Source organism: Electrona antarctica (assembly GCF_951216825.1).
Source record: "Electrona antarctica genome assembly, contig: scaffold_25, whole genome shotgun sequence".
NCBI lineage: Eukaryota > Metazoa > Chordata > Actinopteri > Myctophiformes > Myctophidae > Electrona > Electrona antarctica.
In genome coordinates this window covers 2,962,727-3,034,815 of record NW_027637034.1, presented here as the reverse complement: position 1 = coordinate 3,034,815, position 72,089 = coordinate 2,962,727, and the positions used below count along the sequence as shown (strand labels likewise).

Here is a 72,089-nt window from a genome sequence, read left to right as displayed (position 1 = left end):
TCTCCTGCTCCTCCTCCCTCATTCTCCTCAATCTCCCGGCCACAAGCACTCTCTCCCGCTTCTCCCTCTCCCTCTTTCTCCTCGCCACCAACAACGCCAGGACAAGAGCCCTCTTTCCCCAGCTCAATACCATTTTGTGTCACCACGCACCAACAAAAAATGGCTACCAGCACAACTCCACAAACAAACTGCACGCAGAGAAACGTGGGTCTGTTGTTTTCCGCATTCCGCTCTAGCGCACCGCCCACTTACACGTGCACAACAGATTGATGTATAGCTGATGCATGAGACTTGTTTACTGATGCAAGCTCGCAATTCATTTCCAATGGGAGTCACATGGTTTGACACAACATTTGTGTTGTATGAGGGGGTGGGAGGCAGTCGAACAGAAATGTTGTGTCAAACCATGTGACTTCCATTGGAAATGCATTGCGAGCTTGCATCAGTAAACAAGTCTCATGCATCTAGCATCCAACAATGTTATATGCTAGATGTAAAGGTGAGTCAGGCCTTAGGCTTCACTCACACCTTTCGATCTAGCATACAACATTGATGCATGCTAGATGTAAAGAAAGGGTTTGTTTACATCTTGCCCCAATGCATTTCCAATGGAAGTCACATGGTTTGACACAACATTTTTGTTGTATGGCTTTCGGCTGTGTTTCGACTGCCCCCCTCCCCCTCATACAACAAAAATGTTGTGTCAAACCATGTGACTCCCATTGGAAATGCATTGTGAGCTTGCATCAGTAAATAAGTCTCATGCATCAGCTATACATCAATCTGTTGTGAAGGTGTGAGTCAGGCCTTAGATGTTGCAGAGATCTCATGTCAGTGTTTGTTCTAGGACCTGAAGTTCCCCCCCAACCGGCTCTGGGACGGACCAGGGGGAGCAAACCCCAGTGACGTGGATATATTGGGAGAACATGCATGAGGCATGACCCCATCTGTCCTCATTGCATCATGCGGGTCCACGTCAGCCCCCCCTTGTCCGGTGACCCCTACTACACTGCCGCCAGCAACACCTGCGGCACCATCTGAAACGCCATCCACATGTGCCATGGTGTCCTCCGTCGTCGTCCCCCCCCCGCCTGCAAAGAAGAAGAAAAAGTCATCATCAGTCGATGTCCTGGTCCAGGAGGCAGAGAAGGAGGATTCAGAATCAGAATCAGAATCAGTTTTATTGTCACATCACAGGTTTACAAGGTAAAGAAGTGGGTGAAATTCGTTTTTGTACATCGTTCCCATCGCAACGTTAATTTCCATAGAAAGAAGAGGGGGGGGAGAAGAAGAGGGGTGGGGGGCAAGTGGGAAGGAGATCAAAACAAGAGAGCAACAGAAGGCCAGACAAGTTATCTACATATTTACAAAGTACCTGAGATAATAAAAAAACTAACTAAGGTGCCTGAGCATAGCAGCAATGTATGTATACTGTGCATGTTATACTTATACTGTGCATGATATACATATGGACGTTAAGGTGCTTAGAGAAAAAAGAGCAAAAAAAAAGTCAGTGCGTTATACATGGGATTAAGGTGCAAAAGGTCAGTGCGTGTCCACCTAGGGTGGACTGAGTCAGTCCACCCTAGGTGGACACGCACTGACCTTTTGCACCTTAATCCCATGTATAACGCACTGACTTTTTTTTTGCTCTTTTTTTTACTGGGTCTTTGCTCTTTTTTTTACTGGGTCAGTCCGACTGACCCAGTATAATCCGCAAGTAGCTCCATGAGGGAGTGCAACAAAAAAGTCATTTGTACCTGGTGTAGTCCACAGGTGTGTCCGAGGGGGAGCTAAGTCCAAGTCATTGTCCCTGGTATAATCCACAGGTGTGTTCAGGAAGAGCCAGAAAAGTTTTTGCACTGCCTGCTGTCAGGCTGCTGAACAAGGCTTATGCCTCATTCAGCATCCTGACAGCAGCCGGATTAAAACTGCACCAGAGCCTGGTGGTGGAACTCTTGATACTGCGGTAGAGCCCCTTGCCCTGTCGCGGTCGTTGTAGGGGTTTGAACAGTCTGTGACTTGGGTGGTGCTTGTCCTTGATGATGCGCTTGGCTTTGACCACGCACCGCTTTTTGTACAGTTCCTGGAGCGCTGGGAGCTCGATTCCCATTATCCGCTCTGCCGATCGCACTACTCGTTGTAGGCTGATCTTTTCTCGGGCAGTGCAGTTCCCGTACCAGGCCGTGACACAGCCTGTTAGGATGCCTTCAACAGAACTGTTGTAGTACAGCCTGAGGATGCGATTTCCTACTCCGAGCTTCTTCAGGCGGCGGAGCCAGTACAGTCGCTGCTGAGCCTTTTTCCTCACGTGTGTGGAGTGCGTCTCCCATTTGAGGTCCTCCTCGATGTGTACTCCGAGGAACTTGAACTCGCTGACCCTTTCCACTGCAGCACCGTCGATGAGGATGGGCGCATGGTCTCTCCGCGGCCTCCTGAAGTCCACGATCAGTTATTTGGTCTTGTCGACGTTAAGAGAGAGGTTGTTCTCCCGGCACCAGAGTGCCAGTGATTTGATCTCCTCTCTGTAGTCAGACTCGTCGTTGTTGACGATTCGGCCTATCACTGTCGTGTCGTCCGCGTACTTTATGATGGTGTTGGAGACATGTGTGGCTATGCAGTCATACGTGTACAGGGAGTAGAGGAGAGGGCTCAGCACGCATCCCTGGGGTGCTCCGGTGTTGAGGGTCAGGGGGTCGGATGTGATGCTGCCCATTCTCACCACCTGATGTCGGTTGGACAAGAAGTCCTGTATCCAGTCGCACATGCTTGGGTGTAGCCCTAGGTCTCTGAGCTTTTTGTCAAGTATTGCTGGGACAATGGTGTTGAATGCTGAGCTGTAGTCCACGAACAGCATACGTACATATTTGTCCTTCAGCAGCTTGTTGTCCATGTGCGAGAGGACGGTGTGGAGAGCCATGGCAATAGCGTCGTCGGTGGATCTGTTTTTGCGGTATGCATACTGCCACGGATCCAGCGAGGCAGGTAGCGTGGAGCTGATGTATTCCCTCACCAGTTTCTCGAAGCACTTGCTGACGATCAGGGTGAGAGCGACAGGTCTCCAGTCGTTCAGGCATGTCACTTTGGCCTTTTTGGGAATGGGCACAATGGTTGACATTTTTAACCCTGCAGGGACCACAGCCTGGGAGAGGGAGAGGTTAAAGATGTCAGCGAAGACACCCGCCAGCTGGTCTGCACATGCCTTAAGGACCCGGCCTGGAATCCCATCAGGTCCGGCTGCCTTGTGGATGTTGACCCGTGCGAAGGCTGTACGCACTTCTCTCTCCGAGATGGTTAGAGGGTTCTCCTCTGCTGGTGCTGCTGATGGCCCCGCTTGGCTGCCGCGGTTGGGGCTGATCTCAAACCGGCCGTAGAAAGTGTTCAGTTCGTTGGGGAGGGAGGCAGGCGGGTTCACCTCGCTTCTGGTTCTTGTTTTGCAGTCTGTCAAGGTGTGTACCGCCTGCCATGTGCTCCTGATGTCGCCATTGCTGAGTTTGTCTTGCATCTTTTTTGTGTAGGCCTTTTTCGCCTTCCTGATGGCACTGTTTAGGGCCGCGCGCGTCGTGTTGCGCGTTTCCACGTCGCCAGATTTGAAACCAGCATCCCGTTCATGCAGATGTGCACGTACTCCGCTGTCCATCCATGGTTTCTGATTGGGATAGATCCGAACTGTCTTTTTTGGGACTATGTCATCTATGCACTTACTGATAAAGCCAGTGACTGAGTCTGAGAGTTCGTTGATGTTATTCCCAGCGGCGTTCTTAAACATCCCCCAGTCAGTCTGGTAGAAGCAGGATTGTAGCATAGCGTCTGTGTCCTCAGACCAGATTCGGATTTCCTTCTCAACGACCGGCTCCCTTTTTAGCCTCTGTTTGTAGGCAGGTAGCAGCTGGATGGCGTAGTGGTGGTCAGAGCTTCCTAGCGGTGGGCGGCGGAGAGCTTTGTATCCATCCTTGAAGGGCGTGTAGCAGTGGTCAAGAATATTGTCACCACGGGTACTGCAGGTGACATGCTGGTGGAATTTGGGAAAGACCTTTTTTAAGTCTGTCCGGTTGAAGTCGCCTAGGCAGATGACTGCGCAGTCCGGGTGGCGATTTTCTTGTGCACTGATCGCCTGGTGTAATTCCCTCATAGCTGTGTCCTTATTAGCTCCAGGATGAATGTAAACAACGGCTACAATCACAATGCTGAAGTCGCGTGGTAGGTAGAAAGGACGGCAGGCTATGATTAAAAGTTCAAGGTCTGGAGAGCAGTGACTATCTGGATTTTAACATCTTTGCACCAGTTGTTGTTGATCAAGGCACAAACTCCCCACCCACGTTGCTTACCGCTTAGTACAGGGTCTCTGTCTTTCCTATACACGGTGAAACCAGGGGGAGTGATGGAAGAATCAGATGCTAACTCCGTTAGCCACGTCTCTGTTAGCACAACAATAGACGTGATCCTCGTCTCTGCGTTGTATTTAACGCGTGCCAGTAAGTCGTCCATAGTGGTCACTGTTCTTGATTCACACAGAGATCTAACGTTCGCTAGCAGGATTGAAGGCAGTGCAGGTTTATATCCACGTTTTGTTGTTCTTACGAGGAGACCCGCTCTTTTCCCTCGTCGACCTGGCCGTCTTCTTCGCCGTTTCCGTGCTAGTGTCCCGGCCGGGACAAAGGGAAGCCCTCCCCCCATCCAACCGAGTGGAGGATTTTCCGCAAAAAAGTCCGGAATTCTGTGTGTAATCGCTGTGCTGATGTCCATAAGTGCTTGTCTGTCATAACTCCTCAGACACCCGAAGGTGTAGGAAAAAAAGAGAAGGCTAAAAAATACTAAAAAGATGGAAAAACGTTGCGACGCTACGGAGCGATGACGAAAGCAGCCGTTCTCCATGGCGCTCCCAAACGTGGATTAAAGGCACCAGGAACTGATGGAGGAGACGAAGCGATTCGTCAAAATTTTTGAAAAGGTGGTGGATCAAGATGTAGCCTTATAATAAATTTGTCTACATCTTGTCCACCATCTTTTCACAAATCAAGGTATTTACTGAATTGGCCAAATTAGTCCGGCAGCCAACAGGTTTCTTTGTTTAAAGTGGGAAATTTGGTATATATATTTTTTTGTTTATTTTTTTTCCACTTGCTGACTTGCTGACTGGCTGCTAAACCCCAATTGTTTTATAGGGGTTTATTGCGACCGAAGGTCTCAGTTAACTATGAAACCTTGTGTTTTTGTCACGTCATGTCACTCACAATCCCCGTCACTCACAATTGTCACTCAATCTGTCACTCACAATCCCCATATACGGGACTGTCCCCATATATGGTCACGCATTGTGATATCGTGTCTGGTCACGTCTCCAAGATATGCTAAATATGGACATGAACCCTGATTGTGATATCACGTTTAGTCACGTCTCCACCTGGCTCGCTGATAACAAACTATCTTTACACCTGGGAAAAACTGGAAATTGGATCAAATCGTAATCTCAGCAACGCAGATGGCTTCTTGGTTAGAGTGGGTGACAATGTTATCACACGAAAAGATGAAATTACCTACCTAGGTTCCATCCTGGAGGCAAATCTTTCCGGTGATAAAATGGCCACCAACGTAATAAAAAAGTCAACCAAAGGACAAGATTCCTATACAGGATCTCCTCACTGGTCGACGGTGTTCTTCGGTGTTTCTTCGGCTTAGGGTTGACGGCAGCATCAGCATCTTGCAATGGGTCTGGTCCACAAGATTTGATACACCACCAAGATACCCATGTACCTGTCAAAATACTTCCTTAATGTTAACGAAGTCCACACCCACAACACAGACACACACGCCTATTGAGGCGCTCAACAAAAACATTAGAGAAGTTATTCACTGCCAGGTATTTAATTAGGTAGGTATTGAATTAATTATTCCGTCACTGTGACGCCATGTGTTTTTCAGTGAAGACTCTAATTTTGAAGGCCAACGTGACCTCTCTGTAATTGACCTATGATAATGATAATGATAATGAATTTTATTTATATAGCACCTTTTTAAAACAATGTTCCAAAGTGCTGCACAGAGCAGGGTGAAGACAAAACAAGGGAAAAAATACATCAAGTCAAAAAACAAAAACAACACCAGACAAAAGCAAATACAGCAAAATTACAGGAAATACAGTAACAAACTTTAAATATGTACAGTCGCGTAACATTTGGTGTAGAGGTACGTTTTTAATTTAGACTTAAAAACAGGCACGGAGGGTGCTAGCCTTAGCTGTGTCGGCAGTGCATTCCACAACGTAGGTGCACGGGCAGAAAATGCCCGATCACCACGAGTAATTAAATTAGTCCTAGGAACATCAAGGAGGGCCTTATTTGATGATCTAAGGGTGCGATCTGGTTTGTGCGGGGAGAGCATATCAAGGATATATTCAGGGGCCAATCCGTTTAAGGCTTTGTATGTGATAAGAAGAATTTTAAAATCGCACCTGGAGCCCACAGGCAACCAGTGAAGGCCAGCTAATATGGGTGTGATATGGTCTCGTTTTCTCGTGTTTGTGAGTAGTCGGGCGGCAGAGTTCTGTATGAGTTGTAGACGGGAAATTGCTTTTTTGTTAAGGCCGGAGTAAATGGAGTTGCAGTAGTCAAGGCGTGATGAAATGAGGGCGTGAATTACTTTTTCAAGGTCAGGGGGTGAGAGGAATGATTTAATTTTTGCAATGTTTCTCAACTGAAAATAGCATGATTGCACAACTGTGGTTATTTGTTTATTGAATGATAGGTCGGAGTCAAAGATCACACCCAGGTTGCGGGCTGCAGGTGTGATATTTGTGGACAGGGAACCAAATTGAGGGTGGAGGGAGAGGGTTGAATTAGAAGGGCCAAATAAGATAATTTCAGATTTGGACTGGTTGAGCTGGAGGAAATTTTGTGACATCCAGTCCTTGATGTCGGATAGACAGGCTATGAGGCGTGATATATTGTCTGAACCGGGTTTGAGTGGGATGTATAGCTGAGTATCATCGGCATAGCAGTGAAAGTTGATGTTGTGTGAGCGAATGATGTTACCAATGGGGAGCATGTAAATAGAGAATAGCAGTGGACCTAGAATTGATCCCTGAGGGACCCCACATGTGAAAGGGGCCTGAGTGGAGGAGGCCTCTCCTATGCTGACGGACAGGGTCCGGCCTGAAAGGTACGAGCTGAGCCAGTCCAGTGCCACCCCTTTAAGCTAAGCCCCACCCCAAACTGCTATGGTCCAATCACAGCTAAGCATAACATGAGTTGGACAAACCTCTCCACCAATAGTTTTCCTGTTGATAGCTCCTAGACATATAAATAGCACTGCTATTTATCTGCCCAGATCAAAAACCACACTTTGACCAGTGGTGGTGTGACAGAAGCAGCTGAGATTCGATCTGCTGCTATTTGAAATTGGACACAGTAGGAACTTTCTATCCAGTTTTTCTGCACTATCTGTACTTCTGACTTTATACTATTTCTGTCTCTATACTATTTCTGTCTTTCCTACTATTTCTGTGTTTCTTTGTCTGTTCCTAAACCCTGGACCAATCTGTCCTCTTTGATCTGGAACAAGGGGCTAGCAGGATATATACAATCACCAGTAGGCTAATCATTCAGCCCCTTTCTGGACTTTGCATAATCCTGTGTTGATAGCTCCTAGACATATAAATAGCACTGCTATTTATCTGCCCAGATCAAAAACCACACTTTGACCAGTGGTGGTGTGACAGAAGCAGCTGAGATTCGATCTGCTGCTATTTGAAATTGGACACAGTAGGAACTTTCTATCCAGTTTTTCTGCACTATCTGTACTTCTGACTTTATACTATTTCTGTCTCTATACTATTTCTGTCTTTCCTACTATTTCTGTGTTTCTTTGTCTGTTCCTAAACCCTGGACCAATCTGTCCTCTTTGATCTGGAACAAGGGGCTAGCAGGATATATACAATCACCAGTAGGCTAATCATTCAGCCCCTTTCTGGACTTTGCATAATCCTGTGTTGATAGCTCCTAGACATATAAATAGCACTGCTATTTATCTGCCCAGATCAAAAACCACACTTTGACCAGTGGTGGTGTGACAGAAGCAGCTGAGATTCGATCTGCTGCTATTTGAAATTGGACACAGTAGGAACTTTCTATCCAGTTTTTCTGCACTATCTGTACTTCTGACTTTATACTATTTCTGTCTCTATACTATTTCTGTCTTTCCTACTATTTCTGTGTTTCTTTGTCTGTTCCTAAACCCTGGACCAATCTGTCCTCTTTGATCTGGAACAAGGGGCTAGCAGGATATATACAATCACCAGTAGGCTAATCATTCAGCCCCTTTCTGGACTTTGCATAATCCTGTGTTGATAGCTCCTAGACATATAAATAGCACTGCTATTTATCTGCCCAGATCAAAAACCACACTTTGACCAGCGGTGTGACACCTTTTTCGGTCACTCACTCTCTGTCTGTCTCTCTCTTGTAATAACATCTACATCTGTTTATTGTTCATTTTCTTCGGACACTCTCTTTTAATAACATCTACATCTGTTTATCGTTCACTCCTTCGGTCACTCACTCTTTCTGTCTGTCTGTCTCTTTAAAACTTCTCTGAGCTCTCTTAGTTCCTTTCCTCTCCTCCCGTCTGTCTTCCCTGTGCCCCCACGCTATACTCTGGCTCACGACTGGTTAAATCTCCATCCTCATCGAACAAACTCTCACAGGCTATCTAGCATAGCCTAGTGCCAAAGCAAAAAGACCCGGACATCCAGAGACACATCAAGCGAAGAAAAACCACCTCCCAGGGTTTTGTATCAACCTTTTGTATCATCCTTTTTCACTACATATTATTGTCATTTATTGTTATTATTATTATTATTATTTGTAATTATTAGTATTATTATTATTATTATCATTATTACTACGGTTTTTGTTCTATTATTATTACTACCACTATATATATATATATTACCTATTTTTCTCTGTACAATGTGTTTTCCCACCATCCCCATACTTTCCCCCTCATGCCGTCCTAGTCACTACTTCCCCCGTCTCAGAAATCCCTCAAATCTCATCTATCCAGCTCGTTCACCCAGTCACCACATGGTGGTGGAGGGAGGCCTCTGGAACTGCCATGCAGCTACCAAAAAGAAAATGCCTGAATTCATTTCAGGCCACGCCTCCCTCAAGTCTCTGCATTTCCTTGCTCTGACTGAAACCTGGATTACCCCAGACAACTCTGCAACCCCGGCTGCCCTCTCTGTTTCCCACAAGTTTACCCACACCCCTCGCCCAACAGGTGCAGGGGGTGGCACAGGACTACTAATGTCCCCCAAATGGAATTTCCGTGTCTTAAATCTCTCTCACCTTTCTCTGTCCACATTTGAATTCCATGCTATCTCAATATCACAACCAGTCCCCCTCACCCTCATTGTGCTCTATCGCCCCCCAGGAACTCTTGGGAACTTCCTGGAAGAACTAGATTCCCTGATTAGTTCATTTCCGGAAGATGGCACCCCCCTGATCCTACTGGGCGATTTCAACCTACCTACAGCAGAGAAGTATCTTCCCGTTACATCCCTTCTGGCCTCATTTGACCTCTCACTATCTCCCTCCCCTCCCACTCACAAGGCTGGTAATGTTTTGGACCTTGTGTTCTCCAGAGCCTGCTCTCCCTCTACACTCTCTGTTACTCCGTTAATCAGGTCTGACCACCACTTCATAGCCTTCTCCCTCTCTCTCTCCACCCTCCCGCCTAAACCCACTAACCCTCCTAACGTCACCACCCGACGCAATCTCAAATCCCTAAACCCCTCCTCCCTCTCATCCTCTATTCTCTCCTCTCTACCCTCCCTGGAGTCCTTCCTCTCTCTCTCACCTGACTCTGCAACCTCATCCTTCTTCTCCTCTATCTCATCTGCATTCGACCAACACTGCCCGCTCTCATCCAGGCCAGCTCGCTCATGTCCACCGGCTCCCTGGTTATCTGAAACTCTCAGATCTGAACGAACACCTCTAAGGGCAGCCGAAAGGAAATGGCGCAAGACAAAGCTACCTGATGACCTATCCCACTTTCACTCACTCCTCTCTGCCTTCTCCCTCTCACTAACCACTGCTAAAACCTCTTTCTACCACACCAAAATCCAATCCTGTACTTCTAACCCAAGGAAGCTCTTCTCCACTTTCTCCTCCCTCCTTAAGCCCCCTCCCCCCACCCAACCTTCATCCCTCACTGCTGATGTTTTTGTCAACTACTTCGAGAAGAAGGTTGACGATATCAGCAGCTCCTTCCCCCCCCTCCCCCATAAAGTGGCATCTGACTCAACCAACACTAACCCCAACACACCATGCATGTCCTCCTTCTCTCCTCTTTCCCCAGACGAGGTCCTACAACTAGTGACTTCCACTAGACCTACCACCTGTCCTCTCGACCCTGTCCCGTCTCCAATCTTCCAGACCATCGCACCTGATCTGCTCCCCTTCATCACCTCCATCATCAACACCTCAGTAACCTCAGGCTGCGTCCCATCTGCCCTCAAGTCAGCCAGAGTAACACCACTCCTCAAGAAACCAACCCTTGACCCCTCAGATGTCAAGAACTACAGACCGGTATCACTCCTTTCATTTCTATCAAAAAGCATTGAACGTGTTGTCTCCAACCAGCTCTCTCTCCATCTCTCACATAACAACCTGCTAGATCCCAACCAGTCCGGATTCAAAAAAGCCCACTCCACAGAAACTGCCCTGCTGGCAGTCACAGAAGCACTACATGCTGCCCAGGCTGCTTCCCACTCTGCAGTCCTGATTCTCCTAGACCTATCAGCAGCATTTGACACAGTGAACCACCAGCTGCTCCTAGACACCCTAGCGGATCTAGGCATCGGCACTAAAGTGGTTCTCCTCTTACCTCACCGACCGGACCTACCAGGTCTCCTGGAAAGGTCTGTTATCATCCCCCCGAACCCTCCAAACTGGGGTCCCACAGGGATCTGTACTTGGTCCCCTCCTTTTCTCACTGTACACTAAATCCCTTGGCACTATCATCTCTGCTCACAATATATCCTATCACTGTTATGCCGATGACACACAACTGTTTCTATCCTTCCCCCCCTCTGCCACCCAGGTGGAAGAGCGCATCACTGCTTGCCTGGCTGACATCTCACAGTGGATGTCCTCCAACCACCTCAAGCTGAACCCAGACAAGACTGAGCTTCTCTTCTTCCCAGCTAAGTCCTGCCCGATGCGGGAGCTAACTATTTCCGTAGACAACGCCCTGGTAACGTCTGTCCCAACAGCCAGGAACCTTGGTGTTGTCCTGGACAGTCAGCTCTCGTTCAAAACTCACATCACAGCTGTCACTCGATCCTGTAGGTTCACACTCTATAACATACGACGAATTAGACCGTTCCTCACCCAGGAATCATCCCAGCTCCTAATCCAGACAACAGTCCTGTCAAAACTTGACTATTGTAACTCTCTCCTTACTGGCCTACCGGCATGTGCACTGAAGCCTCTCCAACTGATCCAAAATGCCGCAGCTCGCTTGGTCTTCAACCAGCCAAAATTCTCACATGTCTCCCCCCTGCTCCGCTCCCTGCACTGGCTCCCGGTCGCTGCCCGCACAGAATACAAAACTCTGATGTTGGCATTTAAAGCAACCAAAGGTATGGCTCCCCCATATCTTGCCAGCATGATTGAACCCTACAAACCCTCCCGCGCACTCAGATCAGCCAACGCAGGGAAGCTGGAAGTACCCTCACTAAAAACGCCGGGACAACGCTCCACACGTCCCAAACTCTTCTCCCTTCTGGCCCCAAAACTGTGGAATGCACTTCCCGTTGCAATCAGAACTGCAGCATCACTCCCGATCTTCCGCCGTAGTCTGAAAACCCACCTTTTCAGACTCCATCATGGCCCATAGCACTTACCCTACCCCCTTAGACAGCACTTCTTAGACTTATATAGCATTTGAAACAGACTTATAGCATGTCATGTAGACAGCACAATAAGTGCATTGTATGTAGTCATAGCACTTCATAGTATATATGTACAGCATAGTATAGCATATATGTGTAGTTTATATGTATAGTGTCATTATATAGATATGTTCTAGTTATAGTTTATATGTATAGTGTCATTATATAGATATGTTCTAGTCACGGTCTTAGCTTACGCATGTTTCGCGATAAATGCATTTTTTTTTACATATGTGATGTATTCCCATGCTTTTTGTTCTTGCCTATTGTAAGTCGCTCTGGATTAAGAGCGTCTGCTAAATGCCTAAATTGTAAATTGTAAATTGTTTTCCTATATGATAAAACATTGTTTTAACTCTTTGAGCGTTTCAAGGATTTCTATATAGTAGGTAGACTTCTCTATGGCCAGAATGGCGTTTTTGAATGATTTATTGAAAATTCTCTGTTGTGAATGTGTGACAACGAAAGACCTTCAGAGAAAGCTTGACTTGTCTGCTTACAGGAAAAAAATGAACTGAGTTGATAAAATGTTTAGTTCTTGTGTTGGAAGCCATTTAAAAGAGCCTGCATTTACACTGTTTTCTGTTTCTAGGAAAACAAAAAAAGTTATGCCCGGTTGAAGTTTTATTTTCTAAATAACTTTTTTTCTGCTGGGCGTACATAGCCATGCAATATCTCATTTTAAAGGGTGAGTTGTCTAGTTCAATTAAAATAAAATAAAAAGTTTCTCACATGTACCACTGTAGATATTTTGCCATCTATAAATAGCATGGTCAGTCATGATCAATCTGACCTATCCAGCTAAAAGTCACCAGAGCTCTGAATTGGAACATCATATAAACTCAATTCTTTTTTGGGGTAAAATTAGACATTCTAACGCACATTTTGATATATACCATGTTTACATAGTCTTACCAGTACCTTGTCTATTCATGCATGTATCTCAAAAACCTATTATGAAGAAACACAGTTTTGATAGAAAACACATCCAAGGACATTGTTTTGATATGACTTGGTGCCCATGAAATGTATCAAAATATAGACTTGAATGTATACTGTATTATAAAAAAGAAATTGAGTTATTACCATCTACCGTTACAGAGTAAATCACAGTTGAAACTCGCTTAGTCATATACAATAAACCTCACAATAGTGAACAAAATAGCCATGACAGGTCTAACTCATTGTAAAAGCGTCTTTTATTTTTTATGACTACTAACATAATAAAATTATAATAAATATTACAGAAAATAAATAGGCCTACATACAAAACAGTTGTCCCCAAACTCCCCAGTGTCCCCAAACCACTGCATTCCAGTTGTTCTTGACGGTGTGTGTGTGTGTAGGCTAAATAATAATAATAATTTTTAAAAAAACTGCCCCCCTGAAATGAATGAATCCGGTTCAGTATCGGAGAACTCCATCGCAGTCTTGACTCTTCGTCTTCATCATCATCATCCTCCTCCTCATCTGATGTCAGTTCTAAATATATAAAAAATAAACATTTAGCTGTTGTCAGTGCACGCTACTATTACATGGTGTTTGTAGCTGGCTGCTAGTATCAAGATAAAATAATAGGCGACGTTAGAATGACACCAATGAGTGCTCGCAGGTATAATATCCAGCACCATCGCGTCGCCACATTCCACTGGCTGTTGGCTAGTTTCTAGCTATTGGCCGGGGGGGGGACGTAGGGTATCTGACATCATCGTCATCATCATCATCACACGGTGACACACTAAACAATGTAAAATCATGATTGGATACAATATACAATGAATGCAATTATCATGCAAGCTCATATAACTCATGGACAAAAGAAATCTACAAGCTCACAACGCGTCGCGCATGTGACCTGTTTGAGCTTGTAGAGCAGGCTGCTATATATATACTCTATGGCTAGTATCACGATAAAATAATAGGCGACGTTAGAATGACACCAATGAGTGCTCGCGGGTATAATATCCAGCACCATCGCGTCGCCACATTCCACTGGCTGTTGGCTAGTTGCTAGCAAACACTGCATAAATGGTACTGGCTATTGGCCGGGGCCGGGGGGGGACGTAGGCTATCTGACATCATAGTCATCATCATCATCACACGGTGACACACTAAACAATGTAAAATCATGATTGTATACAATACAATGAATGCGATTATCATGCAAGCTCATATAACTCATGGACAAAAGAAATCTACAAGCTCACAACGCGTCGCGCATGTGACCTGTTTGAGCTTAGATCATCATGTTTGTTCTCCGTCTTTGTAGACAGTAAAAGGTGCTGGCTAATGGCTGGATGGGGGGTTAGTGTCGGTCGGTGCAGTACAAATGTATCGTAGCAGGCATGCAGCCATGCACGCATGGCAGTACAATTATTTTATATTGTAGCGTGCCATATAGGCGATCTGATCTGAAGAGTAATGTTCGCTCCTTTTATTTACTGTCTACAAATACGGAGAACAAACATGCATCGTTTACTGAAGCAACGCGTGGTTATGCGCGACGCGTTGTGAGCTTGTAGATTTCTTTTGTCCATGATTTCTGATCACTATAGAAGGGCATTTTCTACAATAAGATTACCTCAAAACATTCCGGGTTGATCGTCTTCTTTCAATGGTTTCCCGGTATAGCTCATCGGACGACGATGAGGAGACAATGAGTGGTAGTGGCCGGTCCCCGCTCCGGTTCTAAGCCAGCTGCCCAGCCACCGGTCCCAGCGACCGGGCTGGTGGGGACTGGAGAAGGCGACTGGGACGCGTATGGATCAATACTACTACCACAAAACTCGCTCAAATAAATATTACTGCTTTCAACTTTTTCTGATAGAAAATTGCTCGGGAGAGACGGCAAACGGGCTGAACACTGAAAACTATGAAAACTCCCTCCGCCCCCACTGTTTACTGGGGGGTGGGCTCAGCTTCCAATGGCAAAGCGTACACGTGTGTCACGTGACACGGGTTTTCTGGGAAATGTAGTTGATATTTATGCTCAATACTCAATACAGAGGTGCGGACCGAATTAATGTATTGGTATTAGTAAAAAAAGAGAACTACGGAAAATCACGTACAGGGCAGAAAAGACTAATGCAAAACTCCACGTGTTTTCCAGTAGTAATCTGTCTAAGGGTTAAAAAAGACATGTCACACACATATTTTTGAGTGGTGCAAACCACTCCAACAACCAGCTTTGTTTGTACCCGTGTATGTGTGTACCTGTACGTGGGGCCCAAAAGAATGAGCATGGTTACTATGGTCACTGACATTACGTCAGACCACAGCTGATCAGGCTATATAAGACCTTGCACAACTCAGTTCACACGGGTGTGATTTTTCCAGTGCATATGGCAGGCCTTGTTGACAGATTTGGAAGAGATTTTGAAGGTCTGGTTCCAAAAATGAACCAGTATTTAATGTGTAAAATCCATGATATTTACATTGGAATGAATGAGCCCGGCTGGAAAGTGTCCAAGTGGGGCAAAGGGAACATTCGGGGGAAGGGGGAAGAAGAAAAAAAGAGAAGAGAAAGAAGAAAAAAACTAATGTGGAAAGGATGAAAAACGCAAAAGGCCCAGTGGTTCATCCAAGGTCTTTATAGTATACACGATAGATTCATTCAAATTTGACTTTGACAATTTTAGGTATGCTCGCTGAGGATCCAAAGGTCAGGGCTGGTCGTGGGTTCGATTCCCACCTACGCCTTGGAAAAAAATGAAACGCAATGAATTAAAAAACATATTTTTTGTTTTAATCCATCTAAATGCACCAAATGGACCATCACCTAACCAATTTGTACTATTGTTGAGGGGTGCTAGCCCCTCCTATGTCCAGCTTGTGACTGTAAGAGATTTCACTACACAGGACTGAATGAATGCACTGACGTTTATTACGAGAAGGGGATTACATTGAGAATGAATCAATGAATGAATGGAACATGATAAAGTCAAGAATGAATGCAGTCGTATTGGCATGACGTTAGGTGCTTTGGCGGGGGCCCCGACGGAGGCTCTGATCGGGAGCCTCAAATCGGATCCTGCCTGATGGAAGTCAGGGGCTCCGGAGCCCGCCCCCGTGGGGACGTCCTGGTGGTGCCTGCTGCTGGGCGGTGTCGGGGAGGTGGCGGGTTGACCTGAACGGAAGGCATAGGTGAGACAAGGAAGTAGGAGGCACCCTTTTAAGGGGCCCAGACGTGAGATGCACTGATCTGGTTGGAGCAGGGCAGAGGGTCGATTAGGGGAACTGAGTTGGGTGGTGGCTGTTCGTTCCACCTCTCAGTTGAACTTTCGTTTATAACTTACACTTTGAGGGTCTGTGTAAACACAAACATTAAAGACAAAAGTGAGGTTGCAAATTGTGATTGGCCAGAATTAGATGATATATGATGACGTATGATGATAAGACCTCACTTCACACGGGTGTGATTTCATATTCTATGTAGGGCAGGCCTACATTGTCAAACTTTGACAGATGCCTATTAAGCATAACCCTTGAGACTGTACTTCATTCATACTTATTAAATTGTAGAACTATTCATATATTTGCTGGTGATATGTACAGTACACACTGCAGTATATAGGCCTATAATATATTAATGTATATGTGACAGGTGGGACATTAGGACCTGGGAGCCGCCTGCTCAGAGCAGAGCAGAGCGGTAGCTTGACAGAGCCTCTATGTTAAAACTCCCGTGAGATCAATGAAGCTCACGTTTGTTCTCGTTCTGTCGTGTGCATGTAGCGTCAGTGCCTAGCAGCACCCGTCGCGTCCGTGTAAATCAATTTACCAAGGTATGTTACAACAAAGGCTTACACATTGTAGTCTGTTGCATTTAGTATGATTTAGAGTTGTAGATACTTATTGTTGTTGTGCTTCTAGAAACGGTTGGTGCTGTTGTGGGGCTAGGCTGTACAGAGCAGACTACACTTGGACCCAGTGTCCACACACACTATTTAACAGAACACAGGTATGAGTCTCACACTTCAATGTGGATTGCAACCACCTTATGTCATACTTTTAATTCACATATTTATTACGATGGGGAATTAATATTGTTTCTGTATTTCATGGTAGAACAATGTCAGACCGGATCCAGACCTGGCTAGCCTGAATCCTGCCTGTTGGGTATAAGTGCCTTGGGCCTAGGAGGTAGGAAGATAGGCTTGCCAGTATATGTTTATATTATAATGAGTACTTATGATGGGTGCTCAGTGTCTAATTGCTCTTGTATATTGCAGGCTGAACTGGTGACAGAGTGGTCAGCAGACAGCCATTGCTCTTTTCCTCAGTTTTACTTTGTTTTTAATTGTTTCCATGCTCTACAGTGCCTCCAGTATTTTAGATAACCTTATTGAAAGAAACCTCCTGTACTGTATATTTTACTGAATGACCGTTGTTACCCCCCTTCCCCACTTCTAGTGCGCTTTTACCTTTTGACTAACAGCGTGTTTGTGCGCAACATAAGCCGCAGTGCCATGATAGTTTGCAGTGATTTATATCTTATTCTCGTAGCAGTTTGCAGTGATTTATATCTTATTCTCGTAGCAGTTTGCAGTGATTTATATCTTATTCTCTTAACAGTTTGCTGTGTTTATGAGAAGTGCTATATTGTCCCTCCGGTCAAGTAATTTAAATACAACACTTATGAAGGTTTTTGCTTATCTGTATTATGTGAAATTGTGAATAAAGTTGATCTAGTGATTGTACACAGAAAAGCCTCTGTCCGTCTATAAAGTACCTTGCATGGGGATTTTGGTTACAAGAGTAAATACTGAATACGGGTCTCTCACCCATTGAGAGTGGCGTAGTCTTAGTCTATTTAACAGTGTTCATCGAGAGAGCCTATGGAAGATCCTAAGGGCATATGGAATACCTTCCAAAATTGTTAACATCATAGGGACATTCTATGAACACTTTGAATGTAGTGTCATACTTGATAACACCCTGACAGAGCCCTTCCCTGTTAAATCTGGAGTAAGACAGGGATGCATCCTCTCCCCTATTCTGTTCCTGATCACCATTGACTGGGTTATGCGTCAAACAACATCAGACCGACCTCGTGGAATCCAATGGACCCTGTTCTCCTTTATGGAAGACATTGACTTTGCAGACGACCTGGCAGTCATGTCATCCACTCGCAGCCATCTCCAGGAAAAGTCTGACCGGCTATGCAATTATGCAAAGCAAACTGGTCTGTACATTAACCAGAAAAAGACCCAGGTGATGTGCATCAACACCCCAACAGCACCTCCAATCACCATCGATGGAGAGACATTGGAATGTGTTGAAGACTTCACATACCTTGGAAGCCTCATAAGCAGAGAAAGTGGAACGCAAAAAGATATCAAGGCGCGGCTAAACAAAGCAAGAGGTGCTTTCAGCCAACTTCGAAACATCTGGAAGTCCAAACATTATAGCCTCAAAACCAAACTCAGGCTCTACAACAGTAATGTTAAGGCTGTACTGCTATATGGCTCCGAGTGCTGGAGAGAAACCAAAGAGGATATGAGAAACGTTGACGTCTTCCATAATGGCTGCCTACGCAAGATCTGCAACATCTTTTGGCCAAACAAGATCTCAAATGACGAACTTTATAAAAAGACGGGCAGCTCTCATATGTCCCTTGAGATAAAGAGACGCAGATTAAGATGGCTCGGTCATGTACTCAGGATGCCCAACGAAAGGGCACCTGAGATGGACCCCAATTGGGAAAAGAAAGAGAGGCAGACCAAAGAACACCTGGCGAAGGACAGTGATGATGGAGCTGAAGGAGATGGGTCTTACCTGGGACGAAGCACAGGCCAAAGCACGAGACAGGATCCAGTGGCAGTGTATGATTGCGGCCTTATGCCCCAACCGGGACGAAGAGGATAAGTAAAGTAAGTAAGTCTTAGTCAATGAACTTGGTTCTTATTCCAAAAGTATCATCAGTGTCCATCTGGTCACATATATATTCACTGTACATTATTTTTCACTTACTCCAAATCAACTGCAAATGCAGATCGTTTGATCATCAGATTTCATTATGATACATAGATCTACACACTTTATAGTACCTTTTTATTTCATCTTACTCTGTATGAGATGTAATAAACATCTTGAATATTATGACACCCACTCCAACGGGGGTCAAACAAGATAGCAAATAACTCTATATATTCGGCCGCAGAAAATATTCGGCAGAAAATAGCTAAAAATGCATTTTCGGCCTATTCGGTTTCGGCCCTAATAGGCAGAAAATGTATCACCGAATAGTGCATGCAATTGATGCATTCAAAAGAGCTGAATAAATGTTTTATGGACCCATAATAGTGATTATTATTTAAGTAAAGTTTTGCCATAACCATTTATTTTGCCATAAATCAGGCCGCTTTAAGGTACGGCCATGACAGCAATGGTAGGAAAAAAGATATATAATATTAATCATATTCGGATATTCGGTTTTCGGCCAACTGTTTCCTATATTCGGTATTCGGTTTCGGCCAAGAATTTCCCTTCGGTGCATCCCTACATTTAAGTGATTTGGATCCTTGAGCTAGTACTGTATATCATCTTTCATTAAGTAAAGAAAAAGTAAAGTATTCAACTGCCTGAAAAGTAAATGTACTTTTAATCAATACATTTCAAACACCACAGGGTATTCAACATTGTGACAACAAATAATTGATATAGGCCAGTGGTTCTGAAACATTTTTGGCAGAGGTCACCCCTGTAAATAACTTTTTAATCCACGGTGACGGTACCCACTTTATAGCACCTTTTATCATATTACATGTAACTGTACGTGAATATGTTATCCTTTCTCTCCAAAATACAGCATGTCACGAGGAAAACTGGAGAGAATGTTTGCATTAGGACAGACGTTTAACCACTTAAACCCCAGCATTCCTACTATGGGGGGAACATTCACCAACAATAGCAGATCTACAAGCTCAACATGTTGTGAGCTTGTAGATCTGCCATTTTTGGTGAAGAGACTTTGGTGTACTGTAGACACAAGTACAGTTTAACCTAGGGTAGTTAAACTGATGTGACATTCCAAATATTATCAAAGTATTCTGAGGCACCCCTAGACTTGTGTCAAGGCACCTTGGGTGTCATAGCATCCACTTTAAGCCCTGATAGACTGTAGTGTAGGCTGTCACTGTTGGTTGGAAACCCTGTGACGGGCTTGGAAAACAGCAACTGAGGCTTTGGGAGAAGGCTTTTAAGAACAGCAGGTAGATGATGATATAGGAGGAAGAGTGGGTGGACATTAGACAGTCTTTGATGGACAGCAGGTGATGATGATATAGGAGGAAGAGTGGGGTGGATGTGACGTACCCAAATGTGTAGTCACATTTTTGTTTTATTATATAAGTGTTTTTGTATTTTGAATAGCCTTATTGGGTAACACTTTATATTAAGGTCGCCTTTATAATGCATTATAAGCTCATTTATAATTTATTATAATGTGCTTATGAGGCATTATAAATACACGTTATAAATGTTTGTAATCATATATAACAACTTATAACCACGTTTATAACATATTATAAGTGCTGGTCATAATGCATTATTATGCTCAGTGGAACAGCACATTATAACTATTATAACTTAGATGGTTATAAAGGCACAGGAGTGCTGTAATGTCTGTGTTATAATGCATTATAACCAAGTCATGCAGCGACAGACCAACTGTTGTGCGCAGCAGCTTCATCAACAGCATTTTACATCCCATTCTGATGACGCCTGTGCGAAGAAAGTGATCCACGAAAAGGCGGCACGTCTCCTCATCGACACAGTGAGGAGCAAAGGAACCGCTGCAAGTTTAAAACTGATATTCATTCTACGAGAAACCAACCCATTCCTCTCTGAGGATCTTGGGTTGATGTGAAACTAGTTGGACACACTAGTAAACGAGCAATGGCAGGTGCAGTGCAGTGCCTTGCTCAAGGACATGTCATTTTGCATTTTTGCACTGCTGTTTTTCTATCCTTCCAGGACCTTTTGTACTGCTGTTTTTCTATCCTACCAGGACCTTTTGCACTGCTGTTTTTCTATAATACCAGGACCTTTTGCACTGCTGTCTTTTCTATCCTACCAGTAGTACCAGGACCTAAACTGTATAGTTAGTACTTCTGGTTTATAAATAATAAAACCTCTGTAAAACATTTGTTGGTTTTCTGATACATATTTAATCATATTCATTATATCTTCATACAATGGAAATAACTCATATTTTAATTGCATTTTAGCATTTTATTCAGATATTGGTAGCATTCAATGCTGTATAACCTGTAGAGATGTGATGTGTGGTGCTGTTGTCTTGCAGTTGCCATGCAGGATTGCAGGCTTTATACTGTATTTGAAAGAGTAGCACATCCTCTCCACAGCTAAATTACTTCTGAATTGGGAAGTTCTAGGTCCGTGGAGGAATTTGTATATTTTCACATTTGCTTCTAATGTGAATTAGCAAAAGTAGAGTCAAATAAATGCAAATGTACAACCAGCCCTAACATTCTTAAAAACTTCTTAAAAATGTGCACTACTTGAAATGTAATCGGGTCAAGTTGACAGTCCTAGTGAGTGATGAAATGTAGTGTAGCCTACATAAATCGCTTCAAGTTGGTTTGGACTATTTGTCATGTTGTAAAAGGTTTAAAGGTTTTGACTATTAGTCTAATTATATAAAAGGTTTGGACTATTTCTCTTTGTTACAAGGTTTAGACTAGGCCTATTAGTACCGTACATAAAAATGTTTTAATCTAGTCTACTTATATAAAAGTTTGTATTCTATTAGTCTAGTTATATAAAAGTTTTTTATTCTATTAATCTAGTTATATAAAAGGTTTGGACTATTAGTCTAGTTATATAAAATATTTGGACTGAAAGGCTTGGACTGGATGGCCACCACACACAATAACACACAATTTGGAACGAACTTCAGTTTAATTCATAAATATGTAGGCCTATTTAAAAATGTTAAACCATCGACAATGGTGTGTGTATAAACCAGGTCCGGCGCCACGAGGGGTCAAAGGGGGTACTTGACCCCTCAACCCGACCTCCTTGACCCCTAAAAAAAAAAAAAAAAAAGGAATTTAACACATGTTAATTCGGATCAACTGAATGTATGTGTCTGACATATGATTGTCTGCCATTGGGGGGGAGGGTGCTATTGATGCAGTGGATCAGGGCAAGTGGCAAAGTGGGCTGTGGACTATTGTGGACACGCTGAAGAATGTATTCTCTGAGCACAGACTCAGTTCACTTAATGCGGTCTGCAGGTTAATATCAGAATACTGATATGTTATTGATTTCAGCTGTTACAATTCCAAACATGCAAACATGACCCACTTTAATTACTTCAGTCTATATTAGTAGCTTAATGACTAGTACTAGCCTTTTTTATGTCCAATATTTGCATTTCAGTTCATAATCATAAAGTTAACATAACATATAAATGTATTTGAAATTAAATAAATATTACTTTTCCGGATTCCAATTAAAAAATAGGTGAAAATAATTCAGGATTCCAATTTAAAAAAATAGCAAAAAAGCAGATCTACAAGCTCAAAATGCATCGCACTGCGACACGTTTTGAGCCCTTAGATCAGCTACTTTTGACTATATGCATTGTGGCCCTCTGGAGTGAGTTTGAAATATAGTGGCCCTCTCCATCATCAAAGTTGCCCACCCCTGCCCTATCCAATGTTGTTTTGTAGCCTACTGTGATGTTGGCAAATGGCAAGAATAGCACAGTAAAGATGATATTAATCTAATATGATGTGTGTAGTTCTTTATAGATCTAGCCTCTTAATTTGTATCTCAAAGTGCACCAGATTGAAGCATTTTCATCGCAAATTTAAAGACAAATCTGGAGCCCAGGGGGGGTAGCCCCCCCGGACCCCCCCTGGCGGGGCAGTGCTATCATTCCAATATTGCATATGACCAGCTGAGTCATAGAACTGACACTGCCTGCTTGATTTAGCAACACAATATGTTTTTTTTTTAAATATCATATTAAAAAAAATCTCAATTGACCCCTCAGTCATTTTATCCTGGCGCCGGGCCTGGTATAAACAGAGTTACTGTATCATTTCATAGAGGTGTATAAAAATAAATAATAACTTAATTTACCTCAGAAACTTCAAGCAATGGACCTTGGATATGGATTCCACTTTGTTAATCTGTTCAAAATGCTAATCTAATGAAACCATGGATACTTCTACTGTATACTGCATGAAGTAGGCCTACAGAAGAAAGGAGGGAATGGAAAGAACTGGATTAGCTGGAGTAAGAATAAAGGGAAAATGCTGCAGTATTACGGTATACCATGGCTCCCCCTACTGACAGTTTATGGTACGTACGCTCCAGTACTAGTGCGCATGTGCACACCCTTGTAGGGCAGCTGCCGCTAAAATCCACAGTATAAGCCTGGTTTGTTGAAACAGCACGTCGTCTCACTGTTGACACTTTAATATACCAAGAAAACTAAATCGTTTCGTGGAAACAGTCGTCGTTAAGCAGCAGGAGGACGTTTGTTCTGCTCAACCACTGAAACACAGCAGGTAAGATGAAGTTTGAACTGATTCACGTTGTGTTTCATCCGTTTGTCTTTATTGACTCATCTCTAGATGGAGGAGTCGTATTGTTCTTATATCTGCTTGCTTGTTAATACATGCTATAAGTAAACAACCAGTAGTTGTACTAGTAGCAGCAGCAGCAGCAATAATATAGGCTACATTGTTTGGTTGCATCTGCCACTATTATTAATGTAAGGTTCCTACCGGTTACGTCAGTGTGTCCTAGTATTTCAGTGGTTATTGTATAGACTTGAGCAAAGATGGAAAGAGATTCACAGATTCGCAACAGATTCGCTCTTCCGGGCTCAATAGCTCAGGAATGAAACATTCCTAAATCACAAAAAATCTCATTCTTATCCTGATTAGATAAAGAACAAACTACAACTTGATTTGAATCCCAAAAAGCCAACCTCCGAGTTTAATAGATTATATGCATCTCAGCAGACGGTAAAATGAGCGGTTAGGGACCGTCTACAAAGTGCAACACCGAAAGTGAAAATATTCAATAACTTTATTTATATGCAGAGTATTACCACCAAATTTACATCACACGTCAATGGAGTACTTATGATTGTACTACAGCATTTATTTGCGAAAATAAAAAAAGAAAATCTAAAACTCCATTTCAGGTGCTTTTCTCTCGGAATTCGTATGGCCTACAGTCCAGAGGCCTACGCAACAAAATAATTACACAAGTTGGCCTCATGGTGGCGCTATAACAGACGACTTTACGTTTTGGCCTATAACTCTTGAACCATAGGTCGTAGAATAAAGAAATCGGTAACACTTGCTGACTATACGGAAAGTCAGCAAGAAAACATTACCTCATAGAGGCTACTATCATTAGTTAACCATGTTCCATTCGATTTCGAATGGATGCCTTGGCCTGGAAGAGAGGTCATCAGGTGGTCGCCAAACTTCTTAGAGTGTTTCAACCCTCAACCACTACACTCTCCAGTTGGCGGGTCAGCAGTGATTGGCCAAGTCACTGCCCCTCTCCTCCAGGCTTCCAGCTATAGACAAGTCCACGGAGGGGCACCCTGCACGCAGACATCACCGAGGCGCAACCAGCACCGGGACAGAGAGCCACACCCGGCCAACAGGGAAGTGCAAAAAACCTGCCGGCCAGGTGCAGCAAACCAGCGCTGTAATAGTTAATTACTATAATAGCGTGATAGTGTAATTAGTGTAATAGTATAATAGTGTTAGAGTGTAATTAGGGTAATAGTGTAATATTAAAATATGGTAATAGTGTAATCAGTGTAATAGTGTAATTAGTGCAACTGCAACCCTTATTATGAAAACCTGCAAACCCTGTCCGTCCATCGGTTGGTCGGTCGGTCACGCCTCCATATATGGTCATGTCTCGTGATTTTGGTTAATTTATATCATACATTCTTTATCAATAACTTACCTCTTATGCATTGTAGCACCATGATGATCCCCATCGCCACTAGGGGGCTCCCCCTGGTCTTACTACAGAACTTAGTGTGGTAAAGTTTAATTTTGGTGAATTTGTATGTGGAATCTTGCTCAATAACTTACATCCTATTAAGTGTAGCTCCATGAAAATCCCTATCACCACTTTGGGGCTGCCCCTGGTCTTACTACAGCACTTAGTTTGGTGAAATATAAATGTTTGTAATTTTGTTGATTTATTATTTTACGTGTAGTAAGACCAGGGGGAGCCCAATAGTGGCGATGATCAAAATTCCCAAACAATTACAAAAACATTTATTTTTACCAAATGTGCTGTAGTATGACCAGGGGGAGCCCCCTAGTGGTGATAGGGATTATCATGGTGCTACAATGTGTAAGAGGTAAGCTATTGATAAGAAGTGACGATAAAAATTAACCAAAATCACGAGACGTTTTCATAGTAATCTGCGACCTATAGTCGCATTTACACTAATTACACTATAACACTAATTACACTATTACATTTATTACACTATTACACTAAGTACACTATTACCCTAATTATACTATTACAGCTATTACACTAACCCTACCCGCCTATGAGCACTCATCCTGGGCACAGATTTGGCCAAAATGGGTCAGTCCAAAAATGACCCATAAAGCACCAGGGCGACCTCCGGAGAGACCCCTACCCGCCTTTGAGCACTCATCGTGGCCATATAATTGAGGAAATTGGCCCATGGGGAGTCAGGACAACCAGGGACGACCTCCAGAGAGACCGAGTCTGCTCACTAACCCTACCCGCGGCACCCGCCTATGAGCACTCATCGTGGGCATATATTTGGCTGATAAAAGTAGATCTATAAATTAAACCATGAAAGCCATGACACATGGTTAACTCGATGAAGTAATGTTTAACTAATGCTTAACTAATGTATTACTTAAGGGTTAGTTCATCATTATTTCCATATAGTCAGCAAGTGTTACCGAAACCTTTTTTCTACGACCTACGGTTCAAGAGTTATAGGCCAAAACGTAAAGTCTGCTGTTATAGCGCCACCATGTGGCCAACTTTGGCCTCAGGTTGGCCTCTGGACTGTAGGCCATACGACTTCAGAGAGAAAAGTATACCTGAAATGGAGTTTTAGAGGTTCCTATTCAAGTCAATGCACCAACCATTGAAATCTTACCAACAAAACATTCTGTATTATTGTGTGTCATTCAGGTAATGCATGCCATTGAAAATTGTTTTCCTGTCTTGTTCATGATCTGCAAAATTAGCCTCAAACCCACTTTAACAATGAGTGCTGCCTGATGGAGGTGATTTCAGGCTATTCCACTATGACTCGCGTCCGCTTTTGTTATCCATCTTGTAAGCGTTGTAAGCGTTAATGCTACCAAGCTAAAATAAGGCCAATCCTTGCTCTAGAAAACGCCAATGTTCCAATCGCAATCACCAGATAATCAGAAATGACCTCTGAACATCGGATAATAGTTCAAAACCACAGACAGTGGCGTTTTTGAGCGTTTCTGAGTGTGCGTGTGCATGTAAACTTAAGTTAAGCATGATTTCTTCACTAATAGTAATACATGAATCCCATAATATCACGATTCTTATTCTCCTGATTCACTTGATTTCAGACCAGTGTGTGGAGTCCAGACTGAAAAATGAACTCTCCAGACTTAGCCAAGGATATTTATATTAAACAGGAGGAACCTGAAGACCACCCACACATCAGTAAGTTTCATGTGCTCTTCCTTTCTTTAATATTTTCTGTTCTTTAGGTCTGCCACAATGTCTTCCGCTGTCATCCACAGCAATTGAGAAGAAAAGGGTCCCACACACTGGCCCTCATTTATCAATCGAGTGTAAAATCTGCCCCAAATTCGAGTGTAGGATTCGTAGTACACCCACGTCGAGTCGGCATTTACAAAGTGATCGCAGACAGCTGTTTCTTCCTTAATTTCGTTCCGACGTTAATAAATGTGACGGCTGAAATCTATCTGGCACGCCCTATAAAATCTAGCCTCGCCCTCGTTTTTGCGACATGAACAACTGCAATACGACCTGGAAACCATGGTTACAGGGGAAAAAAAGTTTCACCTGTCAAACGAAGTGCACTTTCTGACAATGCGCAGGATTCGTTTGAATCGCAGCAAAGCTTTCTGGTGTGAATGTCACCTAAGTTGCCTTGCTGCCCCCTCCCATACACACACACAGACGCACGCAACTTGTTGTATCTTAAATAAATAAACCTGCATGAATTAAATAAAGCTGTAGGACTACCCTGTCTGTTTCTCCTCTCGCTTCGCTTCCCTTGCTGCCGCCTCACCCCCCGCACGCACGCATGCACACACATATCGCAATTTGCAAGCAACTGTCGCTGTGTTGTTAGTTGTATATTAAATTATTAAAGTCTTTATTCATTTAATATACAACAAGATATATTAGTGAACGAAAACCTGAACCTGTGAACCATGAATTATATAACAAATAGGCACGCACACACGCTGCAGTTTTGCAAGGTGCATCTCCTGTCCTGTCTGTCTCTCTCTATCACTGTGGTCCGTCCGTGACACCGTGACCAATTGACCATGCACGTCCGACAGTCTATTTAAATTGCCTCGCTGTCAACTGTCAATTATATGAATATTGCAGCCAAACCCGTAGCCTCATGTGGCACTGGACATTGGTGGTGGTATGGTGGGCTGCAGGCTGGCTTAGGCTATACTATCTCCGATGCGTTCCCACTTGCGCTGGCACGGCACATTTGGCATTCGAGCGACGCGTCGGGTTTATTAAACGAGGAGGAGATTGCACATACTGTAACTCCAGAAAGACATCGGCCTGCTGTAGATTCGGCTACAGTAGGCTACCCAAGTTGGGACTCTCCGCAGCTGCAGCGCTGCACTATACTATCCAACGTCCCGTCATGGAAATATTTCAGCACAGACAGCCCAAATCCTCACATAGTATGCGCTCATCATGCAAAACACTGTTTAAATGGCTTACGCATCTAACTTGCAACATTGTTTTTAAATGCGCGATTTTAATTGCTTGCTTGTAAAGTTGGAAATCTCCTACTAATTTCATATGACACAAAGACACATCGTTGATGTATTCCTTTACTTTTTTTTTCTTTTTTACATTTAGCCCATATACATACAGTTTTATATAAACATTGTAGGAGTGAATACATATGTTTCGATGCCTGTGACAGCCTCTCAGCTGGTCAAACAATGCTGCTCCGCTGTTCTACGACAGAAAAACAGGTGAGGACAAAGCGTACGACAGCTCCCGACCAGACGTGAGTTTTGTCTTGGCACAAGATCAAAATCAAACGTTGGCGCAAATGGTAAATGCCGAAAATTGCGGTAATTTCGGCGTACACCCATATTTTGGCGTACGCACGGTTGATAAATGAGGGCCACTGTCTTCACTTATAGAGCAGTAGTTTTATTCAGATGACAACGTTTCGGGGAAATTGGACCGTGCGGTACTAGGTTTGAGCTCTTCATTGGCCATTGATTTTGTTAAATTTAGGTCAAAAAGATGATAAAAACACGGAAAAACACGAAAATGATGGGCGCTATGTGGGCCCTGCAAAATATACCGGCCCAGGGGCCCTGGTGGGGGTTAATCCGTCCCTGTTCGCATGGTTACCGGCTCCGACGCACCTGTCCTTGTAGCTGTGCACGAGGCCTTTTCTCTACAATCCACAGCAATTGGAAACGCAGCAGAGAACTTTATCAATGTGTTCAATTCATAAACTACGCAGTCAGTGAAATCTATGGTGTTAAAATGATGCTTCTAATAGTTAGGACTTGAGGGTAACGTGGATGCGTGTGTGTGTGTGTGTGTGTGTGTGTGTGTGTGTGTGTGTGTGTGTGTGTGTGTGTGTGTGTGTGTGTGTGTGTGTGTGTGTGTGTGTGTGTGTGTGTGTGTGTGTGTGTGTGTGTGTGTGTGTGTGTGTGTGTGCCCGCCCATTCGTCACGCACTGACTGTTCTGGAGACAGAAGCGCAAAATGATCCTTAGTAGGCCTATACAATCTGTACTCCTAGAGATTAGGCTATCCGATCAAAATTTTTATGCTACTATGCACATGTCAGCTATACAGTTTATAGATCATGCTTAAGCATGTGTTTAAACAAGATGAAGAAAGTCTCCAGCACTTGGATCCCTGCACACAGTGACATCCCTCCATGTTTACGCACAGACAGAGAGAATGCTCTGTACACTGCAGTGTTTTTACGTGTTTCCTTCAGCAAATTGATTAATGTGCTTATCTGACCATATTTCGATAAGGGCTTCGGTCTCCTCATTCGATCACGTCTATTCACGGTAAAGGGGACATATCGCTGTGTAAAATATCCCTTCTCCGTCTCCAACTTTACTCCTCATTCATCCGCCAGACCGCCACATTGTTTGCTTCATTTCCTTTATTTGATGCGATTGCATTCCCACCTGCACCGAATCGAAATCAAGTGTGATTGGAAGTGAAGCGAAACCCCCGTTTTTTTGGCGGAGTAGAATGCGGTTCTTTGATGCGCATTAGGATTCGAATGAGACTTCAAACGAAGCACACTTTCCGACAATGTGCAGCAGGATTCGTTTTAAACGCAGTAAAGCTTTCTGGTGTGAAGGCGACCTAAGTTGTAGCTTGCGGATGCAATTTACAATCGTATGTTCAGCAAGAGTTCTGCCCTAAAATGTCAATTTAATTTTCTTTGGTAAGGTTAATAGAGTTGGGATTAGGTATTGCCTTTACCTTCTGCAGATATTAATGTTATATTCTCCACTAGGGTTCAAGTTCATAGGAAAGTCATTATTCAATTCTTTCATTTCAGACCAGTGTGTGGAGTCCAGACTGCAGGTGAAGATGAACTCTCCAGACTCAGCCAAGGATATTTCTATTAAACACGAGGAACCTGAAGACATCTCTATTAAACAGGAGGAACCTGAAGACATCTCTATTAAACAGGAGGAACCTGAAGACATCTCTATTAAACAGGAGGAACCTGAAGACATCTCTATTAAACACGAGGAAACTGAAGACATCTCTATTAAACAGGAGGAACCTGAAGACCACCCAGACCATAGTATGTATTTTCACTATACGATAATCTTGGCAAAAACAAATCGGGACAATGATAATATCTGGATAAAATAGGAACAAGAAACAAGTCCCCATGACTTTTTTTGTGTAATCCTTTTGGCCTAAATGTTTACTGTACCTTAATTACCCTAATCCAAAATTCGATGCTGCCCATATGATATATAGCCCATATGATATATAGCCCATAAGTCTTTGCGTTTTGTGTTTTGTGCATAATTCCCTTTTTGCTGTTTTGCCAGTTTTGTAAGAGAAACATGAAAACAAGCACAAATGGAAATGGCAGATCTGCAAGCTCACAGCGACACATTGTGAGGTTGTACATTGGCTATTTCGGCTATTTATTTGAAAAATAGAATAGTTCATTTTGTAACGTACCATAATATAATTGCTCTGTGAGGCATTGTGATGTTGTAGATTGGCTATTTCCAGCAAAGAGGTTTAGTAGTAGAATGAAAGGTCAAGTTTGAGTCAAGTATTGATGGTTTAAACAGTGACAGTACACATTAACATAAATCCAACACAACAGTAATGACAGCGCTGTCAAATAAGTCTATGGTAGTCTATTTCAGTGTAATAGTCAAAATCCCCACGTATGGGAAAGCCCCTATATATGATGCCCAGGTCTTGTGACATCATGTGACGCCATCAGGGATGGAGATTCCTGATGTCATAGTAAATGTGACCTGCTGTCGCAATTAAGCCCATGGAGATCACATCAATACTGGCCAGCAACTCTACCTCTGACCTCAAACCATTAGATCACCATATATGGAACCTGTTCATACCTGTCCATATGTTGATCCTTCCCCATCCCTCTTCAATGTCTCACCCTTGACATTTAAACTCTAGACGGGCCTGCCCCAAAGTTATTAATGTAGCCGCGCAAATGAAGGCCCGGCCCTACATGGGCCCTCATCAAACCCTGTACACTCGTGATACTGCCCCCACTGCCGATGCTGTTGATCTGACCCCCCATGCCAAAGCACCAGCGCTCGCCCAGCAGTCTGCTGTCACCCAGGCGGATATGTTGATCTGACCCCCATTCCAAAGCACCAGCGCTCGCCCAGCAGTCTGCTGTCACCCAGGCGGATGCGTGCAAAGGGTGAGGTCGCTTCTCGCCCTTGGGCGTCTTACTGGTATTAAAGATAATTATTGTATTATAATATTATGGGGAACCCGTCAAACCACCTTACTGTTACTGAGAATAACGGTCTAATCATATCCATTATAATTATATAGATTGAATAATTTTATAGTCAGTAGTTTAATAAAAAAAATTAACATTGTTTGAATGCATTTTACAATAGTGACTGCATGATTAAGTAAAGTGATCCTTGATATTGTATTGGGTTGCCCTTTAAATGTTGTAGTTTGGGGTGCCAGACGGCTTTTCATCCGACAATATTTGAGGGTTAAATACCGTAACTCTCAGAACATGGGTGCATGTATTAAACCATGCACCCATAACTGTACAAATCACACCAAAAATGTAAATTCACAGCAATGGTTCACAGTCCAACAGAAAACTACACTGAGTCCTTATTTATAAATAATAAGTCACAGGATTTATTTATAAAGTTCAGTTCACTTCAGTCTGTTGTAAAAACCAGCAACTTAAATAGTTCCCTTTTGTTCAACAAACGCACAATAAATAAGCTGTTTAATAAACAGGTCACCTCTCAAATAATAAAGAAAGAAACAAAATAAATGTAGACATAAACCCACTCCCCAAATGCTCAGATCCTCCCTCTTCAAAAGACCAACATTGTTTGAGTCTATTACTCCACTCCACGGATGAATTCAAACAGTGAGTCTCCCCGCAGTGCCATGGCTTAGTGACAGGTCCTTGGTTTGGCTGTCTGTGCCTCTCGTTGCATTGTTCACCGGCCGTGGCAAACGAGTAGCGCGCCGTGCAGATTTTGACCTGCCAACGCGAACACAGATCCCTTAGAAGGCGTTTTTAGAATCGTACTTAGTTTAGACCAGTCATTAGTCATACAACCTATCTCAAACCCTCACCCTAACCCTAACCTCCCACGGGGCATGAACTTTGAAAGCCAATTAGGATGGCATATGAAATGAAAACGTTTCAATACTGTGGTAGTGAAACGTACCAAACAGCTGAATATATTGAACACTTTCTGAAACCCCTGTCCATAAAACATGCCAGCTATATCAGGGACACTTATGACTTTGTTAATAAAATCAAAGCCATAACTGTACCACAAAATGCATTTTATATTGATAGTTTGTACACAAACATCGAAACAGAAGCGGGTTTACAGGCAGTGAAGGAAGTCTTTAATGTCTGGGAAGTCGATCTCTATACTGTGGTTGAAGAACTGTGGTTGAAGAACGCCATTGTCTGATTTGTCTCCACACACACACCACACATCGACGAGTTGCTGCGCAGACTGCTTGAAATTGTTTCCTTGGGGTCAAATAGAATCTCTGGATAAATTTTAAATTCAACATTTGATAGTTATAATTTTGTGATGAGAGAGAAATATTTTCCCAAATTCTTTTCCAATTGGTCGGCCGCTGCCAACTCTTTAAACGCCCAATGCACTCTCAATGGCAACAGCACAAACCCTGGCAAAACCGAACAAAAAACTCTCCGTCTCTTCAGATTAGGGGCTGAATAACCAGTTGCCCTCCCTGGTGGACACCAGGGGCAGACGGCCAACCTGGGCACGGAGTAATGAGGCGTGCTGGGGCGTCTGAGGCGTGCAGGGGCCTCAGCCGTCCGGGGGCCGGTGCGTGTACTTGGGCCTCACAGGATGGCCTCACAGTCAGTGGTTTGTTGTTCCAATTTATATCCACACGCAGGGGTTGGTAGGATGAGTTGGTCCCGTTCCAGGCTACGCCCCGTGCCCGTGGCCTTTCCACCATTGATTCTTGGATGTCGCTCGCGCGTGCGCCCGTGTGACTCGCCAGTGACTGTGTGGCCTCCTCCACCGGGTCCCCTGCAGGCTGTGGGGGCAGTGGGGTGTCCCATGCGCTCGGCATAGGATGGGGGGCCTGGGGCTGTAGGGCCGGTGGAGGAGGGAGCCCGAAGGTGTAGGTAACGGGGAAGTCAGGGATTGGAATATTTGGATTGACAACATTGGTTATCCTGATCTGGACGGGCGGAGCGCCTGGTTTCCCGGGCCTGTTGGGATCCTCCTTCAACCTCAGTTTTAAATCAAATTCTACATTGTTGTAAATGTAGGTCATTGTGTACTGTCCCAATGCCTTTGCGGCTGTGAGGCCTACGGCGAGGAGCGGGGAGATATTCAGAGCAGAGGCAACCATGTCTGGGAAGTCGATCTCTATACTGTGGTTGAAGAACGCCATTGTCTGATTTGTCTCCACACACAAATAGAATCTCTGGATAAATTTGAAATTCAACATTTGATAGTTATAATTTCGTGATATTTTCCCAAATTCTTTTCCAATTGGTAGGCCGCTGCCAACTCTTTAAATCGACATTCCAGACTCTAGAGACACCCATTGGCGGACATGTAGATTATTTTAACTTCTTATACAAATAAGATACAAAACCTTCAGATTTGGGAATCTTAGTTATGTAAAGTGGGTGAACAGGTAGAGCATTTCTCCACGGCACCTCATGTGCTCGAATAATTCTCTTACCTGTAAATAGAAGAAAAAATAGGTTGTTGGTAAACCATAGCTGTTCCTAAGGTCTTCAAATGATCTTAAACCCTCATTATTGAATATGTCGGAGAAAGTATGGATGCCACAACTGGACCAGGATGGAAAGACCAAGGGTTTGCGTTCTAAGCACAATGACATGTTTTTAAAAATTGGTGTATGTGTGTGCCATTTAACATTCCATTTTCCAATTTGTTCAGCTTGTTGCCATATATGAATAGAATGGGATATGATAGGGCCAAATCTTGATTGGCAGTATTTGCTCGATATGCGACTGAACAGAACTTAATTAAATTTGTAGGGTGTGACTATACTGCGTTCCATCATAAGCCATGGGATATTCTCTTCTTGGGAGAACCATTTCTCAAGTGAGCGGATGGCAAAATAAATATTATATAATTCTAAATTGGGTAATTCAAATCCAGCTTGTTGTTTACTCTGGTAAAGAATTGTATTCTTCAGTCTTGGTCGTTCCCCCTTCCAAATTAATTTTGTAACCAGGCCCTGTATTTGGCTCCAGTAACGGGGAGGGGTAGGTAATGGAAGCTGAGAGGAATTACACAGGATATTACTAAATACTTTAATGTGGTGGCGGCGTTAGATGCTTCGACTACTGCACGTGCGATGATGCTGTTGGATGATGCACGCTCGCCACTGGGGATCCGTATCAACGCCTGCTCGCCAGTTTTCCCGACCTCACCACGCCCACGTTCTCGTCAGCGGTGGCTAAGCATGGCGTGGAGCACCATATTACCACTGTGGGCCCCTCAGTCTACGCTCGGGCCCCTCAGTCTACGCTCGGGCCCGGCGCCTCGACTCGGCCAAACTGGCCAAACTGGCCAGAGAGGAGTTCTCCACTATGGAGCGCCTCGGCATTGTGCGGCGCTCGAACAGCCCGTGGGCTCCCCCCCCCCCCCCCCCGCTACATATGGTGACTAAGGCTGACGGGGGTTGGCTTCCCCGCTACATATGGTGACTAAGGCTGACGGGGGTTGGGCTTCCCCGCTACATATGGTGACTAAGGCTGACGGGGGTTGGGCTTCCCCGCTACATATGGTGACTAAGGCTGACGGGGGTTGGCTTCCCCGCTACATATGGTGACTAAGGCTGACGGGGGTTGGCTTCCCTGCTACATATGGTGACTAAGGCTGACGGGGGTTGGGCTTCCCCGCTACATATGGTGACTAAGGCTGACGGGGGTTGGGCTTCCCCGCTACATATGGTGACTAAGGCTGACGGGGGTTGGGCTTCCCCGCTACATATGGTGACTAAGGCTGACGGGGGTTGGCTTCCCCGCTACATATGGTGACTAAGGCTGACGGGGGTTGGCTTCCCCGCTACATATGGTGACTAAGGCTGACGGGGGTTGGGCTTCCCCGCTACATATGGTGACTAAGGCTGACGGGGGTTGGGCTTCCCCGCTACATATGGTGACTAAGGCTGACGGGGGTTGGCTTCCCCGCTACATATGGTGACTAAGGCTGACGGGGGTTGGGCTTCCCCGCTACATATGGTGACTAAGGCTGACGGGGGTTGGGCTTCCCCGCTACATATGGTGACTAAGGCTGACGGGGGTTGGCTTCCCCGCTACATATGGTGACTAAGGCTGACGGGGGTTGGGCTTCCCCGCTACATATGGTGACTAAGGCTGACGGGGGTTGGGCTTCCCCGCTACATATGGTGACTAAGGCTGACGGGGGTTGGCTTCCCCGCTACATATGGTGACTAAGGCTGACGGGGGTTGGCTTCCCCGCTACATATGGTGACTAAGGCTGACGGGGGTTGGGCTTCCCCGCTACATATGGTGACTAAGGCTGACGGGGGTTGGGCTTCCCCGCTACATATGGTGACTAAGGCTGACGGGGGTTGGCGCCCCTTCCCCGCTACATATGGTGACTAAGGCTGACGGGGGTTGGCGCCCCTTCCCCGCTACATATGGTGACTAAGGCTGACGGGGGTTGGCTTCCCCGCTACATATGGTGACTAAGGCTGACGGGGGTTGGCTTCCCCGCTACATATGGTGACTAAGGCTGACGGGGGTTGGCGCCCCTTCCCCGCTACATATGGTGACTAAGGCTGACGGGGGTTGGCGCCCCTGTGGTGATTTCCGTCGCCTGAACAACGCCACGACCCCCGACCGGTACCCCGTCCCGCACATTCAGGATTTTTCTGCCCACCTGGCGGTGGCCGTCATCTTCTCCAAGGTGGACCTGGTGCGTGGATATCACCAGGTGCCAGTGCATCCCCAAGACGTACCGAAGACGGCTGTCATCACCCCCTTTGGCCTTTTTGAATTCTTTTTGAATGCCATTTGGCCTCAGGGGGGCGGCGCAGGCCTTTGTCTTTTTGGATGACATTCTGATAGCGAGCGAGACACTTTAGGTTCCTGTTGGAAGGACGCCAGTTCACCGCATTCGTGGACCACAAACCACTGACTTTCTCCATGACGAAGACGTCAGAGCCATGGTCTGGGCGTCAGCAGCGTCAGCTCTCGGCGATCTCCGAGTTCACCACGGATATCCAACATGTGGCGGGGAAAGATAACCTGGTCGCCGACTGCCTGTCCCGGGCAGTTGCGGCATCCGTCCACTTGGGGATTGATTATGCCGCCATGGCGGCGGATCAGGCCACGGACACGGAAATGCAGGACTACCGGTCGGCTCCTACCGCACTGCAGCTGGAGGACGTGGTGTTCAACGCAGCCGACGCCACTCTCCTCTGCGATGTCTCCACTGGTCGACCGCGCCCCATGGTGCCTACTGCCTGGAGGCGCCGGGTTTTCGACAGTATTATTATTATATTTTGCACTTTCCAGCACTATTTTGTTGGTGAATTCTGGGGGGGCCTGTGTGGTGATCCACATATAGAGACTGGCAGAGACATTCACCAAAAGGGACATTGTGCCTTTAAGAGGATGATGAGGATGAAGGGCGCAGTTCAGACTAGTGTTTCCGGTTCCGGGTAAACTAGTAGTTGTGTGTTGTTATTGTTCTGACTCTGATGCTGCTGCAGTGTAATGCTATACGTTTGGGATTAAGTAAACTACCTCGACACAACTCCGTCTCCTGTCTCGCTGTTACTTACCCCACAACCCACTATTTTGAATTATACATATTTTCTTATGTCAGCGCTCCAGGCCAAACCATGCCGTTGTTTTTCACGAAATGTGGCAATATGTTAGAGGGCTATGTCACCCTGCTTAGACACAAAGCCCACAACCATTGGACAAAGGGTGGCACTGTAGCACTCAATTGAAAATCAGGCATAGCTCATGAACCACCAGCTGATGAACCACCAGTAATAATTACTAGGTAATTAGTACTAATAAATAGATAATAATTTAGACTACCTGATGTTGGTGTCCAGTTATCGGTGGTGGACAAAGTAGCCTACGTATGCTCAAGTATTCCTTTTAATGACAAATTAGTGAAATTACAAAGTACTTTTTCCATTTAATATCAATGCATCATGGATTCAAATTGTCAAAAGTGTGCAAATAGCTTATATATCTGTCTGTCTGTCTGTCTGTCTGTCTGTTGTCACAGCCCCTGTAGTTGGCTTACTAGGGCCTGTGTGTATTCCTATAGGCCTAGGTCTTTGCTTCCCACAGGTCCTGAGCAATTGCCAATCAATTGCCTGGCCAGTGGTCCCAGTGTGTTCTATATCTGTTGTATTGTGTTTTTATATGGACATAGTGTTGGGTGCTGGCACATATGCACACATGTCTAGCCTATTCCAGCCGGATCAAGCGTAGTATAGCCTAATACAGCCTGTACTAGGCTCTATTAGGCTGTACGAGACATTACTGTACTATAGCCTATGTAAAACTATTGGCCGTGCACCCAAACTCATGTAAAAACTATGGCCTGTATACACAGTGGTTCATCTCAAGCGTGAGGACCTACAGGGCTGACAAGAGCCTAGTACAGCCTAATGGAGCCTATTAGAGTCTAGTACAGACCCTATTCTAGCATTTCCCAACCAGATCCAGCCTAGTATAGCCATCTAACTGTGCGTGCGTGCGTGCGTGCGTGCGTGCGAGTAAAACATAGTCTAGTACAGCCGTACACCCTAGTCTAGTAGTCTAGCCTATTCCAGCTGGAGAAACACCAGAAAAGGCTTTGGTCAGGCTCTGCCAGTGGACCTAATTAGCCTAAGTCCCCTCACCTGCAGAATTCCCAGCCTCTGCCTCAGCCAATTGATTGCCATGGCAACCTCACACCTGCCTGATTGATTACTTAACCAGTACACTTTTCACTATTCTGACACAGGCAGACAGGCAGATACAGAGATCTCCATATACATTATGAGTCCAATAAGTACACAAGTGGTTCTCAAATGTTTTATTTGTAAGCACCCCCTTAACTCTGAGAGGGTACGAATGGAACCAAATGGAAGCTAACGGGTGTAAGGGTCCATTTGGTTCCATGTGTACACTCTCAGAGTTGCAGAACTATTATGGTCCTAAGTAGATCCAACTGCTACTATGTGTTTCTGGTAATATTATTGTCCGCTCATTTTGTATGTTCGTGGCAAAATAATTAAATTGACAAAAATGTACTGTACACCACAGCATGTCGATGACCCCTGAACATGTACCTTCATCAGAGTGGAGAATACAAGTATAAATCAAGTTGAGCAAAGCTACTCTGCTCCTCACTCGCACGCACGCACGCACGCATGCACGCACGCACAGCTCTCTCTCTCTCTCTCTCTCTCTCTCTCTCTGTGTGTGTGTGTGTGTGTCCAACTGAACATTTTCTGTTTATATCAAGTACTTCACACTAGCTCTCTCCCCAAATCCAAAATAAATGTATTTTCCATCCTTATTGTCACTCAAAGTTTACTCATCAGAACTGATTATACAACTGTAACCATCAAAGCACTCAACATGTAATGGTATGTGAGGGCGGGTATCAATAAATCGATTAATAATTGGGAGAGCTGTCGATTAATCCATTTGGCTGATGGTCAGTTTTTGGCATCCCTAACTAGGAGGGGAGGGGTCATAGTTAGATGGCTGACACTGTGTACACAGGCAATTGTTTTTACACAAGTTTGTGTGCACAGCCAATAGTTTTACATGAATATTTCTAGGCTATAGTACTTTACAGCCTAATAGAGCCTAGTACAGCCTAGCACAGTGTACTAGAGCCGAAAACAGCCTATTAGAGGCCAGTAGAGTCTAGTACACCCACGTTTAGCTTAATCCAGCCTAGTGGGAGAATAGACTAGGAGGGGGGGGTATTTAGATGGCTGTACTAGGCTATACGTATATATGTATGTCACATATATACGCTCCCTCCTTTTTAATTAATTTATTAATTTTGTATTCAATCTTATATTTTGTTGTGTTGTAATATTATTTTTTTGTTGTATATTTTGTTGCTTTGCTGTAGATTAGATTAGATTAGATTTAGATAATTTCTGTTTTGCCTCACAGTTTAATCAAATATTCACTTGAATGCAAGTTCAAGGTTCAAGGTTTAAGGTTCACTTTATTTGTCGTTTCACATGTTTGCACATATAAAACGAAAATCGTACCCAGGACCAGCAGTGTAACAGTGCATTAAAACTGAGCATTACGAAATAGTATAAGCGGCTAAAGTGCATTTTATTAGTGCTGTTAGTATTGCTTTCGTCTTTAGTCTTTAGTCTATATAGATACTCCACTGTTACGTTCTTAGTTTACGCATGATTCATGATAACTACTTTTTATATATGTGATGTATGCCATGCTTTTGTTATTGCTTAATGTAAATCGCTCTGGATTAAGAGCGTCTGCTAAATGCCTAAATTGTAAATACTAGGCTACATCAGGCTGGAATAGGCTAGAATAGGGTGTGCTAGACTCTTGTCAGCCCTGCAGTTCCTCGCACTTGAAATAACCACTGTGTACACGGGCAATAGTTTTTACAGGAGTTAGTGTGCACGGCCAATAGTTTTACATGAACATTTCTAGGTATAGTACTTTACAGCCTCGTACAGCCTAATAGACCCTAGTACAGCCTAGCACAGTCTACTAGAGCCAAAAACAGCCTATTAAAGCCCAGTAGAGTCTAGTACAGCCATGTACACCCACGTCTAGCCTAGTCCAACCTAGTGGGAGAATAGACTAGGGGAGAGGAGTATTTAGATGGCTATACTAGGATATACTAGGCTGGATCAGGCTGGAAAGGGCTAGAATAGGGTGTACTAGGCTGTACTAGGCTCTTGTCAGCTCTGTAGTTCCTTGCACTTCAAATAACCACTGTGTACACGGGCAATAGTTTTTACAGGAGTTTGTGTGCACGGCCAATAGTTTTACATGAACATTTCTACGCTATAGTACTTTACTGCCTCGTACAGCCTAATAGACCCTAGTACAGCCTAGCACAGTCCACTAGAGCCGGTAAACAGCCTATTAGAGGCCAGTAGAGTCTAGTACAGCCATGTACACCCACGTCTAGCCTAGTCCAGCCTAGTGGGAGAATAGACTTGGAGAGGGGGGTATTTTGGTGCCTGTACTAGGCTATACCAGGTTGGATCAGGCTGGAAAAGGCTAGAATGGGGTGTACTAGACTTGGCTAGACTCTAATAGCCTCTATTAGGCTGTACTAGGCTCTTGTCAGCCCTGTAGTTCCTCACACTTTGGAATAGCCACTGTGTACACGGGCAATAGTTTTTACAGGAGTTTGTGTGCACGGCCAATAGTTTTACATGAACTATTCTAGGCAATAGTACTTTACTGCCTCGTACAGCCTAATAGAGCCTAGTACAGTCTGCTAGAGATACATCAGGCTGGAATAGGCTAGAATAGGGTGTACTAGACTCTTGTCAGCCCTGCAGTTCCTCACACTTGAAATAACCACTGTGTACACGGGCAATCGTTTTTACAGGAGTTTGTGTGCACGGCCAATAGTTTTACATGAACATTTCTAGGATATAGTACTTTACTGCCTCGTACAGCCTAATAGACCCTAGTACAGCCTAGCACAGTCTAGTAGAGCCGAACACAGCCTATTAGAGGCCAGTAGGGTCTGATACAGCCATGTACACCCACGTCTAGCCTAGTCCAGCCTAGTGGGAGAATAGACTAGGAGGGAGGGTATTTAGATGGCTGTACTAAGCTATACTAGGCTGGATCAGGCTGGAATAGGCTAGAATAGGGTATACTAGGCTGTACTGGACTCTAATAGACTCTATTAAGCTGTACTATAGGCTCTTGTGAGTCCTGAACCTTCTCGCACTTGGGAATAACCACTGTGTACACAGGCATTAGTTTTTACATGTGTGTGCACGACCAATAGTTTTATAACAAAACACTTTTTTGATAACAAAATATGCTGGACTAGGCTGAACTAGGCTGGACTAGGCTGCTCTAGGCTGGACTAAGCTGCTCAAGGCTGGACTAGGCTGGACTAGGCTGGTCTAGGCTGGACTAGGCTGCACTAGGCTGGACTAGGCTGGACTAGGCTGTACTAGGCTGGACTAGGCTGGCCTAGGCTGGCCTAGGCTGTACTAGGGTGGACTAGGCTGTACTAAGATGGACTAGGCTGTACTAGGCTGGACTAGGCTGGACGAGGCTGTACTAGGCTGGACTAGGCTGTACGAGACATTACTGTACTATAGCCTATGTAAAACTATTGGCCGTGCACCCAAACTCATGTAAAAACTATGGCCTGTGTACACAGTGGTTCATCTCAAGCGTGAGGACCTACAGGGCTGACAAGAACCTAGTACAGCCTAGTAGACCCTATTCTAGCCTTTCCCAGCCAGATCCAGCCTAGTATAGCCATCTAACTGTGCGTGTGTGCGTGCGTCCGTGCGTGCGTGCGTGAGGGTCCACGGGAGGTCACTATATCAGAAACACTGTTTCCCATAGCATACTGTGGACCTACAGGACATTACTGTACTATAGTTTATGTAAAACTATTGGCCGTGCACCCAAACTCATGTAAAAACTATGGCCTGTGTACACAGTGGTTCATCTCAAGCGTGAGGACCTACAGGGCTGACAAGAGCCTAGTAGACCCTATTCTAGCCTTTCCCAGCCAGATCCAGCCTAGTATAGCCATCTAACTGTGCGTGCGTGCGTGCGTGCGTGCGTGCGTGCGTGCGTGCGTGCGGGTCCACGGGAGGTCACTATATCAGAAACACTGTTTCCCATAGCATACTGTGGACCTACAGGACATTATTGTACTATAGTCTATGTAAAACTATTGGCCGTGCACCCAAGATCATGTGAAAACTATGGCCTGTGTACACAGTGGTTCATCTCAAGCGTGAGGACCTACAGGGCTGACAAGAGCCTAGTAGACCCTATTCTAGCCTTTCCCAACCAGATCCAGCCTAGTATAGCCATCTAACTGTGCGTGCGTGCGTGCTTTTGTGCGTGCGTGCGTGTGTGCGTGCGTGCGTGCGTGAGGGTCCACGGGAGGTCACTATATCAGAAATACTGTTTCCCATAGCATACTGTGGACCTACAGGACATTACTGTACTATAGTCTATGTAAAACTATTGGCCGTGCACCCAAACTCATGTAAAAACTATGGCCTGTGTACACAGTGGTTCATCTCAAGCGTGAGGCGTGAGGCTGACAAGAGCCTAGTAGACCCTATTCTAGCCTTTCCCAGCCAGATCCAGCCTAGTATAGCCATCTAACTGTGCGTGCGTGCGTGCGCGCGCGCGTGCGTGCCTGCGTGCGTGCGTGAGGGTCCACGGGAGGTCACTATATCAGAAACACTGTTTCCCATAGCATACTGTGGACCTACAGGACATTACTGTACTATAGTCTATGTAAAACTATTGGCCGTGCACCCAAACTCATGTAAAAACTATGGCCTGTGTACACAGTGGTTCATCTCAAGCGTGAGGCGTGAGGCTGACAAGAGCCTAGTAGACCCTATTCTAGCCTTTCCCAGCCAGATCCAGCCTAGTATAGCCATCTAACTGTGCGTGCGTGCGTGCGTGCGTGCGTGCGTGCGTGCGTGCGTGAGGGTCCACGGGAGGTCACTATATCAGAAACACTGTTTCCCATAGCATACTGTGGGAGGTGTACACAGATTACTGTTCTAATAGTTTTTGCCACCCTGTGGAATTATGCTTGTACTGCAAGATAGGGCCCTAAAAATGTAATAATAATAAACAAAGAGAAACAAATCAGTGTGGTTCATCCGTTGAACTAATGGGCGAACAAGTGGTGTCCACACGAAGAGTCGTGCCCAGAGGACATGTAGAGTCCCCCCCCTGAATTTTCACGCCCCCATGGGCCCCACGGTGGGGCCCGGAAACTTGGCCTGGTGCACCGGCCATAGTCACTGTGTTTCATGCACACAAAACTTGATAAATGTAATAATAATATCAATAATAATAATGACACTTTGTTGGGTTGTGTAAATACACCATCACTAACCTGCTAACCCAACATCCTGAATTTTGCACCACAAACTCTGGCAGAGGTGGAAGTAGCAGCCAGAGGTGCGCGTTGCAGGTAGCTCCTCCCGGAACGCATTCATGAGCCCTATCTCAAAGTCTGTGAGGACTCTGGTAGGGCTCCATCTGTACATGTAGGGATGGACGCACGTGGACAGACAGACAGACAGATGGATGATAGATGAGAAAAACGATTATTCTAGTTTCCACAAAATATTTCTATTACAGTTGCAGTGACATACAGTGAGCGCGCGCGCGCGCACACACACACACACACACTTACGGTTCTCCGGTGATGCGCGCGACCCTCCTCTTCACGTGGCGGAGGACAGCGCGGTACATGTCGGTCGTTTTTCCAGACATAAGGGTCATTACAAAGGGTACGACCCTGCCCAAATATAGGCCATGTATTGACACGAATTGGTAAAAAGGCCTTGGGCAGGTCTTAAATGTACCGTCCATATATATCTACAACAATAAAAAAAGCAAAAAATAATATAAATTATACATTTATCATAATACGTCATTTTAAATAAATCATTTCAATTTAACATGCAGATGATTTATGGGAGAGGGGTTGGTTCTTACCTGGTCACACTGGCTCAATTTGAGGTAGTTATCCTCTGTCCCAAACACCACAAAACCATGCTCGCGGTGGTGTTTGGCCATGAACTCCTGCCCCCCCCATGTTAGAGCCCATTCACCGTCCACGTTGACCTGCTGGAGGGTGGGCGGGATGGGGGGCATGAGGCTCGCCCGACGCCTCTCCAGGCGCGACTTAACCGCATTAAAAGGCGGCATATGCAGCCCTTCCCCAACTGCTGCTTGGGCCACGACCTCGTCATAGACCCGTTTAATGGGGATGGTTGGATCGGCCGCAACCCGCTCAAGCATCCGCTCAATTAGAGCGGTGCTGGCGACCAGATCCTCCTCAGCGGGGTGTGTTGCACTGGGTGCAACGCCAATATATTTTTTCCCCCACAATGGACCTATTTCTTAGGTATCTGAAATTTTCAATTACAAGGGCTTTCCCCCCTCGGCTGTTTGCCACTTCCAGATATGCCATGCTTGCTTACTTGATTGATTGATTGATTGAAGAATTTATTAACAGTTTGCAGAATTACAAGTGTAATTAAGCATTACACTTGTTTCCAATAGGGTCCACCATGTTCAAATCATCAAAACATTTAGAGACGTACAAATAGACACTTCTATAGACAGAACTGGAATTCATCATAAAGGAGGTAAAAAGGGAAAAGAAATATATACAGTGAGGGGAAAAAGGGGGGGGCGGTGGGGGGGGGATTCAGATTTTACGGGGGCCAGTTTCGAATTGCAGCCATCCGTAGGTGCCCTTTGAGAGCGGTTTTGAAGGAGTCAAGGGATTCGCATGTCTTAATGACAGTTGGTAGGGCGTTCCACATTTTGGTGGCATAGGAGCGAAAAGAATTTAGTCCCTTGTTTGTGCCGAATCTGGGTTGTACATGGTTCGTTACTGCTTGCTTACTCCTTACTCCTTACAGTTTGATTGATTGATCGAGTCCTTTTATACTACTACTTTTTCATTGGCCTTTCAATTAAATGATTCATTGAGTACTTTGAAGTTTGCGAGGTACACAGGTGTAGTTTAGGATTGATTAATTGAGTACTTTGGAGTTCCCACGGTACACAGGTTAAATTATTCATTGAGTACTTTGAAGTTCGCGAGGTACACAGGTGTAGTTTAATTGGCCCCTTTGTTCAAACCAAATCTGCGTGGGAGCGTGATTTGTGGCACTCTTAGATGGATATATCTTGGACTTTTTTAAAGCCTAGTTTGAGAGGTATGGGTGTCTAGATCAGGTCAATTGAATTAAAATAATGTATTGGCATGTCAAGTTTATTGAAATGTTGCACAAAACAATACAAACAACTCACAATATACAAACAGCAGAGGCCAAGGACACGGGTGTAACAGTCATGTAGTTTCACAACCTTTTTAGGCCACAGTCAGTTCAGCACCACAGACAGCTCCTCATCATGACAGACAAGCCAGTGTGTTTAAAGGGGCATTCCACTCATTTTCAACATTTTAATATACGTCAATATATGTCATTAATATACCTTAGAGCTGTTGTGGGAAATAATATTTCCACACAACACACAACAATATATAACCATTCTGTGTTTCCTAGAACTGTAATTATGAAATAATTAATAATAATTAACATGGTGAAACACATCTTGATGACATCAAGATGTTTCACCATGTTAATGATTTTTTTAAAGGGCAGCAGTGTGATATGAATGAAATCCATTTCAAACGGAACATCTAATTTGATTCAATAACAAAGCAATTAAAGCCAAGTTCTCATAGCTCTCCCACATTTTTCTCAACTAAACTTTATTTGAACTCTGGTGTGTGTGTGTGTGTGTGTGTGTGTGTGTGTGTGTGTGTGTGTGTGTGTGTGTGTGTGTGTGTGTGTGTGTGTGTGTGTGTGTGTGTGTGTGTGTGTGTGGGTGGGTGGGTGGGTGGGTGGGTGTGACTTTATTTGAACTCACTTTTGTGTGTGACCTCAGCATAAGGAAGGACATCACATAACACGTTGTAACGGTTTTGATTAACCAACTTTTCCCCACAGAAGACAACCATTGCCATTTGAATTGGTGCAATATTAGTACTTTAGTTCTACTTAAAGTAGAACTCTGCTTCTACAACACTTTACCAAACCTACTTTACCAAAAGTAGAACAAAGGGGAGTGGGTGGAGGTGGAAGGGAGCAAGGATGGAAGGAAGGAAGGAAGGAAGGAAGGAAGGAAGGAAGGGAGGGAGGGAGAGTCCCTCCCTCCCTCCCTCCCTCCCTTCCTCCTACCACCCTAACATCCTTCCTTCCCTTCCTTCCTTCCCTCCCTTCCTTCCACCCTAACATCCGTCCCTCCCTCCCTCCCTCCCACCCTAACATCCTTCCTTCCTTTCTTCCACCCTAACATCCTTCCTTCCTTCCTTCCACCCTAACATCCTTCCTTCCTTCCTTCCACCCTAACATCCTTCCTTCCCCCTCCCTCCCTCCCTCCCTCCCTTCCTTCCTTCCTTCCTTCCTTCCTTCCCTCCCTCCCTCCCTCCCTCCCTCCCTCCCTTCCTTCCACCCTAACATCCTTCCTTCCTTCCTTCCACCCTAACATCCTTCCTTCCCTCCCTCCCTCCCTCCCTCCCTTCCTCCCTCCCTCCCTCCCTCCCTCCCTCCCTTCCTTCCTTCCTTCCTTCCTTCCTTCCTTCCTTCCTTCCTTCCTTCCCTCCCTTCCTTCCTTCCTTCCTTCCTTCTCTCCCTCCCTCCCTCCCTTCCTTCCACCCTAACATCCTTCCTTCCTTCCTTCCACCCTAACATCCTTCCTTCCCTCCCTCCCTCCCTCCCTCCCTTCCTTCCTTCCTTCCTTCCACCCTAACATCCTTTCTTTCTTTCCTTCCACCCTAACATCCTTCCTTCCTTCCTTCCTTCCACCCTAACATCCTTCCTTCCTTCCACCCTAACATCCTTCCTTCCTTCCTTCCTTCCACCCTAACATCCTTCCTTCCTTCCTTCCACCCTAACATTCTTCCTTCCTTCCTTCCCTCCCTCCCTCCCTCCCTCCCTCCCCCCCTCCCTTCCTTCCTCCCTCCCTCCCTCCCTCCCTCCCTCCCTTCCTTCCTTCCTTCCACCCTAACATCCTTCCTTCCTTCCTTCCTTCCCTCCCTCCCTTCCTTCCACCCTAACATCCTTCCTTCCTTCCTTCCTTCCTTCCTTCCATCCTCCCTCCCTCCCTCCCTCCCTCCCTCCCTCCCTCCCATCCTTCCTTCCTCCCTTCCTTCCTTCCTTCCTTCCTTCCTTCCTTCCTTCCTTCCTTCCTTCCTTCCTTCCCTCCCTAACATCCTTCCTTCCTGCCTTCCTTCCTTCCACCCTAACATCCTTCCTTCCTTCCTTCCTTCCTTCCACCCTAACATCCTTCCTTCCTTCCTAACATCCTTCCTTCCTTCCTTCCACCCTAACATCCTTCCTTCCTTCCTTCCACCCTAACATCCTTCCTCCCTTCCTTCCACCCTAACATCCTTCCTTCCCTCCCTCCCTCCCTAACATCCTTCCTTCCCTCCCTCCCTCCCTTCCTTCCTTCCCTCCTTCCTTCCTTCCACCCTAACATCCTTCCTTCCTTCCTTCCTTCCTTCCACCCTAACATCCTTCCTTCCACCCTAACATCCTTCCTTCCTTCCTTCCTTCCACCCTAACATCCTTCCTTCCTTCCTTCCTTCCTTCCATCCTCCCTCCCTCCCTCCCTCCCTTCCTCCCTCCATCCAGGAAGGAAGGTGGTGGAGGTGGGTGGAGGTGGGTGGAGGTTGTAGAGGTGAGTGGAGGTGAGTGGAGGTGGGTGGAGGTGGGTGGAGGTGTGTGGAGGTGTGTGGAGGTTGTAGAGGTGAGTGGATGTGGGTGGAGGTGTGTGGAGGTTGTAGAGGTGAGTGGATGTGGGTGGAGGTGGGTGGAGGTTGTAGAGGTGAGTGGAGGTGGGTGGAGGTTGTAGAGGTGGGTGGAGGTTGTAGAGGTGAGTGGAGGTGGGTGGAGGGTGGAGGTGGGTGGAGGTTGTAGAGGTGAGTTGAGGTGAGTTGAGGTGTGTGGAGGTGGTAGAGGTGTGTGGAGGTGGTAGAGGTGAGTGGAGGTTGTAGAGGTGAGTGGAGGTGGGTGGAGGTGGTAGAGGTGGGTGGAGGTGGGTGGAGGTGGTAGAGGTGGGTGGAGGTGTGTGGATGTTGTGGAGGTGGGTGGAGGTGGGTGGAGGTTGTAGAGGTGAGTGGAGGTGAGTGGAGGTGGGTGGAGGTGGGTGGAGGTGTGTGGAGGTTGTAGAGGTGGGTGGAGGTTGTAGAGGTGGGTGGAGGTGTGTGGAGGTGTGGAGGTTGTAGAGGTGGGTGGAGGTGGGTGGAGGTTGTAGAGGTGTGTGGAGGTGGGTGGAGGTGGGTGGAGGTGTGTGGAGGTGGGTGGAGGTTGTAGAGGTGGGTGGAGGTGTGTGGAGGTGGGTGGAGGTGGGTGGAGGTGTGTGGAGGTGGGTGGAGGTTGTAGAGGTGGGTGGAGGTGTGTAGAGGTGGGTGGAGGTGGGTGGAGGTGGAGGTGGGTGGAGGTTGTAGAGGTGGGTGGAGGTGGTAGAGGTGAGTGGAGGTGGGTGGAGGTGGGTGGAGGTGTGTGGAGGTGGGTGGAGGTGGGTGGAGGTTGTAGAGGTGGGTGGAGGTGTGTGGAGGTTGTGGAGGTGGGTGGAGGTGGGTGGAGGTGGTGTTAAGAAAAAATAAAAATAAATTTCCGAATGGCAATGTTTCGGAATGGTGGGTCTTCGGAATGGGGGTGTTTCGGAATGGTGGGGTTTCGGAATGGAGGCCTGTGTCCAAGATTATGCCATGTTTTACAAGGTCACGATACCACACATGTTGAGCAGCTTGTAGATCAGGTATTTGTGTTACTTCTTGACTTTTTTTCAATATAATTTTCATTTTCACCTGATGTTTACATACTATAGATAGATAGATAGATCTTTATTGTCATTGCTTGCACGAAACAATGCAAGTTGAGCTTCACCACTGGGTATTATGTATTACAGTGCGTTTATTTGTATGCCAAAGTACAAAGTGCAACGTAATAGTGCAGTGTAATAATAATAGAGTTCAGCAATGCATAGTCCAAGTCCAGTACAGTACACTTATAATACTATAGAGGAGGGTCAGGGATGGGGGAAGCGGGGGGCAGGTTGTTCATTCAGCAGCCTGGCAGCCTGTGGGTAGAGGCTGTTGGTCATTCTGCTGGTTCTGGACCAGATAGATCGGTATCTCCTACCAGAGGGCAGACGTTGGATAAGATGGTGTGCTGGGTGGAACTGGTCCTGTAGGATGTTATTGGCACAGCGTAGGCAGCGGGAGGTGAAGACTGTGGAGATCTCTGGGAGGCTGGTCCCAATGATCCTCCCTGCAGCCTTGACCACTCTGTGGAGGCCCTCCTTGTCTGCCCTGGTGCAGCTGGAAAACCACACCAGTTGGTGAGCACACTCTACTGCACAGTGGTAGAAGTTGATCAACAGTCTCTGTGGGAGTTTTGCCCATCTAAGTTTCCTTAGAAAGAAAAGGCGTTGCTGTGCATTCCCCACAGCAGAGGTGATGGTGGTCCTCCAGGACAGGTCGTCGGCCATAGTCACGCCCAGAAACGTAAAGCTAGTTACCCTCTCCACCTCCTCATTTCCGATGGAGAATGGCTGAGAGACCTGCAGAAATCAATGTTGTTAGCGTTGTGGACATTGCCTGCCAATATAAATGTGTGTTTGGACACTGATGTGGAGGCTGGGAGGCATAGATGCTGCTACTCTGTCATATCTATTTCATATCTATTTCAGGATCATTAATCTGTTATCAAGCTGATTGGCAATGAAACAGATTTATGCAATGAAAAATTATGCAATGAAAAAATACTGCTTTAGTTTCTAGATGTGCTTTCATTTTGTTCTTTCATTTTGAAGTGGTGCAGCCACTCCAATGCACAGCAATGTGTGTCCCTGACTCCCTGGCTGGGTCTGTCTGTCCGTCCAAGCACGGAAATAACGTTATAGCGTTTGTTGACTACCAAGTGTCACTGTTGCACACACACACACACACACACACACACGCACACACACACACACACACACACACACACACACACACACACACACACACACACCAGCTTGTACAGTACAGTACTACAGCACGAGTACAGTACAACGCCACTCGGCTCAGACGGGTCTGATTTTCATATATATATTTTTTTTAAGTCAAACAATCTGGTTCATAATATAAGTCAATTTAGTCTGGTTCAGTTTTCTACAGGAGTGTTATGCTGTTTATAACACATGAACAACCTTATTATTAAAGTTGTTACTAATGTCACCTTCATTCCAGACCAGTGTGTGGAGTCCAGTCTGCAGGTGAAGATCAGTTCTCCAGCCACGACTGTTTCTATTAAACAGGAACCTGAAGACCACCTTAAACAGGAACCTGAAGACCACCTGGATCTCGGTAAGTTTTAATCACTTTATTTGTTTTATTTGTTAAAGGAGCATTCGGTGATTTGGAAAACCCCCCGGTCCGCCCCGGTAACAAGATGTTCACATGCACGCACTACAGTGGGGGGACACGCAACAGGCCAACAGAACGTGCACCAAGACCCGCCCCGCTCGATCCTGATTGGAAGAAGGCCCCTCTCATCTCAAGCGCTGACACTTTGGTATGGGGGGTAAGATCTTAATTTTCAGGGCCTGTTAAGATCTCTAGTCTCCACCGGCTGCAAGGCACGGCTGCACTAATAACTTTGGGGCAGGCCCGTCTAGTTTAAATGGACAGGTATCAGTCAAAAGGGAGACATCGAAGAGGAAGGATGGATGGGGAAGGATCAACATATGGCATGTCAGAACAGGTCAGCTCCATATATGGAGAGGTTTGGGGTTGAGGTTTGAGGTCAGAGTTGCTGACCAATATTGATGACAGCAGGGATCTCCATATATGGGCTTAATATTGATGACACCAGGGATCTCCATCCCTGATGATGTCACATGATGTCACATGTTCTCTCACCCCGACCACCAAATATGGTGCCGACACACCAACTGACAGGAAATGTGCGATTCCATAGTTAACAACTAACCTGCTGGAGAAGACCTAACATTCAACTCGTCTCACATCTTCTTTGAGAACGCTATAATGCAAACAAACGGCCACACTATTTACAGCATTGGTTCCCAACGTTTTTATACTGAAGTACCACCTGAGAAAATCTTTGGCACTCAAGTATTTTAACTGATGTTAAAATACAGGAGCGTAGACCTGCCCTTTTTGTTCCATTCCTAAGCCAATAATGCTGCTGCTCTGACAAAACTATGTTTAATCTAGTCAGCACAACTGATGATATTTTGTAATGTGATTAATCCGTTCTCAAATCTTCTATTAACGGCTAGGTGTGCTGTCATGCTCATTTCAACCAGAAGAACTACCTGTAGTAATGTAAATATTTCATTCCACTTTTGTCTTTTTTCTCCTTTTTTGGGCGACTCCTCTGTGTACCACCAGAGGGAGGCTCAAGTACCACCAGTGGTACTAGTACCAGTGTTTGGGAACATCTGATTTACAGCACAGAGCGCAGTCAGCGCACCGTCAAAGTTGAATTTTGGAAAATGTGGCCAAAAAGTAATCTGTTGATACTTTTTCCAGCCACTACTCTGCATTGAGGTACAAGATTCAAACCTTGATAGTCTCTTTGTATTTTTTCATAGACTTTCTGCATGTTCCTGTGTGTAATGAGGAGGTTCCACCTGAAGAGGAGAGGAGCTCCAGTCGGGTCCAGGAGGAACCACATCCTCCACAGATTAAAGATGAACAAGAGGAGCTACTTCAAAGACCAGAAGAGGCTGGTGGGTCAATGACTGTTGACATTTTTCAAATGGGTATTAAAAAATACTGCTTTAAGAAATACTTACTAGCTCTACTCATTTTGAGTAGGGCTGTCAAACGAATAAACATTTTAATCAGATGCATCTCAGTTTAAAAATGTATTAATCACGATTAATCAGCATTCAAACTATGTCCAAGATTATGCCATGTTTTACAAGCTCACGATGCCACATGTTTTGAGCATCTTGTATATTGGCTATTTGTGTTACTTTTTGACTTTTTTTTCCCTTTTACAAATTCAATATACAATGTATGTTCACCTGATGTTCAAATCAGGATTGGGACAATTATTTTAGCACTCGAACAACTAGTGACTGCTCCTTTATACTGAACAAGACAATAGACTTGGTAAAGTTTGATTTGAATATGTAGTATAATAAAAGGTCTTTCTACTGGTGATTTCCACAGAGCACCACAGGGAGAGGTCTACAGTATCTAGAGAGATGGCCTCCAAAAGACATTCAACGTTGTCAGAGGAGCAGCCAGAGATGGACCAGAGACATGGACTGTTTGATGCAAGGATGCAACCTGTAGTAAAATTGTACAAAATAGGTATGTAGTGTTTTATTTACTGTGGTTTAAACCTGTAGTAAAGTTGAATACAATTTACAATTTAGGCTTAATCCAGAGTGATTTACAGTAAGCAAGAACAAAACATGGTAATGCATCAAATACATAAAAACAATTCACCTTTAGCAAAGCCCTCTCCCACTTCTCCCACTTGGACACTTTCCAGCCAGGCTCATTCATTCCAATGTAAATATCATGGATTTTACACATTAAATACTGGTTCATTTTTGGAACCAGACCTTCAAAATATCTTCCAAATCCGTCAACAAGGCCTGCCATATGCACTGAAAAATATGTGTGCTACATTTATTTTTTAAAACAATGTTTTATCATATAGGGAAACTATTGGTGGAGAGCTTTGTTTAACCCATGTTATGCTTAGCTGTGATTGGACCATAGCAGTTTGGGGAGGGGCTTAGCTATAGGTCAATTGTCATCAAGAATCATACGTAAGCTTCTAAGAACCTAACAGTGGAATATCTATACAATGAAACGTGTGTATGTGTATACACTATAGATATATTTGGGTCTTTTCTGCCTTTATTGATAGATTTACAGTAGGTAAACCAGCTCAGTGGCCTTGTGGTTAGAGTGTCCGCCCTGAGACTGGGAGGTCGGGGTTCAATCCCCGGCCGGGTCATACCAAAGACCAAAGAAAAAATGGGACCCAGTGCCTCCCTGCTTGACACTCAGCATCAAGAGTTGGATTCAGGGTAAGTCCCTGCGACATACTAGCGTCATGTCCAGGGGGTGTACTTGTACATCAAGCTGCCTCACGCTACAGAAACAGGAGATAGGCTCCTGCCCTATGGGCCTCATGGCTCGGCAAGGCTACTTACTTAGACAGGAAACAGGGAGAGGGATGGGGGAAGACAGACAGTAAAGTTTGTCGGGATCGGGACTCGAACCCACGGCACACTGTCATGCTGGATTACCAGCCAAGGTGCCTGGACCGCTAAGCCTGCCCAGGCCCATTCCATAGTTTTGGAGCCAGAAGGGAGAAGAGTTTGGGATGTGTGGAGCGCTGTCCCGGCATTTTTGAGTGGTGCAAACCACTCCAACAACCAGCTTTGTCTGTATGTTCGTGTACCTGTCCACTCAAAAAAGGAGCATGGTTGCTATGGTTAGTGTGTGACGTCACTGTTGCACCACTCAGTTCACACGGGTGTGATTTTTATTGAGTGGTGCAAACCACTCCAACAACCAGCTTTGTCTGTATGTTCGTGTACCTGTCCACTCAAAAAAGGAGCATGGTTGCTATGGTTAGTGTGTGACGTCACTGGTGCACCACTCAGTTCACACGGGTGTGATTTTAGTGAATTTCCAGCTTTGTAGGGTCCGATAACAAGAATACAAGAACGCAAACCCCCCAAAAACATGCTCACTCCGGGTGTGGTAGGTGTGTAATCATGAGTCATAATTTGCAAGCAGTGGTTTTTGAAATACAACAAAATTCCAGCCACCAGACCACAAACATATCAATAACGCAAAGGCTATACTAGTGCAGCACCATATCAACATCATTAAAAACGAGGCGTTTAAGTGTAAATGACAAATATGCTACATTTGATAATATTCCGTCTCGTTCTTACAACTGTGTTGCATTACCTCAAACGACAGTCATGACCGAACTGAAGAAGTTCTGACGACAGTTTCGCTCTGCCGAAAGATAAAGTCCACAGTGTGTCTCATCACAACGCACTGTGAGCTTGCTTGTAGGTCAGATACTTTCAGCGAGCAAACGCCGCCATAAGGCAAAATATAATGCCTGAAGTGTAAAGCCAAATGTATCCTTTGCACCGAAAATAGCCGCTCTACAAGCTAATCTGGATGTCTTTTTTAATACATTGCAGGGCCTTTGCTCCTAGACCATATAACACATTGTATTTTTTTTTGTAGACTTTCTGCACGTCCCTGTGTGTAAAGAAGAGGTTCCACCTGAAGAGGAGAGGAGCTCCAGTCTGGTCCAGGAGGAACCACAAGCTCCAGAGATTAAAGATGAACATGAGGAGCTATTTCACAAAACAAAAGAGGCTGGTGGACAAAGGTTAACATTACTAGCAGTGAAAAGCGAAGATGATGATGAAAACAGAGACACAGAGCCTGTAGCCGGCACCTCAACTGTACACATGAAAGCACAAGCTGATGTAGAGGACTGTGGAACATCACAACCAACTAGTGACAACCAGCTCCTCTCTTCACACTGTTCTGAATCTGACACTGAAGACAGTGATGAGTGGGAGGAGACTAGGGGAGATCAGTCAGCTTTAAACACACTGAAATCACAAAACACACACAATGTGGGAGGACAGCGCAAGCTGTCCCAGGATCTGAACTCATCGAAACAAACTGACTCCAGGAGGAGTCACACAGGGAAGAAACGTTTTAATTGTACAGAGTGTGGCAAAATGTTTAATCTAAAGTGGAATTTAAAATCACACATGATGACTCATACAGGCGAAAAGCCCTTCTCTTGTACAGTATGTGGTAAAGGCTGTGTTACCACAAGTATTCTAAAATCACACATGAAGATTCATACAGGCGAAAAGCCATTTTCTTGTACAGTATGTGGTAAAAGCTGTGCTCACAAGGGTGATCTAAAAAGACACATGATGACTCATACAGGCGAAAAGCCCTTCTCTTGTACAGTTTGTGGTACAGGCTTTACTCAGGCGGGTACTCTAAAAACACACATGATGACTCATACAGGCGAAAAGCCATTTTCTTGTACAGTATGTGGTAAAAGCTGTGCTCACAAGGGTACTCTAAAAACACACATGATGACTCATACAGGCGAAAAGCCTCTCTCCTGTACAGTATGTGGTACAGGCTTTACTCAGGCGAGTACTCTAAAAACCCACATGATGACTCATACAGGCGAAAAGCCATTTTCTTGTACAGTATGTGGTAAAGGCTGTGTTAACACAAGTCATCTAAAAACACACATGATGTCTCATACAGGCGAAAGGCCATTTTCTTGTACAGTATGTGGTAAAGGCTGTGTTACCACAAGTGATCTAAAACAACACATGAGGATTCATACAGGTGAAAAGCCCTTCTCTTGTACAGTTTGTGGTACATGCTTTACTCAGACAGGTACTCTAAAAAAACACATGAAGACTCATACAGGAAAAAAAGCCTTATTAGTTTAAGACATAATGATCAGTCAGTCTAATCCAGGATGACAATGATGCAAAAGCAGAGAAATTATAAAATGACAACATCAACATGACTGAATAAAACACACATTAATAGTTTCTTGTGATGGAGTTTAATTTTTATCTTGTGTATGGATGCTATGGTCTTGTTTTCTGGAAGTTTGATGGAATTTCATTTTTATTTTAGGTTGCATTATTCCCTCCAGCTCATAGGTTACTGCTAGTACAATATGAGCATCAGTGTGTGTCCATATTTGTCAGTACAATATGAGCATCAGTGTGTGTCCATATTTGTCAGTATTTAACAACTCATTAACATACATGCAATAATTATGTTCATTGATATGCAGTAAATGATGGTGCAGTAAAGTGCTCACAAGCTGCTGGGTTTGTGTAGATCAGGGTGTTGCTACATCTTACATAATGTACCTTCAGACAATAACAGCCACATATGGATCACAGTTAAATAATTATGTTTAACTATCATCATCATTATTTATATCAATGCTCTTTTGTCAGGTGTGTGGAAAGGAAAATACAAACATCAACAACAGCACCCATTTATTATATATAGGTATTGTAGATCTGCTATTTTCACTATTAAATAGTCTATACATTATACATTAGTTTGTTCATAATGGGTGTTCTTGTACATCTGGTTCTTGGGGAGACCAATGTCCAGTGTTTTATCACACTGTGTGTGTGTGTGTGTGTGTGTGTGTGTGTGTGTGTGTGTGTGTGTGTGTGTGTGTGTGTGTGTGTGTGTGTGTGTGTGAGTGAATGGCCTGCCCAACATGGCCCTTTTCATTTTTACATGGTAATGAGAACGCAGGCCTATTGCTTATTTTACGATCCAATGACATGGACCAAGTGAAACACCTTTCCCCATTAGAATAACACATCCAATGCACTACATTTCTGGTGTGAAATGGCACGAGGGATCCCCACAAAAAGACCAGCCCAAAAACCGACAGATGTGCCGTTTTGTGGGCTTTGAGCACCTGTCCCCTCAGTGCTCTCTGCACGGCTCTGCAGTAATATATATGTTACGGATCTCACTGTTGGTTATGGGGGTTCTGTGCACTGTAGGTTCAGGGGGCCTAAAGCCCTATTCATAGTCCATATTTAGGTGAAGAGGTGACCACCTCTTCAAGAGGTGACCACCTCTTCAACAGAATGGTGGTTTTGATGGCGCTGCTCAGTCCATCACCGTGCTCATATCTCCTACCCTCCAAATTCGTCCATTGTGCCTCTTTTATTTCATTCTGGTCCTTTCCTATTCTATTTATGTCGCTGTCTCTATTATTTCATCCCTTTGTTCTGTCGTTCTCCCGCTGCTCAATTTCGGGAGTTTGTTTGTTTTACGTCGGGAGCTCAGCTCGCTGCAAGGCCGCACTGGGCAGTGCTGTCGACTCCTGTGTCCTCCTGGCCGTGACGAATGTCTGTGTGTGTGGAGACAGAGGAAAGGGGATGCGGGGGAATGGGAGGCAGTGTAGGAAAACTAGCTTGCGTTGTGTGCTGGCTATAATGCGAGCCTACAAACCCCACCTCCCCATTCCTCTGTCCCCCCCCCCACACACACACACACTCGTCATGGCCAGGAGGACAGCACTGCCCGGCTTTTGCTCCGTGGTTGTTTTGCGAGCTGAGCTCTCATTTCAACTATTGACTATACCAGCACACACCATAACAACTTCTAGACCAATCACATTGTAAGCGCCCTCAAATTGTGAAAGAATCAGAAGTGGATGGTCTCAACGGGTGTTGTTTATTTTTCTTCAGGCATGAATGAAGGTCATTTGAACACCGTGAAAACTATAAGAAGGAGAATAAATACTGTTACAACCATATACAATCTCATAGTTTCAATTAAACAGTAAAATCTGTGCATTTAAATTCCTCACTTTCAATAATACAATCAACAATAAAATGGTTAATTTATGTCAATTATAATGCAGTGATACAATACATCAATTCATTTTAAGACCAATAAAATACCATAGGAAAAGGTACTGCAGCTTTTAGAAAACCATGAATGAAACCAAACAAGAAAACAAACAAGCAAGCAATCCTCTACCTCGCTCTGCTTATTGAGGGTGCTAGGGCTGGGTAGAAAGGCCACCTTGAACTTCATACAACTGCATACATCAACGAGTCACAGCATAATAGGCTCTTTGTGCACAGACGATCACAACAGGCACTGTGGATAACATAAACAACTTCAATCAACTGTTCGCTAAAGTGGCATCTTACAGGTGATATTGCTGAATTGAGTACAGGTGCATGTTTCATATAAGCAGAGCAAACAAACATTTCATACCTCGCCACGTTGTAACAGGCACACTCTGGTGTACAAACACAAGCTGGTGGGGTTCGTCTCTTCCCCCTCTGTCACCAACACTGTCAGTGTGTGTATGGTGTCTGACTCTGAGAGGCAAAGTGCATTGGTGCAGTAACAGGAAGTTTCAAAGTAAAAGTAAACGAAATAACAGGAAGTTTTAAAATAAAGGTAAACCAGAATGAGCAACGTAAACAACAAATTAACTTCAAACTAAAGAAAATATTGAAGTTAAAAAACAAGTGTCACAGGCAGTTACACACATTGTCTCTAGACCAATCACATTGTCTCTGTGACCACCATTTCGGTGGTGAGTAAAAACAGAGAGAAGGGCTGGGGAGAGCGGTGTTTTTTTCTTCACCGCCGTTCAAAACAACGTCATGTTGTAGCTTTCGGTGAGAGCGGTGGTCACCTCATCACCGAAAACTGGACTATGAATAGACCTTTAGGATTCCCCTTAGTCCGGTTAAGAAAGTCTATGTTAACATTTTACATTATTCCCAAATCTAAACACTTTTTTTTGTAAATAGCTCACAATACACAATGCACCTATCTTCAAATATCCTATTTATAAAACAGGTTAAATGTAAATGGTCATTTTTATGCTATATGAACCATGTTGCACACACACAGCAAGGACAAGATCGAATGGTTGAATGGACTGAAACCAGCGCTACGCAAAACAACAGGTTTGGAGATCTGTTGGGAATTTATTACATGAAACAGTCACCGTGCGCCCAGTCCCAATGTTTGTAAACAAATAATTGGTCTATAGGGAACACTTCCATACTGACATCACAGTCACATCATTGTATGTTTTAACTGTAGACATGCCTGCTGCTATTAACCCTTATCACCACAAGGTGGCAGGAAAGCCTTAGCATGCCCTGCTTTAGAAATGATGTTAAAGGGGGCACGGTGGTACAGATGGTAGTGCTGTCGCCTCACAGCTAGAAGGTCCTGGGTTCGATTCCCGCTCGGGACGGTCTCTAAACTGCCTCCCCCTGGCCAGCCAGGGCGCCTGATTGAGGGGAAAGGAACTGGTTGGAATAACGTGTTCCTTCCACGCACTACGTCCAACCAGGGAAACTCCCCCCTGTCAGGTGTAAAGGAGCAACTTGGACACGCAGGCATGAGTTCAAATCCGTTGCTCTCCCCATGTCCCCCATATATGGGGACTAGGTTGGCGGAGGGTGTGTAGAGCCCAGGATCACATTAGATAATTGACACAGGGGTGAAAAATGGGTTACAAAATCGTGGGATAAAAGAATATTAGAAAAAAATAAATGTTATAATATAAGAAGTATGTAGTAATGTAGTCTTAGTCCATTACTCATGTTCAAATGAAAGGCCTCTGGTTCACTGATATTCTTGGCTTTGTGTTTTGCAACGGCCTTCAGCAAATCCCACTATATACCTGTATTTTCTACCGTGCTCAAGTCAGAAGACTGACGACCACTGTCAGAATAATGGAAAATAGACGATCTACAAGCCCACAGCGCCTCTGATATGTACTGGAGTAGAAGTTAAGGTATTCAACATCAGAAATACTAAGTAAAATACATGAAAAGGTTTATAAGTATAGGCTTACAGCGCTGTACAGTACTGTGGTTTACAAAGCAGAGCATCATGCTGCATGAGCTCTTTAGTTTGTATGTATTAGATAGATTGACTGATCAGCTGATTAATGTTTCACTACTTTATTATTTGTATACATAATAACAGGAGATGCACACACATCCACACATTCTACAAGTGCTCAATAACTGACACATACTAAAAACCAGTAAGACGCCCTGAGGGCGAGAAGTGACGAGGTTGCGTGCACACATCCGCCTGGGTGACGGCAGACTGCTGGGTGAGTGCTGGCGCTTTGGCATGGGGGGTCAGATCAACATATGCAATTAATTATGTAGTTAATTTAAAGAAAGGAAAAATCTGGTGGTCACAGAGATGACAAGGATGGAGGACAGGTTCTTCGCCAAGTCTATTGGCCAATGCCAGCAAGGCCAGTGGACAAAGTGGGAGGGCTTCATACCAAGGTCAGTGAAATGGAGTGACCTGTGGAAGACGCCTCAGGCAAGGCTAAGTTTTCTTATCAGAGCCACGTATGACACCCTTCCTAGTCCAACAACCCTGGCACGATGGTACGGCTCTGAGGACAACTGTGGTCTCTGTGAAACAGGCAAGGGAAATCTCCGCCACATCCTGTGTGGCTGCCAGATGGCCTTGGCCCAGGGTCGTTACAGGTGGCGTCATGACCAGGTACTAAGGAAGCTGGTGGAACACACAGAGCATGAGAGTCCTGGCCAACGAGAAGTCAACATCCCAACAGAGGCAGCTGGTTCAGTTTGTAACAGCGGGACAAGCCAAGAAAAACGGCACTAAAGCGATCAAAACAGCAGTCCTGACTCCAGGCAAAGACTGGTCAATGAGAGCAGACCTTGACAAACAGTTACGCTTCCCCTTTGACATCACCATCACCACACTGAGACCCGACATCGTCCTGTGGTCATCAACCGAGAAGCGAGTCCTGTTAGTCGAGTTGACGGTCCCTTGGGAGCAGAACATCCAGGAAGCGTACGAGAGGAAAAAGGCTCGGTATGCAGAGTTAGTGGCAGAATGCCAAGAGAAAGGCTGGAGAGCAACAACTTATGCAGTGGGAGTTGGCTGCCGCGGCTATGCTGGCCTCTCAACAAACCGCTTCTTGAGGGACATCGGCTTCATGGCAGCAGTCTGGGGGTCACTACCTGGTGAGCAAGGGGCAAGGCCAGGATGGCTCTCAGCTACAGCTGGCACTTAGGCACCGTCGGAGGTGCGTCAGGCAGAAATGCACTGCAGGTACCAACATCTGCCTGTCATGTAATTGTACTGGTCATATATGGAGCGTGTCTTGAGTGTACAGGGTTTGATGAGGTCAGATCAACATATGGAATGTCAGAACAGGAAGGATGTGTGGGGAGGATCAACATATGGAAAGTCAGAACAGGTCAGCTCCATATATGGATATCTAAGGGTTTGAGGTTTGAGGTCAGATGTAGAGTTGCTGGCTGGCTCCAAATATGCATATCTAGGTGATGATCCAGACTTCTCCATGTATGGTTATCCAAGGTTAGATGAGGTCAGTGATGATGAGGTGGCGTGACGTACGTGTCACAAGGCGTGATGTCACGAGGCATGACCATATATGTTTAGTTTAGTTTATTTGAACATCTTCACAGAATCAAGTACACATTTTACATCAGCAAAGAAAAAACAAACAGCCCCGTGAAGGTGATCAAAAGTCTTGGGCTGAAGCTAAAAGCTTATAAGTGCCCTGCATCCTTCTCACAGCACAACCTTTGAGATTGAGCATAGTTATCAGTTTAAGAGTACATTAATCAGAGACAAAAAAAACAACAACCCTACACCCAACCCACGCCTGTGTCACCATAGACTAGAGATCCACCAGGATCCATAGTGATTATGACTGCTTTAATTAGACATTATTATTATTATAACAATAACCATATGGTAATTATATAACAATAATCCACATGTCGGCCACTTTAACTTAGATTCCCCTTCATTCCATCAGTGGTGGACAAAGGACTATAGGCCTACTCAATAATTCAAATTTACAAATTACAAAGTACTTTTTCATTTTAATATCAATGCATTGCTGGATTCATGTCATTATCTATTTTGACATTAGCTATTTTCACATATTTTTCAAACATGTGAAAATAGCTGATCTACAAGCTCAAAGTGTGTCACACCACAACTCGCTGTGAGGTTGTAGATCGTCTATTTTCCACTATTCCACAGTGGTCATCACAGTCTACTGACTTGAACCCCATAGAAAATCCATAGTGGGATTTGAAGACAGTTGCAAAACGCAAACCTTACATAATCTATCATTATCATTTAGTGACAGTTACACACCTCCACCACCAGGGGGCAAAAGACATTAAGGCAACAGTATGTGGATTGTTTATTGCACATACAAACACTTTGAGCCGGAAGCAGAGTTGTGCGTAGCAGTGGTTAGCGCTGCTACATGGTGGTTGTTAGCCTTTAGCTCTGTTTTTGTTTTTCATCGTGGTGTGCTACTAAAAACGGACGTCAAAACGTGTCAAATGGAGTCTGTATGGCTGAAGATACATGAACACATGACGTCGGTGGGAGAGGACATATTGTGTGTTTTGGACAAACAGCAGCAGAGTGGTGGTGCTGATGTTTGTTGTGTGAAGCTTGATGTCAGAGTGTTTGTGTTGGAGCGCCTTAGTTTGGCTGCTCAGGTCATGGTCAACCTCTTCCAGAGAGAGATGGAGACACTAGAAACTCTGCTGGAGAAACAAAACAAAGTGCTGGACATTGATGTTGATATGGATATCGATCTACACACTGCAGGTATGTGTGTTACGCACACACACACACACACACACACACACACACACACACACACACACACACACAGTTAGTAAACTCTGAACAACACCAGCTTAGCTACAGGTAGCATTAAGCTAGCTGAATGCTACCTGTAGCTAAGCTGGTGTTGTTCAGAGTTTACTAACTGTGTGTGTGTGTGTGTGTGTGTGTGTGTGTGTGTGTGTGTGTGTGTGTGTGTGTGTGTGTAACACACATACGCACACACTAAAATTTAGCTCATGTAAAAGATAGTTTGTACTGTACAGCCTCAAGTTGTGTGGGGGTATAGCTCAGTGGTAGAGCATTTGACTGCAGATCAAGAGGTCCCCAGTTCAACTCTGGGTGCCCCCTGTCCAACATGTTGTGAAATCCATGTTTATCTCTATAGCCCAGTTGAATCTTAACGCTAAAATTGAGTTCATGTAAAAGATAGTTTGTACTGTACAGGCTCAAGTTATGTGGGGATATAGCTCAGTGGTAGAGCATTTGACTGCAGATCAAGAGGTCCCCAGTTCAACTCTGGGTGCCCCCTTAAATACAGAGTGTAAAACCTGGGAATTATCTGAAGTGAATAGGATCTGCTGGGTCTCATAGTAAATGCTCACTGCGTTCGCAAAGGTTATTGCGAACGCAGTGAGCATTTACTATGAGACCCAGCAGATCCTGTCTGTGTGTCTGTGTGTCACGCTGTAACACCACCCGCCCACCACCAGAGGGCGCAGCTGTATCACACACAAAAACACACATGCGCACACACGCACGCACGCATGCACGCACGCACACACACAAAACAAACTTAAAAAAAACTTAACTTAAAAAAAAAACGTAAAAAGGAAAAACTTTAAAAGGAAAAACTAAAAAAACTTAACTTAAAAAAAAACTTAACTTAAAAAAAAAACTTAAAAAGGAAAAAACTTTAAAAGGAAAAACTTTAAAAAAAACTTAACTTAAAAAAAAAGGAAAAACTTAAAAAGAACTTAACTTAAAAAAAACTTAACTTAAAAAAAAAAAACTTTAAAAAAAAAAAACTTAAAAAAAAAAAAACTTAAAAAGAAAAAACTTTAAAAGGAAAAACTTAAAAAAAACTTAACTTAAAAAAAACCTTAAAAAATTACGTAATTTATTCTAATTGTTGTTTTTGCAATTTACGAGCTGCGTTCGCTTCCCGCGTTCGCGCGTCTTACTTGTGCTAAAAGGATACCACAAAAGCCCCAGGGGGCTTGTTTACATTGTGGCTAGCCTATAGTGATACGCAATAGACATTTTGGCTGATACCGATCTCTGTTTAATTGCCGGGTCAAATCGATTGATTTTGCTATTGCAATTCAAGTTTCAAGTAGGGTTATAGCTAAGCTTACATCTGTCATATACAGGGTGGATGTGCTCTTCAAAAAATGAATCACACTCGTGCTTGAGGGGCGCTCATCATCATACATCATCACATTCTGTGCTCAGCCAATCAAATCATCACATACTGTGCTACAAACACACACAGAGCTGTGCATAGCGCCCCTCAAAAACCAAAACAGTCTTATTAACTGATCTTAGGCCTACTGATGCACATATTAGTTCGGCAAAGCAACTGTGTCACTTTAGATTTTAGCATTTAGATCTAAAAAATCTTGTCAACAAGAATGCCACGCGTATCATTAACTGCCAGGTGAAACAAGCGTTCTTGTAGCCCACAAACCAAACCACTAGTCACCTCCCCCTCCCCCCAACAACCTCTAGATCGGCTACGGCTGTACTTCTGGGCGAGATTTGGTGTTGAAGGAAACAAGTACAACAAGTGCAGATAGACGGAGCCAACGCAGGTCTGTTAAAACATGATCACCTTCTCTCTCTCTCTCTCTCTCTCTCTCTCTCTCCTGTAAGGAGCAAGGCCACTTTAATCTCATTCACGCATGCACAGACGCACACACATGCACGCGCGCACACATATTTGAGTGCACATGCACTCGCGTGCACACACACACACACACACACACACACACACACACTGTGAAGTGATTGTGTGTGTGTGTGTGTGTGTGTGTGTGTGTGTGTGTGTGTGTGTGTGTGTGTGTGTGTGTGTGTGTGTGTGTGTGTGTGTGTGTGTGTGTGTGTGTGTGTGTGTGTGTGTGTGTGTGTGTATACTAGAGACAGTGAGGGGTGGATGAAAGCCAAGAGAAGAGAAGATATCAGAGGGGGAGGGGAGGTGAGGAGGAGAGATGGAGAGTATAGACGGTGAGGGGAGGGAGCAGGGAAGGAAGTAGGGCAACCTCACTGCAGGGGAGGGGCGACTGACTGACTGCTGCCGGAGCTGTGCATAGGATTCAGTATAGCATCATCATCCATGCACGACATCAAGCTAACAGCACACACACACACACACACACACACGCTGAACTGGATCTGCAAGCACAGACCTGCACAGACAAGAACAAGGTTTTTATTTTATTTTAAATTGTTTTCCCCAGCATAATTCTCCTCTCCTCTATTCTCTCCTCTTCCCTCCTCCTTTCCTTTCCTCACCTCACCTCTCCTCTCCTCCGTTCTGCAAAAAGAAAAGATGGATGCTTGACTCCTCTCCTCCTCTGCTCTCATTTACCCAGAGGATGCTTGGTGAGTGTTGCATGAATTAACTGCCTTTGTCCTCTGCGTGTATGTGTGTGAGAGAGAGATTGGCACAGAGAGAGTAGAGGGAAAGAGATGGGCGGTGGGGAATGATACATAGGTTGAATAGACTGCGTGCATCCATTGATATATGCATCGGGCAGGGCTTTGCTGCTTCTGTGTGTGTGTGTGTGTGTGTGTGTGTGTGTGTGTGTGTGTGTGTGTGTGTGTGTGTGTGTGTGTGTGTGTGTGTGTGTGTGTGTGTGTGTGTGTGTGTGTGTGTGTGTGTGTGTGTGTGTGTGTGATGTGCACTAACTCAATGGTGTCAGGCGTCAGAATATTGTTGTCACACAGCAACGCTAATATTATACTCATTAAATAATACACCATAAAACAAGGAAATTAATGTAACAGACAGACAGACAGACAGACAAGACAGACAGACAAGACAGACAGACAGACAGACAGACAGACAGACAGACAGACAGATCTAATGTAGGCCTACAGACAGACAGCCTGACCCAAAAACAGACAGATCCAGACAGACAAACAAATATACAGACAGACAGACATACTGTCAAACAAACCAATCAAATGACAAATAACACTGAATAAGCTGTGAAATATTATAGGAATTGCAGGAATAATCCATTACAGCGTCTCACTCATGAGCACACAGGCCCAGTACAGAACTATAACCCTGTTCAATAATTCACTACTCTCTACAGTAATGTAATACCAGTACATGGGTAGAAAAATGACTACAATAATACAATACTCTACTGTGCGTTTATACAAATCTCTACGGTGATATGCTATTTATTTATTAATGCAATGCTCTACAGCGGTGATTCTCAGCCTGTGGGTCGGCGGGATCGTTGGAGGGTGGTGCAAGTTGGCCCCCAAATAATTGTCAAAACACTAACCAAGAAGATGATAATACAACCTAAATATGGAAAAAAAAGTCATATTGCTTATTTAAAACCGTGAAAATGAGTTTCCTTTTTGATACCAATAAATAATATGGCTCTTGTCTTGAAAGCGTTTCAGCTAGCCCGTTCACCGTCCCAACCCATGACTTATATTTCAGTCAGATAACTCACGAATAGATTTAACCAATATTTATTATAGAATGAGAATACAATAGTGTGCATATAATATTTTATCTTGGCATTCGGCTCTGCTACATTTTTCTCCCTGCTTGGCACAATTAAACACCATCATTAAATGTTAAGAGCAGGGAGGTTGATATACAATAACAACCCCCCATGTAATGAGGTTACATAAAGAGCCAATGGTGGTGCTGGGGTGGCGGTGGGAGAAAACATCACATAACAACCAGGAACCATATGCAGAAGAAGGCAGGAAGAAAGCATGCAGTCTAGGTGAGCTTAAATACCCCACCCTTATTGGTCAGCTGACTGCCACATGACATGTGGGTTGTTGTATGCGCCCTTGAGCATAGCATGAAGCCGCTCGAGTGTATCTGACTGAACTAACTCCGCAAGCTACGTATCATTTATGGCAAGTTTGGAGCCAATTATGCTAATGGTGTGCCAACCTAATGATGCCTTAACATTAGTGTAAGTTGTGTTGGCTGGTTGTGAAATCCTTATTGAAACACCTTGAAACACATATTTGCGGCCTCCGATAGTTGTGTGTTTTCATCTATTATTGCGCCATGATATCGTTTTTGATAGTGGTTCTCATTTTCTGCACTGAAAACGTCTGTCTTTGCAGTTCCTTTTAATTCTATTTATTATTACCTCTTTTTTTAGGCTATTGTTCATCCCTAGACTTTAATAATAAAAAAGGACATTTCTTAGGCTAATGGCTTTTTTAAAATGTCTGCATGCATCAGGGTTCTGTTCTAACTTGAATCCTGACAGTTTTGACAGGGTTTTGATGAAAACGAGGAGGTCAAACTGCCTCAGGATTCGTCCACCGTTGCACAGTTAAAAGCAGGAGACCAATCCATATCCTCCAGAGATCTAGTCAATGCCTCAATGCTGTAACCAGTGGTGGAAAGTAACTAAGTACATTTACACAAGTACTGTACTTGCTTTAGTTACAAAACACATAGTAACCACTTCAGCGCATACATTTTGGGCACACCAATTGTGTGTGTGTGTGTGCGTGCGTGCGTGCCTGCCTGCCTGCCTGCCTGCCTGCCTGCCTGCCTTGCCTTGCCTTGCCTTGCCTTGCCTTGCCTTGCCTTGCCTTGCCATGCCATGCCATGCCATGCCATGCCATGCCATGCTAATATTGCATATCATTTTGTTATTAAACCCCTCTGGCATCTCACTTTTTTTTCCTTTTTTTAATAAATGTGGTCATAAGTGGTATGGCCGACTTGGTACTGTAGCTTAGGAGATATTGCTAATGTTATTTTAAAGGCTTAACAGAACAGAAAGCCAACTATTAGGGGACTAACTATATTAGGGCATTTGAACATTGATGCCTGTCAGTCACATTGTCACAATGTGGGACAGGGTCTCATTTCGTAAATGAGGGACTGTCCCACGCAAAGAGAGACATCTGGTCTCCGTTCTGTGTTCACCGTATCTACATGATTCTCACTGTTCTATTATATCTGCTGGGTTTACTTTTTTATCATTGCTGCCGGGCAGAGAAACCTTGTATCTCCATAATTCAGAAGGAGTGAGTGCATTCTCCGGCACCGGTGATCAGACGCACCTCCCCGGGAAGGTGGGGGGATTAGTGGAGTTCCGCGGCAGTGTTGGTTCGTTTCCCGGCCGACGCCGCAACTGCCGACAACAGTCGCGGCTCCCGATATGCGTTGCCAGTTAAAAAACACCTGTGTCTTCCCTGTGAGGTTAGGGTTAGGGTTTGGGTTGTCAGCGTCGCTGGTTAAAACTCACCCGTGGCCCCCTAAACAGCCGTGTCTTCCCTGTGAGGTTAGGGTCTGGGGTGTGTCAGACTGCTGCCGCTGGTGCCAGAAAATGCACTCGCTCTCTCTCACATAATTTAACCTTTAACCGTTTTTTTTGTAAATTAATGTCCTAATCATCATTCTACAGTGTCACCCAAAAGTAACCAAAATAGCCGATCTACAAGCTTTTCATTTTTATTTTTCATTTAATTTTATTTTTCTGAAAAGTAACAGTTTTGGACATAAGAGGTTTCCACCTCACAGCAACAATATTATACCTACTTGTGTTATCTATTTCAGGATCATTAATATGTTAATAAACTGATTGGCTGTTTCAAATATGCAATGAAAAAATACTGCTTGCTCTTTCATTTTGTTCTTTCATTTTAAAAAAACAAACCAAAAAACATTCTGATTCATAATTTAAATTAATTTAGTCATGTTCAGTTTTATACAGGAGCTGTTTATAAAGTTTAATATCAAAAATACATTATAGTCCTTATTCATGACACATGATCAGCGGCAGCCTTTTTATGAAAGTTAATACAAATTAATATCACATCAAATTCCTTATTCAATGATGTATTGTATTCCTTTATTCCAGACCAGTGTGTGGAGTCCTGTGTACAGGTGAAGATCAGTTCTCCAGCCACGACTGTTTATATTAAACAGGAACCTGAAGACCACCTTAAACAGGAACCTGAAGACAAACAGGAACCTGAAGACCATCTGGCTCTCAGTAAGTTTAAATTACTCTGTCTTTATTTGTTTTATTGGTGAAAGTGGGTAGAGCTGAGAGTGCAAAGATGAACCGATATGACCTGGTTATCGATTTTAGCATTAACAATGTGACTACATTGATGGTATTATAAATGGGACGACGGTTCGGCAGTAAAAGTATGAATGGGTTCACTGAAGCTTTGCAGTTCATTCGACTTCAGTATTAACTAACCTGCTGAAGAAGACTCACTGACCTAACATTCGGCTCGTCTCACATCTGCTATGAGAACACTACAATGTAAACAAAAGGCCATACAGCACAGAGCACAGTCAGCGCACCATCATCAACGTTCAATTTAGGAAATTGTGGCCAAAGAGTAATCTGTTGATACTTTTTCCATCCACTACTCCACACTGAGGTACAAGATTCAAACCTTTTATAGAGTCTTTGTATTTTTTCCTAGACTTTCTGCACATTCCTGTGTGTAAAGAGGAGGTCTCACCTGAAGAGGAGAGGAGCTCCAGTCTGGTCCAGGAGGAACCACAACCTCCACAGATTAAAGATGAACATGAGGAGCTATTTCACACAACAGAAGAGGCTGGTGGACAAAGGTTAACATTACTAGCAGTGAAAAGCGAAGATGATGATGAAAACAGAGACACAGAGCCTGTAGCCGGCACCTCAACTGTACACATGAAAGCACAAGCTGATGTAGAGGACTGTGGAACATCACAACCAACTAGTGACAACCAGCTCCTCTCTTCACACTGTTCTGAATCTGACACTGAAGACAGTGATGAGTGGGAGGAGACTAGGGGAGATCAGTCAGCTTTAAACACACTGAAATCACAAAACACACAGCACAAGCTGTCCCAGGACCTGAACTCATCGAAACAAACGGACTCCATGAGGAGTCACACAGGGAAGAAAAGTTTCAATTGTACAGTGTGTGGCAAAATGGTTAATCGAAAGGGGAATTTAAAATCACACATGATGACTCATACAGGCGAAAAGCCCTTCTCTTGTACATTATGTGGTAAAAGCTGTGCTCACAAGGGTGATCTAAAAAGACACATGATGACTCATACAGGTGAAAAGCCCTTCTCCTGTACAGTATGTGGTACAGGCTTTTCTCAGGCGGGTCATCTAAAAACACACATGATGACTCATACAGGCGAAAAGCCTCTCTCCTGTACAGTATGTGGTACAGGCTTTACTCAGGCGGGTCATCTAAAAACACACATGTTGACTCATACAGGCAAAAGGCCATTTCCTTGTACAGTATGTGGTAAAGGCTGTGTTGCCACAAGTGATCTTAAAAGACACATGATGACTCATACAGGCGAAAAGCCTTTATCTTGTACAGTTTGTGGTACAGGCTTTATTCAGGCGGGTAATCTAAAAACACACATGATGACTCATACAGGCAAAAAGCCATGTTCTTGTACAGTATGTGGTAAAGGCTGTGTTACCACAAGTGATCTAAAAAGACACATGAAGACGCATACGGGCAAAAAGCCTTTAGTTTAAGACATAATGATCAGTCAGTCTAATCCAGGTTGACAATGATGCAAAAGAAGAGGAATTACATGTATAATCTGACAATATCAACATGACTGAATAAAATACACATTTATAGTTCCTTGTGATGGAGTTTAATTTTTATCTTGTGTATGGATCTTATTTTCTATTCATAAACGATTCTATTTATATTAACTATCTAGTACAAAATGCAGCTGCCCGTCTCTTAACCGGTTCAAGAAAGTATGATCACATCACACCCATTTTAGCTTCTCTGCACTGGCTGCCAGTTGAATTTCGAATCAATTTCAAAATTTTACTCCCCACATTCAAAGCCAGCCTAGGTCTTGCACCACCTTATATCTCAGACCTACTGCCCCCATACATACCAGCCCGCAGTCTGAGATCCTCTAATAAAGCACTCCTAGCCCTACCAAAGGGGCCCCTGAACTCGACCGGTCGCATGGCCTTTTCCTTTAGTGCCCCCACCCTATGGAACGCTCTGCCCCTGGAAATCAGGCTCGCTGAGTCAGTTCCACATTTTAAATCTCTACTTAAAACTAATTTTTATAGACTAGCTTTTAATTCTGATTTCTCCTGATTGTGTTCTATTGATTGTTTACTCTGCCTTGTATTATTATTTTATTGCTTTGCATTGTTTGTGTTTTTCCTGTTGTGTGCTGTTTACTTTTGCTGTTTCCTTTTGTAAAGCACTTTGTAACGTTGTTTTGAAAGGTGCTATAGAAATAGGAACAGCTCCTTCCTACCTCCGGGCTATGGTCGATGCCTACACCCCTGCCCGACCACTTCGGTCTGCCACCTCGGGGCGACTGATTGCCTCGTCACTCAAGTGTCCTTCTGGCCGATCCACACGGTCACGACTCTTTTCTGTTCTGGCCCCACAGTGGTGGAATGAACTTCCCACTGATGTTAGGACAGCAGAGTCACTGCCCATATTTCGCCGCAGGTTGAAAACCCACCTCTTCAGGAAACACTACCCTTCCTCTCTGCCTGACCTACTTGTTGTTAACTAGTTGTACGAACGCTTGTTTTCTATTGTTGTATTGTTTATTGGATCTTGTTTAGTCGATACACTTAATTGTTTTAGCTCATGCTCATTTGATTTAGCTATTTTGTCTCATCTGTTTAAGGAAATAGGTAGCTGATATATTGCACTTTTACCTTAGCGCTAGGTATACTCTTGGTTGCTTGTTTTTGCAGAAAATGCACTAAAGACTTCTGGTGATAATGATTAGTAGTTTTTGTTCCCTACCTATGTTGAATACACTTATTGTAAGTCGCTTTGGATAAAAGCGTCTGCTAAATGACTGTAATGTAATGTAGAAATAAAGCTATATTTATTTATTTATGTATCATCATTTCATATCAATGCTCTTTTGTCAGGTGTGTGCTGTGAACACAAAGTGTAACTTAGCCTTGTTTCAGCCTTATTTCACATTACCAAACCAGACATTCAAGGTAGACAAGAAAAAAAGGAAAAAACAAACATCAACAACAGCACCATTTATTATATATAGGTAAACAATTGTAGATCTGCTATTCTCACTATTAAATAATGGGTGTTCTTGTACGTCTGGGTCTTGGGGAGACCAATGTCCTAGCAGTGTTTTATCACACTAATGTGTGTGTGTGTGTGTGTCAGAGGCACCTGAGCCAGCAGATTCAAATGAACCATCGCACTGCACCCCCAAAAATATACCCCCCCCGGCCGCCGCCGCCATTTGTTCTAGTTTCCCTGTAAAATAGCTTGAAAACTTATAGTTGCATGTTGCCTTATTGGGCTTAATTGTTTCTGAAGCTTGGTTGCTTATATTAAAAAAAACACAACTTGTAGCAAGCTTCAGTTGAGAGTTGAGATTGAGAATAATGGTATCTATCTAGTGCTATCTGGCCCTAAACAGAGAAACTTGTTTGGCTAACGGCCGATGTAATCTACCTAAAACCGTCCGAAATCCGCGTGTGCACGGTCGATCACGCACGCGTGTGATCGCGCATGCATCGCTGCGTAAAATGCGATATTTTGGGCTTGATTAGAGCTTAAATGAATTGCATTTTTATAGCGCTTTTCCAAGTGCTCAAAGCGCTTTACAATGGTTCATTCATTCATACATTGGGAGGTGAAGCGGCGAACAGTCGACGCCAGCGTCCTCACTTCCCACATTCACACACCAATGGTGGCGAGCTCACACCGACCGATTCATTGGAGGCAATGTAGGGTTCAGTGTCTTGCCCAAGGACACTTCGACATGTGGACAGGAGGAGCCGGGATTCGAACCGCCGACCCAGG

At 44.4% G+C, this 72,089-nt stretch overlaps 1 protein-coding gene across 1 annotated transcript; it reads left to right on the top strand.

Moving 5' to 3' along the window:
• Window positions 1-23,359: 23,359 nt before the first annotated feature.
• Window positions 23,360-51,871, top strand: LOC306919403 (uncharacterized protein; the record flags this gene model as incomplete). Its single annotated transcript, XM_079532191.1, has 6 exons — window positions 23,360-23,499; window positions 26,575-26,671; window positions 29,783-30,034; window positions 50,031-50,147; window positions 51,398-51,568; window positions 51,852-51,871. Exons 2-6 carry the CDS (start codon window positions 26,602-26,604, stop codon window positions 51,869-51,871), a joined length of 630 nt encoding a protein of 209 aa, XP_079388317.1. The 5' UTR covers window positions 23,360-23,499; window positions 26,575-26,601.
• Window positions 51,872-72,089: the final 20,218 nt, after the last annotated feature.